The 72,089-nt window shown below is 31.5% G+C and overlaps 3 protein-coding genes across 16 annotated transcripts; 1 reads left to right on the forward strand and 2 right to left on the reverse strand.

Moving 5' to 3' along the window:
* Positions 1 to 1,870: 1,870 nt before the first annotated feature.
* On the forward strand, positions 1,871 to 7,998 carry LOC123225735. Of its 14 annotated transcripts, none has more exons than XM_044649862.1 (10): positions 1,931 to 2,019; positions 2,396 to 2,475; positions 3,171 to 3,247; positions 3,350 to 4,488; positions 4,580 to 4,871; positions 5,287 to 5,490; positions 5,582 to 5,755; positions 6,520 to 6,717; positions 6,819 to 6,932; positions 7,478 to 7,998. In XM_044649862.1, exons 4-10 carry the CDS (start codon positions 3,374 to 3,376, stop codon positions 7,826 to 7,828), a joined length of 2,448 nt encoding a protein of 815 aa, XP_044505797.1. In that variant the 5' UTR covers positions 1,931 to 2,019; positions 2,396 to 2,475; positions 3,171 to 3,247; positions 3,350 to 3,373; the 3' UTR covers positions 7,829 to 7,998. The 14 variants fall into 14 exon arrangements, with proteins under 14 accessions (XP_044505804.1, XP_044505806.1, XP_044505805.1 ...); XM_044649866.1 differs by having other exon boundaries at positions 3,354 to 4,488; XM_044649861.1 differs by having other exon boundaries at positions 3,171 to 3,243; positions 3,354 to 4,488.
* Positions 7,999 to 30,831: 22,833 nt separating this feature from the next.
* On the reverse strand, positions 30,832 to 35,851 carry LOC123225361 (calcium-dependent protein kinase 32-like). The gene is made up of 8 exons (XM_044649295.1): positions 34,866 to 35,851; positions 33,814 to 33,937; positions 33,564 to 33,707; positions 32,960 to 33,112; positions 32,707 to 32,822; positions 32,403 to 32,570; positions 31,527 to 31,754; positions 30,832 to 31,293 (listed from the first exon to the last, which is right to left on the reverse strand). Exons 1-8 carry the CDS (start codon positions 35,370 to 35,372, stop codon positions 31,138 to 31,140), a joined length of 1,596 nt encoding a protein of 531 aa, XP_044505230.1. The 5' UTR covers positions 35,373 to 35,851; the 3' UTR covers positions 30,832 to 31,137.
* Positions 35,852 to 39,438: 3,587 nt separating this feature from the next.
* Positions 39,439 to 50,943, reverse strand: LOC123225362 (putative elongation factor TypA-like SVR3, chloroplastic). The gene is made up of 14 exons (XM_044649296.1): positions 50,525 to 50,943; positions 49,819 to 49,928; positions 48,934 to 49,137; positions 47,875 to 48,051; positions 47,558 to 47,710; positions 46,716 to 46,805; positions 46,308 to 46,442; positions 46,042 to 46,158; positions 45,314 to 45,465; positions 45,158 to 45,242; positions 44,047 to 44,141; positions 42,987 to 43,152; positions 40,657 to 40,852; positions 39,439 to 39,971 (listed from the first exon to the last, which is right to left on the reverse strand). Exons 1-14 carry the CDS (start codon positions 50,739 to 50,741, stop codon positions 39,838 to 39,840), a joined length of 2,031 nt encoding a protein of 676 aa, XP_044505231.1. The 5' UTR covers positions 50,742 to 50,943; the 3' UTR covers positions 39,439 to 39,837.
* Between the last annotated feature and the right edge of the window lie 21,146 nt (positions 50,944 to 72,089).

The following is a 72,089-nucleotide window of genomic DNA, read 5'->3' on the forward strand; positions in this document are numbered from 1 at the left end:
CACTGTATCAACCTTCATTGCGAGACTTGTCATTTTTAGATTCGTTAAATGTGTCAAAATATTCCCCTAATCACCATCGTGGCTACAGCTGGATTATTTTACACTTTAAAATAATTAAATAAAAAGAAAAATATTGAAACAATTGAAATGAAGTTTTTTTTTTTAAATCCTTGATATTGCGATTTATTTGGGTTAAAAAAAAAAAAAGAGATGCCGATGAGTGGTTTCTTAATCCTAAGTATATAGGGTTTGGTTGAAATCAAATTAATTTGAAATTAAAAATTAATTTAATTTAATTTAAATTTATTTAACTTAAATTTAAATCAAATTTATATAAAAAATTTAATTTATTTTTAAACAAAATTGAATTTAAATTAGAAAAAATTTAACTTTAATTCATACATTGGATATATAATTTAATTTTAAGTTATATTAAATAATTATTAAATTGATATAATTTTATATATTATTTGATAAAATAATATTATTTTATTAATAATTATAAATTTAAATGATAAATTTGATAAATTTAAATTGAATTAGTTTTACAATTAAATTAAATTATTTTTATTTAATTTGTATTTGAATTATACTTAATTTTAATTGATAAATTTAAATTAAATTTAAATTAAATTATTTTTAATTAAAATAAACTCAAATCAATTGACGATAAAACTCAACTCAACTGGCATCCACAAATGTACCTATTCATCGTCACAATCATGATGTGACTCTTTAATTAATTTTTTATCTTAAACCTCTTAAAGTTAATCTCAACGCTTTCAATGATGTGAACTCTGATTCCTTTTAACATTAGTTAGTCAAGAATTACGATTTAATATCAACTAAATGAAACCATAATTTAAATACCAACTCTGGAATCCAACAATTATTAAAGGCCAAAAGACTTATTCCCATCCCCGATTTCGTGTATTTTCAAATTTTTATCAACCAAATTTTAAAAATTTAAATTTTTATTATTTTATTAATATTTTTGATTAAAATTAATGATAAAATTTTTATTTAATAAAAAAATTTTAAAAGTAAAATTTTATTTTTTCTAAAAAATTAATAATTTTTTCCATTCAAAAATTTAAAAAGTTTGCTTGTCTCTAAGGTTTTTTTCCTTTTTATTCGACCACCGAAATCCAATCGGCCAACTTCATCTTTCCACCATGCATTGGCCGTCTCTCTCTCTTCATCTTCAGTTTCATTTCGTTGAAACTGACCAAATCAAACCATATTTGATTGCTCCCAATTTAGGCGTCGACTCTTGTAAGCATTTGAATATGTATTTTCCTCCTAAATCCTAACAATGATTTATCTCTTCTCATATCTCTTTTTGTTAAAAACAAATGGAACACTAATGTCATTTGGTTTTGCTAGCTTTAACATAATGAAATCGAACACGAAAAAAGAGAGAGTCAACCAATGCATAGGTGGAAAGATGAAGTTAATTGGTCAGATTCAATCGTTAGACAAAAAAAATTTAAAGAGAAAGTAAATTGTTAACTTTTTTAATTATGAGAATAAATAAGATAAAATTTTAATTTTTAAAATTTTTTTATTAAATAATTTTTTAATTTTAATTAAAAATTTTAATATTAATATAAATATTTAAGTTTATAAATATTTTCTGACAGGAATTTGGAAAATGCCAAATCATGACAGGGAATAAGTCCTTTGGGCATTATTAAATAGTAAGATGGCAGGTTACATCATGTGAATGGACAATGTCAGTTTGGAAATTTCAACAGCAAAATGATGGAAGTGTAGGTATACCAGTAAAAACTTATTCGTAACGCGTAAATGTTAACCGGCAATACCCGGCATTTTCCCTATCACCGACAGCCCTCTCCCGGTCATCCACGCCCGTACTGCCAACCAACAACGAAATTATGCACGCTTTTTAAATGCCTCTATTCCCGCACTCAGCATCCCCATGACGAGAGAAGAAATAACTCACTGCCAAGAATTGAATGTGGTGATCCCGAAGAGCAAGCTTTTGTAGCTAGTAAGGTCCATTTCGATTATTCTCTTTCTTTTTAATTACTGGCATTAACTTTGACTGCGTTTTCTATGTGCTGCTTGTCTCTTTGCCGGAAACCTGCCGCTAAGGGCTTCACGAAACGCTCTGTTTTGTTTTTGCTAGATCTTGTCGTGCATTGTTGAATTTTCGTTTTCTACAGTAATGAGTTTGAGTGTTCTTTTATGAGATTTTACTCTGTTTGAGCTCACGTTTCAGGTTTGTTTGCTTGTTTGGTTTGGATTTGATGATGTCGCTCTCAGTTTAGCATGCTTTGCATTGCATAATTTTCTGATTTGATGTTGTAAATTTAGTTTATATGTAGTCCAAAGCTTATTTTTAGCTGTAATTATGGTTAATTGTGAGCAGATCAACTTTTATTTTTTGAAGCGATATCCAAGAGCAAGTACAGAGTAGATGTACTAAGGATTCTTCTGCAGATCTTGTTTGTGAGTTGATTCAGAAACAGTGCCGTTTTTACTTTCCCATCAATATCTGTTAAATTTGTGATTGTTGCGCCAGTTCGGATTCTGATTAATGTCTTCTAAAGATTATGTTTTTTTTGCTTTTCTTTGATTTTCAACATTACCTTGCATGTAGCTCATATAATGAAGCAGACATGCAATGCGTAAAGCATATTCCATGAGTGTTTGCTGAGTAGAAAGGAATTTGTCCTCAAGCTAAGACTATAATCTGTGAAATGTTTTGTTGTGGACTCAAATTTCATCAATATTCATTGAATATGACCTTGATATTTAGTCATGAAACCGGTTATATCTGTACCAACTTACTTTTAATTTTCCAGAGGATTTGCGTGATTTACTATAGGTGTTTAAAAATTTGTAATTACTTTTTGTGCTGATTTAACGTGACTTTTATCCAGAGTGTTTTAAGGATTAGGGAATCGTACATGTGAGTTTTTCTTGTCTTTTATTTTCTGTGTTTCAAGAATCATTTTAGGCTTGACTGAATGTTAGGTCCAAAAAAATTATTGCATTCCATTTTGATGTGGTCCTGAGCGTTGCTATCACTGATAATGAAGCTCTTCCTATATAGCATGCTTTGTGAAATGCCACTGCAAATTTACCTTATAATTGGTGGGCCATTAAGTCTAACATGATTTTCCTCTGCTATCTAATGGCAGAATCACTCAAGGTATTCAATAATTGAGCAATCTGATGCACAATCCCCAAATAGATAAAGTCACATCATGACAAGTAGGTGCTTTTCTAGTTCTGGCAAACTGCTAAACAGCTTCTGTAAGGTTACTGGCTTTTGCTTTTCTTCCTCATTAGAATTTAGAACTTCTATATTTGGTTGTAGTTAGAAAGGTGAAACTACTCAAGTATGAAAGAGATTGACAGGAGGAAGCCCAATAATAAACAATCAAAGCCATCTGGAAGAAGCGAAAGGACAGACCGTAAACAGCATCAAGAAAATGGCAGGAAAAAATTGAATGCAAAAGAAACTGAATCTAAAGCTTTAATTGAAACTGAATCTAAGGCTTTAATTGCTGAAGGAGAATCGGTTAATTTAGTGAGTGATTCAAACACAGGCACAGACACCTCTGAAGTTTATGAAAATACGGTTATACATTATGTGGATGATGTCAACAGGTTTGAGGAGGTGTCTAAAGATTACAAGTTTAGTCCAGTGATTGGCAGAATGGATAAGGGTGAAATTTTGGATGATCACTGTAGTGATTTAGAGAAACAACCTAAGCAGGGGAAGGAAGAGGAATCAGATTCTGAGACAACAAAAGATTCAGTATCTTCTCAGGAGGATTCATTGATGGTTGAAGTTCAGAAAGTTGAAAAAGTGCCTGGAGTTCCTGAGAGTGTTGTCAATAGAAGTTTGTCAGAAAGCAGCTCGGTAGGATCAAGAGCGAGATCTAATCAAGATACGTATAAATCAAAAACCAAGGCATCGCAAAACACTCCAAAGAAATCCATAAAATCCAATAGAGGTGTTTCAGAAGTTACTGCCAAAAATTCTTCTGATAAAAATTCAAATAAAATGAGAGCCCCTTCTAAACCTTCATCAGAATCTTTTGAAGTAGCTGATGATAAAACTGCTGAAGAGATCAAGGAAACTGATGTTTTAAATGAGATCTCAAATGATGCTCAAAGTATTGAGAGTGATAATGAAACCATCGATACTGAAGAAAATGGTGAGCATGTAGATGAGGCATCTTTAAATAAAAAGATTGAAGCAATGGAAATGAGAATTGAGAAACTGGAGGAGGAGCTGAGAGATGTTGCTGCTCTTGAAATTTCACTCTATTCTGTTGTACCAGAGCATGGGAGCTCAGCACATAAGGTTCACACACCTGCTAGACGCCTTTCTAGACTCTTCATCCATGCCTGCAAGCATTGGACCCAAAACAGGCGAGCTACAATTGCTAAAAATACCGTGTCTGGGCTTGTTTTGGTTGCCAAGTCTTGTGGTAATGATGTATCAAGGTATATAAATTGTCTTGTTTAGTGTTTGAGTTTTAATATGTGGTCAGTTTTGGCACACAAACTATACTCATCTTCTTTTTTGTATGTCAAGGTTAAGCTTTTGGTTGTCAAACACCATTGTACTGAGGGAGATCATTTCTCAGGCATTTGGCATTTCTCGTCTCTCAGTCCCAGTTACAAGGTTAGCTGAGTCAAATGTGGCTAGCAAAAAAAATGAAGTGAAGTCTATGACTCTGAAATGGAAGGGTGCTTCTGTTAGTAAACAAGTAAATGGTCTGCTGCAGTTAGACGAAGACTGGCAAGAGACAGGAACTTTCAATACAGCATTAGTTAAAGTCGAATCTTGGATATTCTCACGGATTGTTGAGTCTGTTTGGTGGCAGGTAAAGTTTTCAGAGTCTGTTGATGAACTTGCTAAGTAATCTGTTCTTTTCAATTCACGGTGATCATTTGATGAAATCAGCCAGAGAACTTTTATATTTTTCCCAGTAAATTGAACTAGTGCATCACTTAATACAGATTTAATGATTCAGTTGGATATACTCTCTTAGATTTCAGTCAGTTTAATGGGAGATAAAGGAACCATCATTTAATTAAAGCTGTCAAACAATTGTTATTATGTTTTTCTCATTTAACTGGACTGAAATCAAGTCCTAAAATTGATTAATTATGTGACTGATTAAGTTCAATTATCTGGCTCCATTAAGTCAGTTTTAATGTAGATATGCATTGATAATTTCCTGAGTGCAAATATTATTTGGATTGACTTTCATGTTCCTTTTCAATGCTTTTTTTTAGGTTTTGACTCCATATATGCAGTCTCCAGCTTTGACAACCAATAAAACTACTGGAAACTTGTTGGGACCAGCCTTGGGTGACCAGCACCAGGGTAGTTTTTCTATCAACCTCTGGAGAAATGCTTTCCTAGAAGCTCTACAGAGACTTTGTCCTGTTAGAGCAGGAGGGCATGAATGTGGTTGCTTACCTGTTCTGGCAAGAATTGTATGTAGTTTATAGTATCTCTAAAATTTCTTTTGTTTCTCAATATCTGTATTCCTCTCATGCTGACTATCTGACATGATTATTTGATTAGGCTATGGAACAATGTGTTGCAAGACTAGATGTTGCAATGTTCAATGCCATTCTGCGAGAGTCAGCCCATGAGATCCCGACTGATCCCATCTCAGATCCTATAGTAGATTCCAAGGTTCTGCCTATTCCAGCTGGTGATTTGAGCTTTGGATCTGGTGCTCAACTCAAAAATTCTGTATGTATTATGTTTGCATAATTTCTGCATAGTTGAACTGTTTATCTAAGCATTTTTTTTCTAAAATTTGACCACATTGGCCACTGCAAACAAGCTCTCTTCTGTTCCACTGACTTGTTTGCTCTCTGACAGGGGAGAACAACGTCTGTCCTTTTAATCTCTACTGATGACTTTACTTTGGAATAAATAATAAGAATGCCCAGATATTTGCAGCAAATGGCAATATAGACTGATGAATGTTCTTTTCTTCAGTTTGGCTATGAAACGGTGCCTAGAAAGTGGGATAGAATTTTATAAATTATCAGCAGTGGAAAAATCTTTTGAAGTTTTGCTTGCATTTCACTTTAGAGGACGAGTTTAAAAACGAACAAGGGCACTCCTCTGCTAGTTGCATCTTGTTAGAAATATTTGTGTCCTAGTTACCTTAACTCTTCTGCCTGAACTATTCCTTGTACCCTCCAAAGCTATTGAAAGTTCTTGGAATTAATGGATGAAGGTTGTTTCCAACATTTGTAATGTCACTTTTGAATCCAATGTTTCATGGGCTTCGCTCGTGGCTGCTAAGATCGCTAAAATTCAGCTTTCATAATGTTTTGTTAACATTATAGCTGTTGACTTTTTTATAGTATCTTCCCTCTTTATTATTGTAAGAAGTTGGTTTTTTTTTTCTTGGGACTTCCAAAAATGAGAAGTATTCATACATGCTTAAGTTTTGCAAGAAAAGATTATTTTTGTTGTGATTAAATAATCTACTTTCTATTCAGGTTGGGAATTGGTCTAGATGGCTTACCGATACGTTCGGCATGGACAGTGATGATTCTCTGAAAGATCAGCATAGCAGTGAGGATGATGACAGGCTTGATGGAGTTAGAGAGCCTAAATCCTTTGTACTTCTTAATGATCTTAGTGATCTTTTAATGTTACCAAAAGACATGTTAATGGATCGTTCAATCAGACAGGAGGTAAGTTTTACAATGGCAAAGAAATAATATGGGGATTTGTAGTTTTCATATTTCCTGTTGAGTCAATAACTTGATTGAAATTTCCGTTATCATGTTTGTAGGTTTGCCCATCAATTGGCCTTGCATTGATAAAACGGGTACTTTGTAACTTTACCCCGGATGAGTTCTGTCCAGATCCTGTTCCAGGAGCTGTATTGGAGGCACTAAATGCTGAGGTATGAACCTTAGATCATGTTTCTCTGTTTTCTCTATGGCCATTGAATTATCATAATTGTTGGTTCCTCTTTATACTGTTTTGCTAAATTACAATTTCTTTTGGTTCTCCTTTATACTGTTTTGCTAAATTACAATTTCTTTTGGTGCTAAAAGACGTGTCATTTGGCTGAGTTTACTTCATTCATCACTTAAGAACTTTGAATAATACGATGTATTCGAAATTTATATCCTAACTCTTATATCTCAGTGACATAACACTGTTGTAGAGATGTATGTGGTTCCATTTGTATATCTCTAAGATAGTGCATGTCACCTGGGAGTCAAAACTGGGATTATATAGCTCTGATAAAAAAATTTTGGGTATGTAAATTTCTATATACAAATACATTATGACAAGAAGAAATGGAACAAAGGAAGAAATAAAATAGTGGTAATAATTCTGTCTTAGAAAATAACAAGCCCATCGCAGATGGAAGCATCGACTTTGGCCTTCTGTATGCTACTCATGTTTATTGATGAGACCTGGTTTTTTCCATTTGTTTAGAGCATTGTTGAGCGAAGATTATCAGGGGATTCAGCGAGAAGCTTCCCTTATTCAGCTGCCCCAGTCACGTACACACCTCCTTTATTATCTGATGTGGCCGAAAAAGTAGCGGAGGCAGGAGGTAAAGCTCCATTGTCAAGGAATGTGTCTGCGATGCAAAGGAAAGGATATACCAGTGACGAGGAATTAGAAGAAATGGATTCTTCTCTTTTGTTGATCACTGAAAAATTGCCTTTATCACCAACTATAGCACCCAGTGGAAATGGTAATGGAAATCACATTGGCAAAGCCGGCTATAGAGGCTCGAATGCAAGGTATGAGCTCCTTCGTGAGGTTTGGACATCTTCATGAACATTATAAAAGAGTTCCATCTGTATATGTGGGTTTTTTTTTCCTTTTGAGTTAAGTAGTCAGCATTAAGAGAACAACCAAAAACTCTAAAATACAAATCCAAAAGTCCAGAGATTTTAAAATTTAAAGGAAATCTCAAAGGTCCGGAAGCCATTGGGTTTCTTTGTGTATTTGGTTGAGATTGTATTCAAACTGAGCTAACGAATAAACAGATAGTAAGCTAACATAAGTGTACATAGACGATAAAGGTAAAATTAAAAACATATATGAAAGTGTTGAAAATTCAATTAAGAAAGAAAGAGAGAGTTTCATATATAATAAATTTAAGTAAAAATGAGTAATATATAAGTGTGATAGCGTGAATTTTAACACAAACTAATTAGTTTTGTGTAATATAAGTTTCAATCTTCACATTTGTAAATTCAATATATATTTTCAATATGGTATTAGAGTATGAACTAAACGACGAGTTTAATAGTTTAAGTGTTTCTGGATACAAGTAATAATATATCCAGTTAAAAATTGGTGAGTTGAAAAACAAGTTTAACAGCTTAAGTGGTTGTATTTAAGCGAGGGTGTTGGAGACTTAAATAAAAAAGAAAGAAAGAGAGTCTAATATCTGATAAACTTAAATAAAATAAGTGGTATATAAATATGTAAATTGAATTTTAACATAAGCTAATTAGTTTTGTATAATATAGATTTTAATTTCATACTTGTAAGTCTAATATATATATATATTTGACAGAAAGCTTAAATTAACTACGAGAAGCACAAACATTCTTCAAATATTTATACAAACTTAAGTTAGCAACCTAAGTTGGTTTAAATAATATAAATTATTATTAATATATATTTTCTATTATAAATTCAATCAAATAACTCTGGAAAGATAAAAAGATTAAAGAATTGAAGTATGGAAGAGTAATTTAATTCGGATGAAGAAAATATGTTACAAATGAAGAGAGAAAGTGGGTATTTATAAAAAATATAACTATTTTTTCAGTCAAAGAAAATGATTACATACAAAACAAATTTTTACCAAGGCAATGATGTAGCACACCTTGGATTTAATGCATTCACATTTAAGTTTTTACATTTTCTTTTCATGTGGTGGAAAAATCCACTTTTGGTGAAACTTTTTTTTGGATTTTCATCACTTAAAGATAATTATATTAACTCTGTTAAAGAAAAATCTAGTTGGATAAAAATCAAAGCAAAGGAACATAATTATTTAATGTCTTATAAATTAGGTTCAGACATGCAAAAATTGTCTCAATAAAAATCTTTTAGGAAAACTCAATGGGATAAAACCTAGTAAAAGAAAAAAACAGTGTACGTTTTGTCTAATATGTGATAAACTTTAAAAATTTACCTAATAAATACTCCCTCTGATGAATGTTTCTCTTTTTTGTAGTGAGATTAATTTGATTGTTTGTTGAGTTGTGACATACTGATTTTATAAACTAGTTTTTAAAATTTGATGTTGGTAATGTTTTGGTGAACAAATTTGTAAGATTTTCACTAAATCTTATTTGTTTCACATCAATCTTTCTGCTCTATTGGAGTTCATGAGTGTAAAAAAAATTCGGTGAGATATGTTTGGTTTTGTTTTCTTTGATGTATCCATATCTAATTTGAGCAATATATGTTGTGTTGTCTTCATATAATATAAAATGAGTGTCAGTTGTAGAAGGAAGATTGCATGTATTTTGAATATAATGGATAACAGACCGTAATCATATGCATTCTCGGTTAGTTCATAAAGAGTTAAATTTCTAAATGATTTGAAGACATTGCAATCAAACTCTGTAAGTGATGAAAATCCAATGGAGTGTTACGGAAGGTGGATTTTTCCACCACATGAGAAGAAAATGTAAAAGCTTTGGTGTGAATGCATTAAATCCAAGGTGAGCTATATCATTGTTTTGGTGAAAATTTGTTTTGTATGTAACCGTTTTCTTTGACTGAAGAGGCGGTCATATTCTCTATAAATACCTCTTTCTCTTTTCATTTGTAATACATTTTTTTTTTCATCTAGAGTGAATTACTCTTCCTCTCTTTCAATTTTTTTTTTTCAATCCTTTCTTACTTCAATTCTTTAATCTCTTTATCTTTCTATAGTTATTTAATTAAATTTATAAAAAATCTTCAAATTGTAAATATGATACCATTATAAATAAAAATTCAAATAGAAGAATAACAAAAATTAAAGGGAAATTGAAATTTTTACTCTTATTTTAATCCATGTAAATATATATGCAATTTATTTCAAAATTTAAACAAATATATCACAACAGTAATGTACTTATCCAAAATACCCCTCTTGAAATGACCTATATAAAGATTCTCTCTTTTTCTCTATAACTTTTTTTCTCTTCTTTTTCAACGTTCAAGTAAGGAAGGAATCCCTACAGCATAAAAAAAATAAATTATTAATGGAAGAAGACACGTGATTGAATAGAAAACCTATGAGAAAACCACTATAAAAGATTCAATTTGAACACAAGGGAGAGAGACGAAAATTACTAAATTTATTAAGAGAATTAACATCTGCTGCAAAGACTTCATAACAAAATCATCTACATTTAGATCAGTCTTGACTTAACTCCGTATGTTATGTATTTTTTTTATGAACAATTGAAAATAAAATAAGTATGGTAGATTCATGTTCATAACTTTATGTAAAATTTAATTTTACTGTGATTTCATGTTGTTAGATTGTTTAATGCTATTATTTTATATTGTTTTTATTATTTAAAGTTGTTATAATATTATTTAATGTTGTAGTGATGGTTAAAAAATACCAAAATATAGGATAGAAAAAATTTCAGACGACGAGCAGATTGGTGTTAACGCTAAACCCCTGGGCCCCAGTGAATTTTTTTTTGTTTTTGTTTTTGTTTTCTTTCATTGCACTCAATTCTTTTGTTTTTTATGTTTATTTTAATCTGGTGTTTGTGTGTGTATTATTTTCCTTGTCTTGACAGAGTTACATAAAAAATTTTAAAATTGTCACTGTCATTTTCTTATGTTTTTTTTGTCTTGCCTTGATCAATTTTTGTATATCACTTGATGATATGATAGTTTAATGTGTTGTAAATACGTATGTATGAAGTTTGATTGCATTGATATTGTATTTGAGGCTTAATTAGAAAAAATTGTAAAGTAGTGTAATTTGGAGTTTTTATGTTTTTTAGGTTTATTTTTAATTATGATGGAAAAAATTGCATTTAAGATTCGCTATGGAGGCCAATAAGTTGAAGGTGATGATAATGTGACAAGATATATTGATGAGAATGTGAGAGAAATGTGTATTAACACAAATGTTGATTTTGAAAGATTCATTGCAAGAATCAATTATTATCTAAGACTCGATCAAAGTCAGTCAAATGTGCACCTATTTACACTAGGTGATGTGGGTCTGATGAAGATTATAGATGATAATGATGTTAAGTTTTTTACGGTTGTAGCAAGAAATTCACAAGGATACACAAAACTGTTACAAAGAGTCAAATTGATGAAAGGGACAATCAACAAGGTGAAGATGCTCATGAGAAAGAAAGAGAAAATCATTCGATAGATGAGTGGGCACATCCATAAAATTTTCAAGAGTTTGGTAGGAATTATGGAGTTGATGATGATAATGAGGACGACAAGGATGAAGTTATGAAGTAGAAGGTAATGAGGAGGATGATGATGATGACAACGAAGAATTCTTGGGGTTTGATTAGGACATGTACGGTGTTTCAAGCCAAGACGTTGGCAAAAGTTAAAGTCATGTTTGTAACGAGGGGGTTGAATGTAGCACAAAACGTCACGACTTTATGAATATTGAAGCATATTCAAGTCACATCTATAATTTAAATCCATTTCAATAGGTTCCTAAGCCTACTGTTGATGTTAAGAATACGGGTATTAGTAATCGGACAATACAAAAGGGTAACCATTTACAAGTGATAGGTTTTTATAACTCCAAGGTAGAATTGAGAGCATTATTTCGAATATATGCCTTAGAGATGAATTCAATGAAAGGTTGGTCGCTCCGATAACATACGGTCTAAGCTTAAGTCCATATACTCACAATGTAAATGATCGATACAAGCAACAAGAGAGTAAGATGGCGATTATTGGGTCTTATGACCTATGGATGAGACCAACACTTGGTCGTATGATCAAATATTGTCACACTATAACAAACTAGTACATAATCGTTAGAGAACATACTTAAGTCAATGTTTGTGGTTGATTGTATTTATCGACAAACGGAAATTATTTTAGACATAGCACATAGGTACAAAATTAACATATCCTACACGCAAGCACGACTTGCCAAAACGTATGCAATAAATGCATTACGAGGATCTTCAAAAGAGTCTTTCGATCTATTACTCGAGTATTATGATAATTTGAAGGTTAAGAATCTAGGAACTGACATGTATTGATATCGATCTGAAAAATAGGTTCAAATTTTTTTATGTGTATGGAGTGTTCTATAAGAGGGTTCAAACAATTCTGTTGTCCGGTGATATGCGTTGATGTTTCACACTTAAAGGGAAAGTATCTTGAATCTCTTTTCATTGTTACGAAGGATGGTAATAATCAAATTTATCCACTTGTATTCGGTATTGGGCACAAAGAGGAAATAAAAACATAGACCCCTTTTTTGACATACTTTAGCATGTGTATCGGTTATTTGGCCATTATTTTAGATCGTCATCATTCAATAATTACGTCGGTCACGAATGTAATGCATCATGTCTGTCATGGGTTTTGTAATTACTACATAAAGGGTAACATGCATTTGCAGTTAAAAAAAACTAAACATATTGAAGGATTATTTTAGAAAACTGCTAAGGCATATTGCCTCACGGATTTTTAAGCTGCTATAAGTAGAATTGCTAGAGTAAATCCTGCTGCAGCAATTTATTTGACCTATATTAGGTATGAAAGACAGTCGCATGCCCACTTTGGAAGATTGGGGTATAATATTATGACGTCTAATATTGTTGAGTCCGTCAATGCTTTTCACGGAGTGCTCGCGCTTTGTCTATCATCATATTAGTTGAGTTTTTTTTAAGCATAATGAAACATTGGTTTTTTAATAGGCGAAACATGACTGGTTCGCATGAATAAAATTTTAATGATATTTCTATTTTTTCATCGCATTTATTTTAGTTGTTTTTTTGTAGGTGAGAGATCTCACCCCGTTAACCTCATGGCTTCTAGCATCTTGTTTTGGCATATCACGAACATATTTGTATTGTAATGTCGACGGAGTGTCTAGCAGTTGAATTCCTTTGATGTATAGAAATTACTCGCCTTCATTAGGGGTCAGTGTCTTATATCGCATCATTAACTTCTTCACCTTCTTTAAGCTAATGATATATTACGTAGAGTCATATACATACAACTTTCAATTGTTGATATCCAATAAGTCACATACCCAATGTTGGTTGTCGATGTTAAAGGAAATGCATACCTGTAGCCAATGAAGAGAAATAAGTATCAATAATCAAATATATTGTAAACAACTTACAGTTATACACTACCTTGTCAATATTATTCTATGATTGAAAGAATTCAGTTGACTGTTGATGTGAGATGTCATTGATTTGATCTAAGAAAAATATGGGTCAGTTCCTTATTTTCACCTAATTGTTTAAACTCATCGTAGTATTGTAAGAGAAGTCTAATGAATTGGGTCGAAACAGTCGTCCAGTTGCTATTTAAAAAGATTTACAAAGTATTTTCATGAAAGCTTCGATATGTTGTGTATATAGTAAAATTACATTATAAGTTCGAAGTGATAACTAATATGAACAAATACAAAAGAAAGATACACCTGGTGTTTTCCAACCATTACTTTGGTGTTACAATTTAGGTCCATCATGGTTTGTTCATATAGACGATCATTTTAGTTGGTCCTCCAAGGAATACACGTTGAGTTCCATTATGTGACGTTTGATGTTACCACAGTAAGAACTTTGAGTAGATCGCAACCAATCGTGGGTCCAGATGACGGTCTTCAGGTATCGGCTATTTGTTCTTTTTTACCTTTGTTAGATCTGTAAATGGACTTACCAATTGTTTCCTTTTTCATAGCATATGTCTGAATGCTAACATTTTTTTAGTTGTCATCAACTTCTGAACAGTTGTTGATTGGTCATGCACTTGTTGTTGGACATCATCGTCCAATAAATCGTCCAACTAGAAAAAGTTCAAAAATTGATTCTTATCATTATTTTATAACACAACTAATTGAAATAAAAATTAAATATGGTGGATAATAACCTGTACTAATTCTGATATCTAAATATAAAAATTCTGATATCTAAATATAAAAATTCTCAAATTGTGCAATTCGATTATTTAATAATGTTTGAAATTCATGCATTTTCTCTGAAGCGTCGATGTTTGTTGTTGTCATTGGTCCTATATCTCTGTATGAAACATCGATGTTTGTTGTTACCAATACGATAGCATCTCCTCACGGAGCACCAATGACTGCCACTCCCACTCCGCGCGCATCATTGCAATGTATCGGTCTAATTGCTACTGCATCTGAGAGTTGATGCCTCTTCCATGTTTCATTAAGATCTATTGAAGACAATCGTATGATACACCACTGTACGATGTCTTGTGTATCGAGTGTCTACAAGCTCGCCATCTGGTGCTCTCGAGGATGGGAAGCGCAAGAAGTAGACATCTGTAGAGGGGAAACACGTACATTATCGGAGGCTTTATGTGACTTTCAGGGGTATGCACTACGAGAGGATAACACTTGTGAAGGGGATGTCTGTCCAATATGGGATATCCTAGGAACAACAGGTTTGGCACCTCGTGATGAAGAATTTGTATGAAAGCGAACGACGACTCTGAAGACGCTTTGGGGGTTGTCTGAAAGGCAATAAGACGATTTGACAGATATCATCATCGTTTGAATTTGCAGACTCGTCATCTGATGATGTTGATGGTGTCTGTTCTCCCATAATCTCCAGAGCTTGAATATACCATTCAGAGTTATGCTCAGTCTCGATCGGATGTAACGCAATTGTAATCCCCTTCTGGAACGTGAAGGAAATTTAAAAAAATTAATTAAATACAAAATGAAATAATAAAATATAAATGAGCAACTTACGAAAGGAGCATCCTAAAGTATCGATATGTCATCCCATGTAGGCAGTACAATTGTTTTCCATTTCAGAATACAAGGGATTTGATTATTTGCTTCCAAACGAAAGGAGCATTCCAAAGTATCGAATCGTCTCATAAATTCAATACTACACAATGTATAACATTTATAGGTAGTATTTACAATAGTCGGTATAAATGTAAACTTTATTTATTATATGATACTTGAAAAGTAATCGGGATCCCAAAATACTGTAACTGACAAGTGGGAGCAGATTTGTATACGACAAGTAATGTTCAACACAATACTAATATTTGTTATAGATACCTTTTCGCATCGAGTAAACTATTTTATTCAATGTCAATGTCCCCCATGGATATCGATTAAATACATCTAAATTGTACACTAAATGCAAAAAACGATAAGATATTTTAGTTTTGTTGTCCACCTCTAATAATCTTATAAACGTATAATACAAGACTGCGAATTTTACTACATCGTCATCATTGTCTCGCCAAATTTTATTGTTAGATGCTTGCTCGATCTCTTAATGAGATAACAACCTGTGAATGTTCGGGAAATATTCCTCTCTCAATCGAGACGTCTCCGTGGAATCAACATAATTGGACACATTCATGTCCTTCCCAAAAATTAGAACAGTGACTAGTACAAACTCAACAGGATTGAATCAAAATTCAATACCATTTATTTTGAATCACATTTCTTTGTTTGGGTTTTCACGATTGATCATACGAAATATCGCTTAAATAAATATGAGACTGAACCGTGATTTCGCCAAATCTAATAAGTGTCCAAAACAGAGTGTCTGAAAAATAGCTCTCTGAGTAAATGTTAGTTTATTCCTAATTATAGTCACAGTATCCATCTTTGTCTAAAGCAATATTGCACTCGAAATCTGTATACATTATAGAATCTTTACGCCTGTTATTGCTAGTTGATTACAAATGTCTGAAAATATATATTAATTAGTTAAATTACATTAAAAGATTAATGAAAGACAATCATTTTAATCACAGATTAATCAAACTAATGTAACATTATAATAAAAAAAATTAGATTATCAGTAAATTAATATACATAACGTCATTTTTCATAAAAAGAGAAAAAAAATCTGAGTGTTTATAATAATTGATGTAAGATTATCATTTTTGAGTTTTAAATGTCATTTAAGCTACATTTTATATTTGAATCACCAGCAAACAATAATAAAATTTCAATTTCCCATAATCAAATCTACTGAACTACAAACAATAATAAAATACATGTGGTGTTTTCACTCTAATTTTTTAATATTTCTTTTTCTCTTCATCTTTATTTCTTGTGGAAGTTTAGCTTGCTTTAATAATAATTTTAGTGAAATATTATGTCTTGGTGTTTCCGCCAACCATGGTACGCCACTCACCTAATTTCAAATTAATTTAAATTTGGACCAAATTTTAAATTAACTAAATCAAATCAAATTAATTTAAATTCGAACTAAATTAAAATTCAATTTACATTGAATTTGGATCAAAATTAAATTTAATATGATATATTTCTACTTCCATTTGATATAACGAAATATAATATGTCTTCCTATCATTACGTTGATAGTATTGATAATCGATGAAGTTATTTGTTAAATTTTCTTCGTGAACGAGAAAATAATATGATGATCTATGCAGAAGCAAATTCTTTTAGAGAAATATGAAAGCAAACAACCAAACATTTTTCGCAAAAAATATTTGTCAAAACTTGCACATATATATGGAAGCAAGCAAAACTTCCACGTGAAATGTAAGAAGACGCAAACAAGAGTATGAAGAATATATTCTCCCCTGATTGTCAGTGAATTATTAAAGCAAATGCACTATTTATATCTGTGAATTATTCATATATATTCATTATAATATTTCGTATTGATGCATTCATTATTCATATATATTCATTGTACTTGCTGAAAATATGGAAGTGTATTATTTCATCTTGATGCATTATTTATATTCATATCGGTGCATTATTCCATCTTGAAGTACTTGAGATTTTTTAAAAAAAATTTTAAATTCATAACACTTGAGACTTTTAAAAAAAAAAATTTAAAATTCATAGTACATGAGACTATTAAAAAAAAAAATTTAAAATGGTCGGTGTTGAGACTTTAAAAAAATATATATTTTAACGCCAACCCGTTTTAAAATGCAAAGGGTTGGCGTGCCAAACCTTTTTATTTACAAAGGGCTCTAATATAAGGTATGAAATGAATGTGGTCGAATTTGGTGGGTTGCTCTTTTTGTTTTATATCCTTATTTCGAAGAATTCTTAATCTGAAATCCGTTTTACTTTTCAGTTTTTTCTTTCTTCCTTTTGTTTTTTAAGCATTGACTCCATTTTGGAGCACTTGTTCTATTTTTTATAGTACAGTTTCAAAGTTGTAGAGAAAAAGAGAGAAGATCTCTCTAATTCTTTCCTTACTTGAAAGCTGAGAGAGAAGAGAGAAAAAGTTACAGAGAAAAAGAGAGAATCTTTGTATGAGTTATTTCAAGAGGGGTATTTTGAAAAAGTAAATTACTGTTATGGTATATTTTTTAAAGTTTTTAAATGAGTGACATATATGTATACACAGATTAAAATAAAGTTAAAAATTTTAGTTTCTGTATATTCTTGAAGGAAGGATTGAGAGAAAAAATTGAAAGAGAGGAAGAATAACTCAATCTGGATGAAGAAAATATGTTACAAATGAAGAGAGGAAAGAGGGTATTTATAGAGAATATGATTGCCCATTCAGTCAAAGAAAATGGCTACATACCACGCAAATTTTCGCTGAGGCAATGATATAGCTCACCTTGGATTTAATGCATGTGCACTCGAACTTTTACATTTTCTTCTCATGTGGTGGAAAAATCTGCTTTCCGTAATATTCTCCTTTAAATTTTCATCACTTATAGATAATTCTGTTAACTTTACCAAGGAAAAACCTAGTGGGATAAAAACCAAAGTAAATGAATGTAATTATTTGATATCTTATGAAGTGGGTTTGAACGTGTTAAAACTCCCTCATTAAAAACCTCACTAAAAAAATCTAATGGGACAAAACCTAGTAAAAAAAAAAAGTACAGTACATCTTTTGTCCAATATGTGATAAATTTTAAAAATTTTCTTGCTAAATGCTCCCTTTGATAAATGTTCTCCCTCTTTGTAATGAGATTAATTTGGTTACTTGTTGAACGATCGTATACCGATTTTACATATTAGTTTTTCAAATGTTGATGTTCGTAATATCTTGGTAAACAAATCTACAAGATTCTCACTATATTTTATTTGTTTGAAATCAATCTTTTTGTTCTATTGGAGCTCACGAGTATAAAGGAATTTTAGTGAGATATATTTAATTTTGTCTCTTTTGATGTATCCACCTCTAGTATGGATGATACATATTACATATAATATGAAAGGAGTGTCAGTTATAGAAGGAAGACTGCACACATTCCAGAGATAATGGATGACAAATCGTAACTATATGCATTCTCGATTGGCTTCATGAAGAGCGAAGATCTCTAAATGATTTGAAGACGTTCTAACTAAAGTCTATAAGTGATGGAACTCCAAGGGAAAGTATTACAGAATATTGATTTTTCCACCACATGAGAAGAAAATGTAAAAGATTGGGTGTGAATGCATTAAATCCAAGGTGAGCTACCTCATTGCCTTGGTGGAAATTTGCTTTGTATGTAGTCATTTTCTTTGATTGAAAAGGTGATCATATTCTCTATAAATACCGTTTTTCTCTCTTCATTTGTAATACATTTTCTTCATCTGGATTGAATTACTTTTCTTCTCTTTCAATTTTTTCTCTCAATCATTTCTTACTTCAATTCCTTAATCTCTTTATTTTTTATAGTTATTTAATTAAATTTATAACACGTTATCAATACCATCTGCTTCGGTATATCATCATAATCTTTCAATTATATTGTTATCTCAATTATTTTAGATATTTTAATTTTCAAAAATTGAAATTTTTAGTCTTATTTTAATTCGTGTATACATACATATTACTCATTTCAAAATTTCAACAAATATACCACAATAGTAATATACTTTCCTAAAATACTCCTCTTAAAATGACTATGCAGAGATTCTCTCTTCTTTCTCAACTTTCAAGTGAGGAAGGAATCAGAGAGAACCTCTCTTTTTTTCTCTGTAACTTTGGAACTGTACTGTGAAAAATAGAACAAGCATTCCAGAATGGAGCCAATACTTCAAAAACAAAAGAAAGAAAGGAAAAAATTGAAAAGTAAAATGGATTTCAGATTCAGAATTCTTTGAAGTAAGGATATAAAACAAAAAGAACAATCCACTTCATACCTTATATTAAAGCCTAGCTACTAGGGTGATAAAAAAAGATCATTTAGTAAGGTTTAATTAAAAAAAATGAAGGGTTGGCATTTAACTGGAAAAAAAAAAGTCACCACTAGTTAAAAAGCAAAGGTTTTAAAAAAGGTTCGCGTGACACCAACCTTTGGCGTTGACACACCAAACTTTTGTAAATAAAAAGGGTTAGCAACCTTTTATAACGCCAACCTTTTATAAAAAGGGTTTCATTTTAAACGCCAACCTTTTTTTAAACTTTTTTTTTAAAAAGTCTCAAGTGCTATGAATTTAAAAAAAAAAAATTTTAAAGTCTCAACGCCAACCCTTTTTTATTTTTTTTTTTTAAGTCTAAAGTGCTATGAATTTTAATAAATTTTTTTTTTTAAAGTCTCAAGTGTTATGAATTTTTTTTTTTAAATCTCAAGTGCTTTAAGATAGAATAATGCATTGACATGAATATGAATAATACATCAAGATGGAATAATGTATTTTCATGTTTTCAGCAAGTATAATGAATATATATGAATAAGAGATGCATCAATATGAAATATTATAATGAATATATATGAATAATTCACTAATATGAATAGTATATTTGCTTTAATAATTCACTGACAACTAGAGAATAATATATTCCTCATGCTCTTGTTTGCGCCTTCTTACCTTTCACGTGGAAGTTTTGCTTGCGTCTATATATATATATGCAAGTTTTGGCAAATATTTTTTAACCAAAGTGTTTGGTTGTTTGCTTCCATATTTTCTCTAAAAGTATTTGCTTCAGCATAGATCATTGGATTTTTTTCTCGATTAAGAAGAAAATTCAACAAACAGTTTTATCGATCATCGATACTATCAACGTAATGACAAGAAGACAGGTTATGTTTTGTTATATCAAATGAAAGTAAAAATATATCATATCAAATTTAAATTTTAATCCAAATTCAATTTACATTGAATTTTAATTTAGTCCGAATTCAAATTAATTTAATTTGAAATTTGGTCCTAATTTAAATTAATTTGAAATTGAAATTAAAATTAATAATGAAATTGTTTAAATTAATTTGGAAATTAGAATTCAAATTAATTTGAAATTGGGTGAGTGGCGTACCATGGTTGGCGGAAACGCCAAGACAAAATATTTCACTAAAATTATTATGGAAGCAAACTAAATTTTCACAAGAAATAAAGATGATGAGAAAAAGAATAATACATGACAAGAGAAAAAGAAATATTCAAAAGTTAGAGTGAAAGCACCACATGTATTTTATTATTTGTAGTTCAGTAGATTTTATTATGAGAAATTGAAATTTTATTATTATTTGTTGGTGATTCAAATTTAAAATGTAATTTAAATAACATTTAAAACTCAAAAATGATAATCTTACATCAAATATTATGAATACTCAAATTTTTTTCTCTTTTTATAAAAAATGACGTCATACATATTAATTTACTGATAATCTAATTTTTTTTATTCTAATGTTACATTAGCTTATGCTAATTATGTTAATTTAATAATGATAATTCAGTTTGTTTGATTAAAATAATTGTCTTTCATTAATCTTTCATTAATGTAATTTAACGAATTAATATATATTTTCAAACATTTGTAATCAACTACCAATAAAGGGTGTACAGATTTCATAATACATATAGATTTTGAGTGTACATGTCGCTTTAGATAAAGATGGATATTGTGACTATAATTAGAAATAAATTAACATTTCCTTAGAGAGCTATTTTTTGAATAATCCATTTTGGACACTTATTAGATTTGGCAGAGCCACGATTTAGTGTTGTATTTATTCAATCGATGTTATTTCGTATGATCAATCACAAGAACCCAAACAAAGAAATGTGGTTTAAAATAAATGGTGTTAAATTCTGATTCAACCCTGTTGAGTTTGAACTAGTCGCTGGTCTGATTTTTAGGGAGGATATGGACGTGTCCAATTACGTTGATTACACAAAAACGCCTCAATTGAAAAAGGAATACCCCTCAAATATTCACATGTTGTTATCCCATAGGGAGATCGAGCAAGCATTCGACAATGAAATTTGGGGAGACAATGATGACGATGTAGTGAAGTTCGCAGTCTTGTATTATGCGTTTACAGGATTATTAGAGGCGGACAATAGAACCAAAATATCTGATCATTTTTTACATTTAGTGGACAATTTAGATGCATTTAATCAATACTTATAAGGGACACTGATATGAAATAAAACGGTTGACTCAATGCAAAAAAGTATCCATAACAAATATCAGTATTGTGTTTAATATTACCTGTCGTACATAAGTTCGCTCCCACTTTTCAGTTATAGTATTTTGGGATACTCGATTGTTTTTCAAGTAAGTATTATATAATAAATAAAATTTACATTTATACCGACTATTGTAAATACTAACCATAAATGTTGTACATTGTGTAATATTAGATTTATGAGACGATTCAAAATCTATCGCCTTATATCTATCTGGAAACAAATGATCGAGTCTCCCATATCTTAAAATATAAAACAATTGTACTACCTACATGGGATGACATATTGATACTTTGGGACGCTCCTCCGGTAAGTTGCTTATTTATATTTTATTATTCCATTTTGTATTTCATTAATTTTTATAAATTTTCTTTATGTTCTAGAAGGAGATTGCAACTGTATTATATTCGATTGAGATTGAGGGTTACTTTGAGTGGTATATTCGAGCTTTGGAGTTTATAGGAGACTAGGCACCATCGACATCATCTGATGACGAGTTGTAGATTCAGACGATGATAATGACATCCAATCGAATCATCCTATTGCCTTTCAAATAGCGCTCAGAGGGTCTTCACAGTCGTCCACCGCTTCCATACGAATATCTTATCACAAGGTGTCAGACCCGTTATTCCTTGGACATCTCTTATTAGACAAACATCCCCTCCATAGGTGTCATCCTCTCGCACTGCACACTCCCGAGAGTTACATAGGGCCTCAGATAATGTACATGTTTCCTCACCACGGATGTCTACTTCTTAAGCCTTTCATCCTCGAGAGCACCAGATGGACAAGCTTGCAAGACACTCAATCCACCGGATGTCGTACAATGATGTATCATACGACCATCTTCAACAGATTTTAATGGAATATAGAAAAGACATCAGCGTTCAGATGCAACAACAATTGGACCAGCAAGCTACAATGATATGCGCGAAGTAGAAGTGGTAGTCATCAGTGTTTCATGAGGAGATGCAATCGCATTGGCAGCAACAAACATCGATGTTTCATAAGGAGATACAAGACCAATGGTAACAAACATCAATGCTTCAGGGGAGATGTAGGAACTCCAGACATCATTAAATAATCGAATTGCACAACTTGAGGATGCTTATATTTAGGTATCAAGATCAGTACAGGTTATTATCCACCATACTTAATTTTTATTTCAATTAGTTGTGTTATAAAATAATGATAAGAATCAATTTTTGAACTTTTTCTAGTTGGACGACTCATTAGATGATGATGTTCAACAATAAGTACAGGACCAACCAACAACTGTTCAGAAGCCGACGATAACTAAAAAAATATTAGCATTCGGATGTGTGCTATGAAAAGGGAAACAGTTGGTAAGTCAATTCACAAATCCAACAAAGGCGAAAAAGAACATACAGCCCATACCTGAAAATCGTCTTTTAGAGCCGTGATTGGCTAAGGCTACTCAGAGTTCTTATTATGATATCGTCGAGCGTTAGATAATGACACTCGACGTGTCTTCCTCGAGGGACCAATTGGAATGACCGCCTATATGCACAAACTATGGTGGACCCAAATTGTAACACCGAGGCAATGGTTGAAAAACACGGTATATACCCTTTCTTTGTATTTGTTCGTATTAGTTATCACTTTTAACTTATGATGTAATTTATCTGTGTACACAATGTATTGAAACTTTCATAGGATACTTCATAAATTTTTTTCATATGGTAACTAGGTGATTGTTTCGACCTAGTTCGTTGGACTTCTCCCACAATGCTACGATGAGTTTAAATAGTTGGGTGCAAGTATAGAGTGACCCACATTTTTTCTAGATCAAATCAATGGCATCTTACGTCAACAGTCAACTGAATTTTTTCGACCGTGAAATAATGTTGACAATGTGGTGTACAATTGTAAGTTGTTTACGATGTATTTGATTATTAGTACTTATTTTTCTTCATTGGTTGATAGATATTATTTTCCTCAACATCGATAACCAATATTGGGTATGTGAAGTATTGGATATCAACGATTGGAAGTTGTATGTATATGACTCTGCCCAATATACCACTAGTTTATAAAGGGTGAAGAAGTTAATGATTTCATATAGGACACTGACACACCTAATGAAAGCGAGTAATTTCTATACATCAAAGGGAATTTAACCGTTAGATACTCCACCAACATTACAATACAAGTATGTTCGTGATGTGCCAAAACAAGATGTAGGAAGCGGAGACTGTGACACTTTTTTACTTATGTTTATGGAATACCTTCCCGAGATCGATCATTTAATTTCACATTGAAACATTCCATGAGGTTAAGAAAGCACGTCGCTACAACCATATTCCAAGGAAGGGCCCTCAGTAAGTATTTAGTGTTTATGGGGTTTATTTATATGTTAGCAGAGTTTACTTAATTTCTTGTATTTATTAAATTCAATTGGATTATGAAAATGCAGATTTTGAGAAATTCGATTAAGGCGTGGGTGGGTGGGCATGCATATGAATTAGATGTCATTTTATTATTATTTGAATGATGTATTTTATTATTGTTTTATTAATGTATAATATAGGCAAAAAATCAAATATATACATAAAATGATAAACCAACAAATAAATATTGTGGTAATTCTATTCTATTATTTTGATCCATTAACATTGTGTATATGTAAGAGTCTGAACATAAAAAATCAATACATTAAAATTTGTACAAAACCCAACAGATAAATTATATAAAATTAAATATTGCAATATACAATATCAGACGCAATCAGAATATTAACTGTGATAACCTATTCGACCATATAGGTTGCACCGTGACTATGACGACCTCGGTTTCGTGAGTTACTTGGGGTGCGGGACGAGCCAACCACGAGAACTAAAGCTAGACTCTGACATTTCAAGCGAGTATGGCTAGGTTGATGACATTGGCTGCAGTTTTGTTATCAAACTTCCTCTCCTTATGAAGGTCTTCTTGCATGATTGGAAAGACGATCGGACTTTCATTGCTCCATCACTAGAGGATAAGTTGCAGACATATTTGATGGTGCCCCAGCTAATTGATCCTTTAGTGGATTAATATCTTCTTCGTATACCCTATGTAAATATTCAGTAAAGTAATATATACTGACCCAGCCTACACAGTCCGACAGGTTATTATACTTTGCTATAGTTGCAGCGTGTGCACACAAAATTTGGAAAAGTTGAAATTTTCTACAATCATACGTTCGATATAGAAGATTCATGATGAACACTTGTTGTCGTGAATCATGAACTTTGTATTGTTATATGTTGATTGGTTTAACAACCATGTTAGCAGATTTGAACACATATCGAGCAAGCTTGTCCTTAACGCATGGTGTTAATGGGTGAGATCTCTCATATACAAAAAACAACTAAAATAAATGCGATGAAAAAACAAAAACATCATTAAAATTTTATTTATACGAATCAGTCATGCTTCGCCTATTGAAAAACCAATATTGCATTGTGTTTCGAAGAAACTCAATCAATATGGTGATAGATAAAGTGCGAGCAGTTCGTGTCAAAGCATTAAAGGACTCAGCAATAGTGATCATCATAATATTGTACCGTTATCCTCCAAAGTGGGCACACGCCCATCTTTCATACTCAATGTCGATCAAATAGGTTGTTGTAGCGAGATTTACTCTTGCAATTCTACTCATAGCAGCTTGAAAGTTCGTGAGACGATATGCGTTAGCAGCGTTTCAAAATAATCCTTCAATATGTTTAGTTTTTTTAAATTACGAACACATGTTACTTTTTATGTGGTAATTACAAAACCCATGATGAGCATGAGACATTACGTTCGTGACCCTCGTAATTATTGAATGATGACGATCAAAAATAATAGTTAAATCTGCCAAATCACTAATGCATATGCTAAGGTATGTCAAAAATGGCATTTATGTATCTATTCCCTCCTTGTGCCCAATACCGAATGTGAGTGGATAAATTTGATTATCACCACCTTTCGCAATAACAATAAAAAGAGACCCAAGATACTTTTCCTTTAAGTGTGAAACATTAATACATATCACTGAACAACAGAATTGTTGGAACTCTCTTATAGAACACCCCATACACATAAAAAAACTTAAACTTATTTTCGAATCGATATTAATACGTGTCACAGTTATTGAGTTCTTAAACTCCAAATTATGACAATACTCACTTAATAGACCGAAAGACTCTTCCAAAGATCCTCGCAATACATTTATTGCATATGTTTTGGCACGTCATACTTGCATGTAGGATATATCAATTTTGTACCTATCTGTCATGTTGAATAATTTCCTTTGGTCTATAAATACGATTAACCATAAATATTGACTTAAGTATGCTCTCTAACGATTCTTCACCAGTTTGTCTATGGTACGACAATATTTAATCCTGCGGACAAGTGTGGGTCTCATCCATACATCGTAAGACCCAATAGTCTCTATCTTGCGCTCTTGTTGCTCGTGCCTTCCATTTACATTGTAGGTGTACGCACTTAAGCTCATACTGTATGTTATCCAAGTGACCAACCTTCCATTGAATTTCTATCTCTAAGACATATGTTCGAAATCTCTCAATTATACCTTGGAGTTATAAAAACCCATCACTTGTAAATGGTTACCCCTTTGTGTTCCCGATTACTAATTCCTGCATTCTCAATATCAACAGTAGGCTCAAAAACCTATTGAAATGGATTTGGATTATGGATGTGACTTTGATATGCTCCAATATTCATAAAGCCATGACGTCTTATATTACATTCAGCCCCCTCGTTACAAACATGACTTTGATTTCTACCAACGTCTTAGCTCGAAGCACCGTATATGCCCTCATCAAACCCTGAGAATTCTTTGTCGTCATCATCATCATCCTCCGCCTCCCCATTACCTTCTACTTCATAATCCTCATCTATGTCGTCCTCATTATCATCATCAACACCATAATTCCCACGAAACTCTTGAAAACTTTGTGGATATGCCCACTCATCTATCGGATGATTTTTCTTTTCTTCCTCATGAAGATCTTCCCTTTGTTGATTATCCCTTCCGTCAATTTGACTCTCGGTAACAAAAAGTTTTGTGTATCATTGTGAACTTCTTGCTACAATCGTCAAAAACTCCACATCATCATCGTCTACAATCTCCATCAGACCGACATCACCTAGTGTGAATACGCACACATTTGACTGACTTCGATCAAGTAGACGATAATTGATTCTTACAATGAATCATTCAAAATCAATATTTGTGTCATTACACATCCTTCTCTCATTCCCACCAATATATTTTGTCACATTACCATCACCTTCAACTCATTGGCATCTATAGCGAATATTAAATACAACTTTTCCATCCTGACTAAAAATAAACCTAAAAAACATAAAAACTCCAAATTACACTACTTTACAATTTTTTCAAATTAAGCCTCAAATGTAATACCAATGCAACTAAGCTTTATACATACGTATTTATAACACATTAAACTATCATATCATCAAGTGATGTACAAAAATTGATCAAGGTAAGACAATAAAAAACAAAAGAAAATGACAGTGGCAATTTTATAATTTTTTACGTAACTCTCTTCTGAGACTTGTAAAACAATACATACACAAGCACCAGATTGGAATAAACAAGCATAAAAAATAAAGGAATTGAGTGTAATGGAAGAAAACAAAAAAAAATAAATAAATTCGTTGGGGCCTAGGGAGTTAGCGTTAACACCGAGGGTTGGCGTTAACACCAATCTGCTCTTCGTCTGAAATTTTTTCTGGCTTGTATTTTGGTATTTTATAACTATTACTACAACATTAAAAAATATTATAACAATTTTAAACAATAGAAACAACATTAAATTTTACATGAAATTATGAACATGAATCTACCATATTTATTTTATTTTCAATTGTTCATAAAAAAACACATAACATACGAGCTTAAGTCAAGACTGACCTGAATGTGGATGATTTTGCTATGAAGTCTTTGCAACAGATGTTAATTCTCTTAATAAATTTAGCAATTTTCGTCTCTTCCTCCCTTGTGTCCAAGTTAAATCTTTTATAATAGTTTTCTCACAGATTTAATTGTTCAATCATGTGTCTTCTTTCATTTATAATTTATTTTTTTTCATACTATAAGAATTTCTTCCTCACTTGAAAACTGAGGAAGAAGAGAGAAAAAGAGAGAATCTTTGCATAGATCATTTCAAAAGAGGTATTTTAGGAAAATAGATTACTGTTGTGATATATTTGTATAAGTTTTGAAATGAGTGATATATACATATATATATACACAGATTAAAATAAGGATAAAAATTTTAATTTCCCAAGAATATATATATATATATATATATATATATATATTATAACTACAAGAGTACATTATGGTAAAATTCAGTCAACCATACCTAATTTTTATAACGAGATGATGCTCAGCATTACCTATCTCTCTTGTTAAACGGTGTGCAAAGAAGCTCACTTGTGAAAGCCTATAAAAAATGTTGAGTAGAGGCATTATAATTATTCCAATTAAACATAAGGAAATTAGATAAAATGATCGAAGTTCAGAGACTTAAACAAAATTGACTTACCTTTTTAGTGTTAAACTGAGATATGACCAAAACTCCTAATTTAATATCATATTCACCTTTCACCTTTTATATATGAACATAATATTGTATCAACAAAAAAGACATTACATTCACATCCTTTAAGTTTTGAAATTTACTTTTTCACCTTCTCACCATATAGGGGTTATTTAACAATTATAACTATGCGAGGGAAACTAATATTTACCATGTATGGTGTAAATTGATACTTTATTATGTGAGAGTAAACAGATATTTTTCAAACTCCTTAACAATTTTTTTAAAGTATATTTTGTACTTTCAGTTATAATACTTGTTTTATTCGAATAATATTTGTTTTATTAAAAGAAATGAACTAAGAATTTTTAAAATTACACACCAAAAAACATAAATTAAAAAATATTAATTTGCCTCCAAAATAAAAATTATTAGAAAGTCCACAAATTAGAAAATATCAAGGAACCCTTAAAATTGAAAAATATCATGACCTCCCTCAAATTAGAAAATATAAAAACCCTTAAAACTGAAAAATATTAGAGCTTATTATGCGGATTACACGTATCGAATAAACATGGGGGGTTTCGGAAAAATAACCAAATACCCCCATCATACATACCCTAACCCCCCGCATACTTAAAAGTTATCCTAAACGCCCATCATGCGTGACCCATGTAGTTTGAAAAATAACAAATGCACCCCATCTTCAACCCAAACATAATATATGTTTGCAAGACGGCACCAAAAGTAACATTGTTTCAACAAATTGGGACTTTGAAACATATTTTGGTAAAACCTCTTTTCAATAGGGCAACAACCTTGTCAAGTAGATTTAGTTTACTGGGATTCATACAGAGTGTGTAAAAAACATTAACACATATGCATGTAACCAATTAAAAACATGTAATTTCAACCCATGCTTGATTCTCCCCAAATCTTTAGCACTTCTCTATCACTGCATATTACATACAGTTGAAGAAACAACTTTTACAAATTCAAATTAGAAATCTAATAGTTTATCATCTTTAATTATTTCCCATATTACAGAAAATAAACTTAATTCAATACCAAAATTTCTTTTGTTGTTGTTATAAGAAAGTTTTTTTTCCAGTAAACTTTTTAGGGTTGCTAGACAAAAAATTAATAGCAACCATTGTATTCATTCGAGGTTCGTAAAATTAATTTTCTTAAAGTTTAATAGGCAAAACTTATAAAGAAATAATAAATTCAATAAATAAATACTAAATAACAACAAAATAATTTCTCGTGAATACTTACCAAAACAATAGAAAAAGGGTAAAATAATTTTTAATAGAAAATAGTTAAAAAAGCTAAAAGAGGAGTTTAAGTTGTTGTGAAATTCATCCTTGAGGAAAGAAAATAATGGGATTTTATTTTTCTTAAAGAATAGGTCTCCTTTTTCCTATTCCAATTAAATTAAATATTTTTCAATATTTCTAAATCCAGAATTTGGGTCCGGGCTTTCGGCCTCATATTTTTTTGTTTGAGTCAGGTTTATCAAAATTTTCAAACAACGAGCCTATTTTAAACTCATTTTATCACTTTAAAAATTTATAAACAATACTTTTACAGTCTACTATAAGTTTCCCTTACTCATAATAAATTTTTGGGCAGTATTGGGCCTTGGGTTTCAACATACCCAAAACCCAAAATCCGAATTCTATTTGATTTGAAACTAAATTTTTCGGACTGAATACTCAAGCCTCAAGCTTACCCATCCAATTGACAAACCTACTTGTGATTAATCTTTCTCGGGAACTTAGTGGTATTGTTTATTTCTACTATTCGCTTGTACAAAGCAACTGTTCAATAGAATGCTTTTCCGACAAATTTTCTTAATGGTTGCAAATGTTTTGGTAACGAAATATAATATTAACTATATTTGAATTCAAATTGAATCAAATATGAATATGATTTGATTTGTACTCAACTCAAATCCATAATAATCAATTCGAGCTTGAACTTATCTAAGTTGGCTATAGATATCATCAAGGAGTCACATATGAGATGAATAATGGTATTAACGGATGAATGTTATCACCTAGATAAACAAAATTATTAAAAGGGGATTCAAACTAAACTTGAGTCCAACTATTGAGCTAAAGGTTGAAAGTCTAATTTGGATTAAGTACGAATCGAATTGAGTTTGTACATGACTTTCTCACCGTGTACACTTGAAACAAATATTATTCAGTCTTTGGATACCTCGATGACTTTAGTCAAATAATTATAGGATTGGAAAGTGTTTTATCAAACTTGAAGATAAAGATCAAACCTGGAAAGTCCTTTTAATGCTCTTTGCCTTATTTTATGAAGGATGTCAAAGCTTCCTTATACTCACAAGAGTGAAGGAAAGATCTTTTCCAAGGCAAAGGGATATAAAGAAAAGGAGCCTAGAGACAAAGCACCCAGAGGTCGATCCAAATCAAAGATCAAATTTCTTAAAACTGAACACCATTATTGCCATAAAAAGGGCCTATCTATGGTTTTAAGTGTGTTTTTATACCCTCTCGATGTGGTGTCAGTGAAGTGACTTTAAACTGAAACCTGAGGTGAGATGTTAGGGTAAAAGTCCTTTTTCAAAATAATCTCATTTGATAAAAATGGCAGACATTGTTTCACAGAAGAACTAAAAAGGCAGATGATGACTTTGATAAAATGAAGAATGTCAATTGGACAGTATTTACAACCTCTACAACCTTTACTCATTCCTTTTGCTCTCACAACAAACAAAATAAACATATTCAGAAATTCAGAACGACGTCAACATCCTCGACCTCGAACCCTAATTAATCCCAAACAAATATATATATATATATATATATATATATATATATATATATATATATATAAGAAGAAGAAAAAGGAAATGAATTCCAAAGATCAACTCTAAAATTCAATACCCCACTTAATAAATTTTAATCCTTATTGAATCATCATCTACCCTCATTGTTCAACTGCAATGATCCATCCCTCATCAGTTTCAAACTCAGACTATTGAACCGCTCTCGGGAATACTGCCTTGATGCTTTCCTCCAATCTGTACCAGCCTTCATCATCACTGCAAACTCATTGTAACTTATCCGCCCATCCTATAATGTCATCCAACAGAATTTAGACTGGAAATAAAGGTGCCAAAAGATTGTATTGTTACACAGAAATTGTGAGATTAATTGACTTGGAACAATTTTTATATTTAGAACGTCAAGAAACGCTTATCAATTTACTCAGCCATTACAACACAAGTATTCCCCATTTAAAATTGTAGATGAAAATAAAGATAAGGAAGAAAATAACCAACAATGAAGACAGTAAAACGACTAACCTTATCTGTGTCAACATCATGCATAATGGCATTAATAACTTCTTCGCTGGTGTCAACTTCATCAGCTAAGGCTTCTCTTAGTTCCTCGATCTCTATATGCCCACTTTGGTTTTGATCAAAGAATGCAAAGGTTTTCCGGAGATGCTCATCATTACCCATATTTCTTAGGTGAACAGAAATGGCCACATACTCACCATAGTCAAGATATCCATCCTTGTCTACATCACCCTGTAGAAAAGAACTTTCAATTACCTTGTCCACTAGTTGAAGAAAATTTTACAAGATTACCATCTCACTAGAATATCGAAACTCAGATAAGGCAAACAGCAATTTTCTGGGGAGTTAAGGGGATATGGATTGGATTGGCAATATTGACAATGATTGTTGAAACAAGAACATTCTGACACTTTTTTACTATAGTCTATAAACATCACCAATTCCTTGACTTGGGGTTTTTGGCCACCGAAAAGTTTGTACTATCTTTCTTCCAAAAGGGAGAACAGCTCAAGAAAAGTACTTACCATCAAAGAGCAAGTTTTCTAACTTCAGTAGAAGACAAGAAAATTGATTACAATCTTGCAGCCTGAAATGAATTTGGGTTTTGATGGAGCTGAAATCGCATTTGACTTTCTCTGATAAGAGCTCCCAGAACTAATTAATTATTACAATTTTTTTTGGACAGAATGAATATAGCGCAATGAGAACAGTAACTAGAGTCCATTTTCCATTAAACTTGGTGTTTGAAAGTGTCATTTAAACAGCTAAAAATAGTAAATGACATTATTATGGACATCATCATTCTGCACCATCAAGATAAAAGAGACTTCATGCTCAAGATCAAAGCCAACACAAGACCAGGTTCTGGATAATACTTACAGCATCCATTAGAATTTGAAGATCTGCATCAAGGATCTGATTGCCAAGCTTGTGCAACCCAACTCTGAGCTCTTCAATGTTTATCTTGCCCCTATTTGATGTATCCATCAGTTGGAATCCCTCCTTTATGCCAGCAACTTCCTCCAAGGATAAAATCTCAGCAATTACCTGTTATTTGAATTTCATAGACTCAGTAAATGATGCTTTGATGGTATGTTAATGAACATCATACAACCAGAATAAAGAGGTCCTGTCCAAATGACAATGAACTTAATTTTTGATAGAAAGTCCTTTAAGACATTACCCTAAGAGCTCTTTTCTTGAGTTTGTTCATTACTGAGAACTGCTTGAGCCTTGCTCTGACAGTTTCACCTAATGAAACATTTGGAGCCTTCTTTGCGTTTTGCAACCAAGGATGTTCTGCATTTAAGGAGAAGGCAGGCATAAGCATTTAGTTCTAGTCATATCTCAATTTAAAATGTCTGCAAACAGCAGTGAAAATGCATAGCATAGAGCCATAAACATAAAGCACAGTATTCAATAAATATGAATGTTACCCAGCACTTGTTGGGCAGTAAGCCGTTTCCTCGGATCAGGGTCAAGCATCTTCCGGACAAGGTCTTTAGCATTATCAGAAACTTTTGGCCAAGGATCCCTCTTAAAATCTATAACAGACCGAATAATTGCCTGTGCAACACCCTGCTCAGTTTCTGTGTAAGAAGATAATAGATTTCAGACAAGACAGAGAACAAAGCACTTGAGAAACTGCTAAACACAGATATAAAATAAATTCAACAAAGACATCTCTTCAGTGGAGATTTTGGATGATTTAAGTTTGCAAGCATACAAATCAAAGTTCTGGAGAATACAACCACCAGACAAATACAAATTACAAGAGTTTACAGATAATACAGTAACCAGTTAAAAGATATAGCAATTTCAATTGATTGACAAACTTTTAAATGAAAACAGACAAACAAGAAATTTCTATTTGATAATACTTAATTGTCCAACTGATATCACTTTTTTTAAATATAAACCTTGTATACAAGAGTTTACAGATAACACAGCAACCGATTAGCTGATATGATCTTTATGGTTATTTGGAATTGTGCTTAGATAGTCAAAGCAGTACTTTTTAACCATACAGAGAAAACTTACCTGCCCAAAAAGGAGGAACACCACAAAGTAAGATGTATAGGATGACACCAGCACTCCAGACATCTACTTCTGGGCCATAATTCCTTTTAAGCACCTCAGGAGCCATGTAGTAAGGGCTGCCAACTATCTCAGTAAATATTTCACCTGCATATCAGAAATTAAAGATTGTCAGCAAACAGAACAAGATGACAACCACTGACAAACCCTGAGACTGAAAGCAATCACTTGCAAAACCTTCATGTGACATTACCAGGTCTAAAAAAAACTGAGAGTCCAAAATCAATAGCCTTCAGAGGTGATGTTTCCTTCTTGTCTGCAAATAAAAAGTTCTCTGGTTTGAGATCCCGGTGCATTACACCGTGCTTGTGGCACATCTGCAACATAACAGTACAACCCATTAAGAAAAACAAACTGCAACAAAAACAAACAGAGATGACAAACACAAAATAAAAAAGTAAGTAGTCAATGAGAAGGTTATATCGAAATGCCCAAACAATCTATGGACCTTTGGGGAAAAAAAGGGAAACCAAAAATATTAGCAGATTAATGCTGAGTAATAGTGTACGCTAATTTAGAACCTCTAATTTTTGGGTATGCAGCCATTGCTTTAATGTCTGAATGATGTAAAATGAATTAAAGCATCTAAGAAAAGCAATATCCCAAAAGACGGCATACTCAACATGGATAAAAGAAGCAATTCAATTGAGTGAAGATAATACCAATCATCACATCCTGAAAACTATTAGCAACTGTTTTCCAACCAAGACTATTTTGATAATTGATGCAATAAGTATCTTCACCATTACAAACTAAAAAATAAATAGAGTATTCAGGATGACAAACAACACAAAAAATCCAACGTGATTACTGAAATCCAAATACAAAAAGATTATTGGAAAATATATAGTGCTTATGAAACCAAATTAGGGCTCAACAATTGGAAATCAATAATACAGCGAAAAAAATTTAATGTTCACTCAAATCAAGCATAACAGGTCAATTCTAATATAACGAAAGTAAAATCTCCAATCCACCGTATCTAGATATACCAGTTGACGCAAGTTCAAAACTAAATCCCAAACTAAAAACACCACATAGACGATCATCAAACCAGTTAACTCCATTACATACAAAATTTCGAATTTCATTATAATATAATCAACTCCTTTTGTCAGATTTGCACAACAAGCGTGTCCAAGCTTTCAATTCAACTTGAAAATTAGATCTACCTGTTCCCCATATAGAAACAACATCTAGTAAAACTCTCAACACCAGATCAGAGTAAAAGCAACAAAAACTGACCTGAACAACTTCCACAATAGTCTTTGTGACCACAGCCGCAGCCCTCTCTGTATAATGACCTCTGGCCACAATCCTATCAAACAATTCGCCTCCCTCACAAAGCTCCATCACCAAATGAACAGCATTATCATCCTCATAAGTATCTTTTAAGCTAACAATATTTGGATGCTTTGGCAATTGCCTCATAATCTCAACTTCTCTCCTCACGTCCTCTATATCAATAGCAGTCCTTAACTTCTTCTTAGAAATGCTTTTGCATGCATATGTCTCACCACTTTCTTTGTCCGTACACAAGTATGTCACACCGAATTCACCACGCCCCAGTTCCCGTCCCAGCTCGTACCTCTGCTCAATTTCCCGTCCCGTTGGCTCCTTCAAAACAGAGAGTTTATGGCCACCGTTCTGATAGTTCGCCCCATAATCAATTGAAAACGGGTTTGGTTTCTTCTTGTGTTTCTTCCGGTTCTCTTCATGGTCAGTTTTCGGGGTTGTGCAGCAATTACCCATAACGTTGAATCAACAAAAAGCTAAAATGGGTCTCAAAATTAACGAACAAAACCAATAAAATCAAAATCTTATCTTTCTAAACAAAACACGAAAAAACTATCTTTAAAATCAAACAGAAGAGAAAAATAAAAACCTCAGGATCTAGTTCCAAATTTAAGAATTTGATTCAAACCCAGATGAAGAGACAACCTATTTTGTTAATAAAAAGCAAAAGTTTCAAATTACGATGAAGATTTAAAATTTCCCCAAAAAATAAAAGCAATCCCAGAAAGTGAGAGAAAACAAAAAGATATGGAGAAAATGGGAGGAGAAACAAAGGAAATATATGGAAAAGAAATGAGGGGAATGAGAATGAGAGGCAGAATTTAGCGTGTAAAGATTATAGAAGAAGAAGAAGAAGAAGGACCACAGAGAGAGAGTCAAACATCTTTCCCAGAGACTTCCCTCCCAACCCCTCCCTTTCTCTGTGAAATTTTGTTTTGTTTTGTTTAATCTGGGTTGAATAACAAAAGAGAAAGCTGGGAGAGGCGCTTGTTTTGTTGTATTCCAAAAATAAGCGAAGCAGAAATCAAAAGTGTATTTGTTTTGAGAAAGTTGCAGTTGGCTACAGCTGCTGACCCAAAAATATTGTTCTATCTATTTGGTAATTAAGCTCCATTTACTTACCTTGATCAATCTTATTGTAATGACAATTATACCCTCTTAACAACATTCATTTTTCAAATTTATTCAAATCAATGGTGGGGTTAATTTATAAATTTATGATTATGCATAAACATGACTCATGAAAAAGGAAAATAGAAATTAATAATATGTATTAAAAGCAAAATATTGGTAACTCCATATGTAGAAAACTTGGCATATAATAATAATAATAATAATAATAATAATAATAATAATATAGTCTTCCAATTATCTTCCAACATAGAGAGTAGTATGTTTGTATGTATGCATGCCCCCTATTGAAACATTCTTTTTTACTAGGCATATAGAGATTGCAATTGCAGCCTTAAAAGAACAATAGTTGTGAACCCAACTCACCACTTACTACTAGATGCATCAATTTTAGGGATAACAACTTGTCTTGAAAAAAATGGTTCATGTCCTATCTCATGCAAAAAGAAAATTATTTGAGATAAACGGAAACAATTTCTGAAAGTAGAGATGAGATGAATATATTCTCGTTCTATTCTCACCTTATATATAATTTACGAAAATATCTATTATATTTTTTATTATTTAACACAATATTATTATTATAGTTGTACTTAAACAAAGATGACAAAGAAAGATAAGGATAAGAAAAAATTATTTCTCACAAATGAAGAACAAAAATTTTCTATCATTCTCGTAACAAAAATAAAGAGAGAACAAAGATATCTCTCATCCCACCAAAACGAGATAAGGATAGTCATTCATTTTCATCCCTTCACTTTTCCATCTCTATCAAATTTCTTAAGTCTTATACTCATTAACTAAAGCAGTAAATAAAGATTGTGGGTATTCCTAAACTCAAGTACTTGAATTTGGAATATTCTCAAAAGGATCTTTTGATAACCAACCGAAGCGCATAATAAGGAAGATATGCAATTGACTAAAAAAAAAAAAAAATTATGATTGTGAAATTAAAAATACTTGAGATTAAAGCAGAAGGAAGAAGGTGTCATAAATAAATCATAATTACTAGTAAATCTTGTATCCCTTCTTCTTCCTCAACAATATGTATGTACCATCATTTAACATTATTAATCTCTCTCTCATGACATTTTGTGGAACAAGGACAGTCTCCAAACCCATTAATAAGATCTGTACATAATAATTTATTTTTTTAATTAAATTAAGAAAAATTATTTTTATGTATAATCACATAAAAGAATAATATTAAAATTAATACTCATGTAATAAATTACAATTTTAAATATATCTTGTTCATGAGTCATTTAAGTCAGTTTAGGATAATTACAAATTCAATTAACTGTGAATAATAATAATAATAATAATAATAAATATGGTGAACAACAAATTTCAAGTCAAGTCATAATTGGCCTCCTAATATAAGTTGGGGTTATTATTGTCAATTTGCTAAAAGGTTAACTTGGACAATTCATTGGTTCCTTTCGTTTCCCGCTATTTCATTGAACAACTTTCTAGTTTTATTATTAAAATATAAATAAAGGGTGTTTTAGTAAATTTGTTCACAAGGCGTTGGTTGGTTATATCTTTCAACAGTCTACACCAACGACAATTATGAGTTATTTTATATATATATATATATATATATACACGTATTATTATATAATTAGTATTATTTTATTTTAATTTAAAATAATTTAATTATATTAAAAAATATAAATTAATATATTTTTTATCTATACTCATTCTATTGGGATCCATTTTTATCTCGCTCAAACACAACCCATCTACCCTACCCGTTTGTAGGATCTACTAAATACTGCGGCTGAGTTTAAGTGGCAGGAAATGTTTTATAATTATGATAAGGGACATTTCTGTGATGAAAGAAAAGGAAAACTAGACTAAAAGGGCATGGTGTGTCTCCTTCCAAGTTTCAGGTCCACACAAAGCATCGCCATCTGTTAGGTGACCGGTCAAACTCGACGATTTTGACTTGAAATTAATGATTAACTTACATTTATGCTTTAAAATAAAGAAATACAGTGGAGATTATTATACATTTTTTAATTGAGATGCCGAAATTGTGATATTTCTTTCGATCTTAGAGTTTTAAAATGTTAATTATGGTATTAAAATAGAATAATTAAAAGCAACAAGGATAAGTAAATATTTTAATATCAATAACACAAATATTACGTGTATCCAATTTGGCATTCTGGGTTATTATGAATTATTAATGTATAGGCAATTTTAAGAATTGAGAGAAAGATATGTGGTCAAATTTGGCATGCACAGGATCTCTTGCTAGACCCACCCTGAGCGCTGCCTAATGAGAGGAACATCTTCTTCGACACAACCCTATACCCATAACAAAATAATTTTTTAAATGTATTAATTAATTAGTATTGGTTACAGATCCACTCATGATGGGTCAATCCGATTCAGTTTATTTTATTTAACTACTAAAGGTAGTTATGAGAGAAGAAGTTAGAAAACAGTTAGACACATATATTATCCAAACTGTCTCCCCAAAAATGATGAGATTATGTTAATATGTTTTTATCAGATAAAAAGGCAATACTTTTTCTTCTCTTGCAAAACCAAAAAGCACAAATCCTATCTCCCAAAATAGACATATAGTACGTGAGACAAATTAGGTCGTAAAAATCAATTAACGTTAATATCTCGCACCGTATTCAAATACACTTCATCAGAATTAAATATGAGTACGCAAATTTACTATTCACTATAATTCACATAATGTTAATTTTTGACATGATTATTCCTAACAATTAGTTTTGAATAATTTATGGATATAAATAAATAGATAATATTTATAAAATAAATTATGGATGCAAGAGTTGACGAAGCAAGACAAAGCAAATGTTTCTAGAAATGAATATTTGATTAGAAATCAAATGTTGAATGGCTCTTAACTTGTTCTAGCAGACTTGATCGTAATTGAATAATATTCCCTAGATTTAAACAAGTGGAGAACCATCTCTTCCAATGTAAAGATAATCAAATCAAAAGTCAACAAATAATGTGAATATTACCCAACTTGAAAATGACAGACATAAATAAATCAGATGGATTCATGGAATCATTTACTTCGTTTTTAATATTACATACATGTATGCAGATGAAGTAGAACCTCACGTGAATCACACCGAGGACTCTTGGCCTTTCTTGTTGAATTGAACTTTTGAAATATGGGTGAATGCCTATCCAATTTAGGATTATGTTTTCCAGTGAAGATTCAATGATATACATGATGTATTAACCTGACAAATTTCTATCAGGATATGTTTGACCAAAGAATCACCTTATCTATAAAATTAATTTCAAGTACAAGACAAAATAATTTTACATGAAATAGGAGTGGCCAAAAAAAAAAAAAAAGTTGAATTAATATAGGTATACATATACTTGATGGTAATATAAAGAAAGCTATGTTCTTGTTTATATACTTTCTTTTGGATTTATTATGCTAATTGGAAGCACAATTCAATAATCTATTATTCAATCATTTTCAGACATTCAGACTAGTGATTGTCTAAAAGCCCGCAAAAATCTTCAGCAGCCCTTATCCTTTTCACCACTATTGGCCACTCTGTATCTTTCAACAGAGTTTGAACTTCATACAATACAACCAGTATTTGAGGAAGCAAAGCTTGATTATCTCAAGAACTTCTAAAAAGTCCAAATATATATAACTGCTATGTGTTTGAACGACCCAAGATGAATCTAATTGAACAAGTATTATGCATTCACTTTTGCAACGAAAGAGGGCTTGGTTGATGGATATCTGCAATATAAGATCTAGAATAGTTTACCTCCCCTTTTTTGAAAATTTTGGATTTTTGCACATTCTGATGCTTGAGGGGGTGACCTCCACAAGTTCATCTTCTTGAATGTACTCAATGCAGTCATCCAAACTATAACTCAATGGTGCATCAAGAACCACTGTGGACAGAAGAAATTTCTCAATTAATAACAACAAGAAGCCAACCTAACATCTCTAGAAACAAAAAGAAAAAATAAACAAAAAAAAATTGTGTGCATGCAGATACAGCATAATATATCTAATAAGAGCTGCTCCTGGTAGAATTCTTCACCAAGTCCTCTGTTATGGTAACATACACTTGGTTAATGATTTAATAGTTCTTTTCTTGTTTCTTACAAATGAAGAACTGGAGGATCAGCCTAACTAGTTTTCAACATATGTATGAAGAATATACTCCATGAAAATTTTATAAAGACAGCATACACAATCTCTGGTAATAGTTGAAAAGAAAAATTTTATGACACTTAATGGCTATCAACAGGTAAATTACAAGAGATCAGAACAACGCAATTCTAACGTTTCGTTTTTACTAGTCAATGGAAATTCTCGTTGCCAATTAAAAATTTAATCCTTTAATTTGCCGAACATAAATGATGTAGCAGCTTCCTTTGACATGCTTTAGAATGCAAATCAGTGCAAACGAAAAATGATTTAAACAGCAAAAAAGCTATAATCAGATCCAGCCTACTCTCATTTTCTTCTTAGAAAGCAAAATTATTCAAAAGTAAGGTTCCATCAAAACTAGAATTTGCTCAAACCTTGCTTTTGCATTATAGAATGGTAAACATGTAAGATGATAATTACCTGTCTGTTCTTTGTTGGAGCGTATATTTGTGGCTGCTTTTTTCTTACATACATTAAGGGATAAGTCACCAGGCCGCTGATGGATGCCTACTATTTGACCCTTGTAAACTTCTACTCCAGGACCAATAAACATCTGCCCCCTTTCCTGTGAGCTAGAGAGAGCATAGGAAGTACTCGTTCCATCCTCAAAGGCAACCTGAAATCCAGTCCAGTGATTCAATTTGGTATCATTGACAGAGGCAGAGGCTCATTACCTTCTCAAAAGAATATATCCACCAAAAATTATGAGGCATGATTTTTTTTCTTAACAAATAGCTCCCACACAGTATTATAATATTGTCTATTTTAGGCTTAGTTCACATGATTTTGTTTAAATATGACATAGAATTTCCAAGATAGATCAGATCAAGGTAGATTTAGGATCCCACTTGGTATGATATTTTCTATTTTGGAACTAGTTCGTATGGTTTCGAAGGACTTTACACACCTGAGGCATAATATTGAGAGGCCTAGATGGATGAGGTCAGGGCCCAGAATCCCACATTACCGATCAAGGAGGATCACCAAAACAAAAATTGATAAATTGAAATGAATCATCTTCTCTGGTACGAGAATTTTTTAGTAACTCCAAAAGCAAAATAATGCTGGTAGACCCCAAGCAATACAATGACTAACTCCCACAAGGTATGATACTATTTGCTTTGGACCTTATCCATTTGGGCTGATCAATCATGCCATATTTCCCTAAGAGACCTCATGCAAAAACATTTTACCACACAAAAATAATAAAGTCATCTATCTATCTATCAATTAAATTTATCAATCATGCTACAATTAAGTTTTATATTATAAACTTATAAAGCATGAAACTTGTTACTATTTAATGCAATTTGGGTTTCAAAATGTTGAGTGGTAAGCCCATTATGATTAAAGCTAAACATTACAAATCCTATGTTTTATAACCTATCTTTGAAAACCAAATATTGCCTGGTTGGTAAGCTCAAGTTGTACAGAAATACTTTTGATTATTTGTACGTTGACAAAATGTTGTTTCATAATGTCATGTGGGTTATTTTAAAAGCAAAATCATACAAACTATACTTGAAATGGACAATATCAGATTATGTGGATGCATAGAATTCTCAGGATTGAAGTAGTTCTAATACGAAATCTATCCCTTTATAATAACACACACAGTAAAGTGGGAGTCAAACTCAAAATATAGGACCACTATCCCCTTAAAATGCCACATGGATTAATGTGGAAACTAAGTTCAAATTGTTGGGTTCTCTGGCCAGCACCATAATGTAGGTCTGATACAATATGTAAAGACCTAGTCTCTCATAAAATGATATCGTATGCTTAGGACTTAGACTACATTTTTCTTTCAAAATAACCCAAAAAGTCTCCTACTAATGAGTGAATATCCGATAATACATACAACTCTCTCTAACAAAGTGATATGAGATTCTGAACCCACTCTCACTTATTTATCTTGTTACTCTATGTTATACCCTTAGATCCTCAAGAGTCTAGGGTCTTGGGTGTTGAATTTTTAATTGAGAACTATGTTAGAATCTCAAGTGCAAGGTATGAGACTTGGATCCCACATTGAAAAGTATGGACAACTAGTGTGGAGTTTATATGACCTTGGGTTCTTCCATCTCAATAGCTAGCTTTTGAGGTGTGATTCTCTTAAGGTTCGTATCATTTGGTATCAGAGTCATCACTATGTCTCCCAGTTGTAATCGTGCAGCGTGGGTGGGACATTGGCATCGCAGTGTTCGCCTAGGGCTAGCAGGGAGCTAGCGCACAACTAGCCTGCGTGGGCGCCGGGGCTGCGGAGCGTGGTGGTATGTTAGGATCCCAAGTGCAAGGTATGAGACTTGGATCCCACATTGAAAAGTATGGGCAACTAGTGTAGGGTTTATATGGCCTTGGGCTCTTCCATCTCAATAGCTAGCTTTTGTAGTATGGTTCTCCTAAGGTTCGTATCAAACTGTAACCTATTTGGATGGTTATAAAGCCCCTAGGAGTTCAGTTGGTGGTTTACCAACCACCGTTGTTGGCTGGCCATCCCAGTTTGATCTGCCTAGGGGTAGGATAGGGGTAAAACCTATTTAGGCAATGACCCATCCTCTATCCTTAAAAAAAAAAATATATATATATATATATATTGGATGGTTATAATGTACTGAAAAACTTGGTAATATTTCTTTAAAAATGATGTAATAGCTATTTTTCTGTAGTGTTTAGAGGCAGCATCTGCACCATTATTGACCACATACATTCAAATGAGGTTAAAACATCACAGAGAAATTAGAAATTACCAATGAACCTAGATCCCTTGTACTAATTTCACCAGCCCAAGGTCCATAGCTATCAAACAGTGTATTGAGAATTGCTGTGCCACGGGATGCTGTCAATATTGCATTTCGCAGTCCAAGAAGGCCACGGGTTGGAATCTTATATTTAAAGAGAGTTGTTCCCTCCGACCTGGTGAAAAAATAAATTCTCACTATCACATTATTGTCACATAAACAAGTTGCCAAAAAAAAAAAAAAAGGAAGAATGGCCATTAATCATACTGCACAAATATAAATAAACCAAGGCGATAAATTCAGAAAACTATATACCACAGTCCTATGGAAGCATACAGAACAGGGTGTGAGACCATAATTATACAAAAACCGAAAGAATTTCACCAGTAATCATAGTTTAATTTATGCAGTAGCACCTTGCAAATACTATTTGTCTTGTATACATTGGTATACACTGTCTACTATAGTTGACAAGCGGATACTAAATGGCCTTTTCCCTTACCCATCACAAATAGGCAAAAGAACAGGCAAAGGCTGAAACAGTGTAAATGTCAGCTAAAATCCAAAAGAAAATCTCTGTTACCAAGAGAAATAGTTTGTCAAAGAATTTAGCCTTAATATTCTAAAGAAAAGGGTTGCAAAGATATCTGTCTACAGGGAGTCTTTATAATGTGGTGGTTTTTCCATTACTAACACATGGTTAAAGAGTATGCATGCAAGTATGTATTTATGCATACATGTAACTAAATAAGAACTCATGCACATGAAAATAAATGCGCATTTGCAAGCGCAGGTTAGTCACATATCTTAAATTTTATATAAATAGTCAATCTCAATCACAAAGTTTTTAAATTCGGACTTCATTAACAGGCAATAACTAACACTAAAAACCAAAAAAATTAAAAAAAAGTCAGAATCTTTGAAACAGTGAAACTGTCTTTTAGTATTTATTATATATACATAACATATAAGTATGTACATATATATACATACATATATGTATATATGTGTGTGCGTGTGTGTATAAATCTATGATAAAATAGAAGAAGTACAACGAAGAACTATGTACCCAACTCCCTCCATATCAAACATCTGCCCACGTCTTTTGCCAAGAAGTTCAACTACTGAACCCATGTGTTCTTCTGGTACCTCCACAGTGGCAATCTACAGATGAACATCTTGTCAGAAAGAAGTAACTTAACATGAGTTGATAACATGGTTTTTTTTATTAACAAGAAGGTATTTCTCACTATAAATCATTAGGCAAATTCTTATCATAATTATGCCAAATCATGGCTTAACGCTATTTAAACACTGCCTTATCTGACTTTTTATTTTATTTTTTTGTCTTTTTGAACATCACCACACACTGTGTTGCCTTCATTGTCTTCATCCATGTGCACACTATTGACATTATTTTTACATTTTAAACATAAAGTTGATTTGTTCTCAGCCACTGAATATACACAATGGCCTAGAACATCAAGTCCATATTTTGTTAAAGCAAGACTCTAATGACTCCTAAAAGCTTAAATAGATATGTAACCATTGTATGAGTTTGAATCCTCCATGTATAATGCGCTTGCATTTGGTTTAGGGCATTTGTTACTTGTTCCAGTTATAATGACCAAAGCAACAAAAATAATGCTTAACCCTAAGGGCATGTGGATCGAACAAAACTACAAACACAACTGCTTATACAAGCTTAATCATAAGTACAAATTATTAAAAACTAGTTAGTACAATAAAGGGTTTCAAGCACAAGACCATTTAGTTGAGTTCACTCTGACACCACATTAGGAAACCACTTGAGTCACTTGACTCAAAAGTTTTAAACTGATTAAGCAGGACACAACAATAGTACTTAAGATCAATCAAATATAAATTCTAAACCATTCATTTTGTTTAATTAATGATATTTTAACTTCAAAGTCATCAATACAATTCTTTATACTTGAACTATACAGATGAATGGTTAGAATTTTTTGTGTCACTCAAAGTCAATTTGAAGTTAAAAGACCTTGACCCCAAATATATAGCGGTAGGATTTTTAACTTCAAATTTTTATCATCTAACATTAAAATGGACACATGCACATAGAAAAATGCTTTCTAATTAAAAAGAATATCATGACATACTTAGACCTACGTCAAATATAAAGACTTAGTTAAGAAAATCACCTCATATGGTTCCATCAATTTGTCATCCACCTTTTTGTTAATGACTTTTGGTGGTCCCACCATGAATTCATATCCTTCTCTTCGCCTAAAACACATGATCATTTTAGAGTTTGCATGCTGAAAAGATGAAAGAGCACCAAATTACCTTGCACTTACATATTTTCTATGAGTATAGTTATATGCAAAGTACCGCGCCCACTAACAATAAATGTATCAGCAGTTTCACCATCTTCGACCCTCATAGCCAAATTGCGCTCAAGCTCACGGTAAAGCCGATCTCGTAATTTCCTACTAGTGACATACTTTCCCTGAAAAGAAGCAATATGAATTACTTGTGACCATTAAGGCAACACCAAGCAAAGATCTGTTTTGAGCACAAGGGCACACAGCTAAACATTGCTAAGTGTGTATTAGCACCGAAGCAAAATATAAAACATATGTGTAGCAAAGTGCTTACAAAGAGCGTCTTTATATTTACAGTTTAATTTAAAAAAAAAAAAAAAAACTTGAAAACTACAGCATACAAGTAAAAAAGAAACAAAGGTGGACATGGTGTCTACAATGATACATAACCATCCCTAATATACAGATTTCTCTAACTTTTTGTGCACATATGAAAAATATACATATTTCCCTCTCTCTGTATCCAAGCAAAGAGAAAATTCTCAAACTCTGCTCACAAGAACACTAAAAATATTTTGAACAAACCTTTAGAATTGCATGTAATAATCCCAATATGATCTGGTACTTCTAAAAGTCATGCACACTTTCATCTCTTGCTTGCCTAGAAATACGCCTTAAAGCAAAACTCCACAGGATAAAAAAATAAAGTCTATGCAGGGAAAGCAATGACACAATTGCAGAATATTCTTTTATAGACATACCTCACGACCAACAAATGGTGAAGTATTTATAGAGAAAGCCATTTTGACAGTTGGTTCTTCCACTTTAATTGTAGGTAGCGGTTTTCCAGATACTTTATCAGCAATTGTCTCCCCAATCTGATCAAAGAGAAAGAAAGTATTAAGTCATAAAATGTTCCCCTAAAGAAGTCCTACAATGAAGCTTTTAATACCTTGCATTTATCTGAATAAAAAAAATGAAAAAAAGAGAATAACCCCAAGACCATGCAAAATTGATGAACTCTTACCTGAATATCATCAATTCCACAAACAGCACATATATCGCCAGCTTCCACAGTTGCAGCAGGAACTCTGCTGAATTTTTCGTAGACAAAAAGTTCACTAACTCTTGAAAATCTACATGATTCTTCTGATGTGCATACCTTAGGAGCAAATAAAAATCAAAATATTAGAAATATGCAAGAAAAACAAAGTGTGAGTGACAGAGAGTGATGGCCCTGCATAAAAAACCAATAATAGATTTCCAATCTAAGTTTGAAAAAATGGATTTCTTTATAAGACAAATAGATTGGGAAAAAAAAAAAAAGATCAAGCCACCAAAGCACTAGTGTAAATTATCAAATAGATAAATCACAATCATCTGGCACAATGATTTTTGTTCATATGGAGCAGCCTCCAGATTCAAAGAAACTCACCCTCACTTCCATTCCTTTCTGCAGAACTCCAGCATGTAACCGTCCAATAGCTATCCGTCCTTTATGTTCATCATATTCAATATTTGTAGCCTAAGACAATTATAGTAAAGAAAATTACAAAATAATCCAAGAAGAGTCAAGACAAAATCTGAAGTGACTTTTAACTTGAAATTACACCAAAGGAAACCCGTGACCTATAATACAAAATACAGATCAGAGGAACCTAACCATCTCAAAGTTTCAATTTCCTTGCAGAGGCTATTTCAGATCCTTCTATAGAATTCAATGTACCAAATTTTCTGGATAGGAGTTCTGTTTGAGATTCATCTCATTTCTCTTGCTATTAAATCTATTTCTCTTGGTCAGTTATTACATAAAACAAGTGATTTATTTTTCATTTTCCCCAACAAAACTTTTTTATGCCAATAAAGAATGAACAATAGTCATTTAACCATATGTTAGGTACATTGCCCTATTTTTGTGAATTTGATCAGCTAAATCAGAGACCATATTACTCTTATGAAGCCAGAAAGAAGGCCGAATTCACTTAGTACACTTTTTCCTTTCTACTAATTAGTCCTTCAGATTTCACTCACACAATTCAAATTGATCAAGTCTTTCCAAAAGCTCACATCTTGTTAGAGAAATCTGGTTTGCATAAAGTTTATTGCACATGAAACTTATATATGTTCAGAAATATATCAACAGTTAGAAAGCTTCTAACCCTAACAGATTTTGGGACACCATGTCGCATTAATCAGAAGAGAATATGATTAACAAGGCAGCAGCCATAAAAGATATTTAGAAAATGTTAGAATAACTATATAAGAACAACCACTAACCAGCATCTGTAGTGCTCCATCTTTCTCAATACGTGGGCCAGGTATGCATCTGATTATAGACTCAAAAAGTGGCCCAAGATCTTCTGCCAAATTGTCAGGAGAAAGTCCTGCCTTCCCTTGGATTCCACTTGCATATATTGCTTGAAAATCACACTGCATGTAACAATTACTTTTTAATGAGATTAGACTTTTGAGGCCATTCGTTGATGAGTGTGATTATCTGGAAAACTTCAGATGCATGGAACAGTTTATTTGACCCAATCATGTCCACAATATCAACAGATCATCTTGATGTCCTGAATTCACAAAAACGATACCTGTTCATCCGTTGCATTTAGTTCAATAAATAGTTCAAAAGTGGAATTGATAACATAATCAACACGAGCAGAAGGTCTATCTATCTTGTTGACAACCACTACAACAGCATGACCAAACTCCAGAGCCTTCTTTAAAACAAATCTTGTCTGTGGCATTGGACCCTCAACAGAATCCACCTACAATGAAAAAAGGCTCTGTCAATTTACCATTAAGATAACTCCAGTAAATAAGAAGACTAAGCTATGCTCTTATACTAGTAAGACAACCCCATGACATAAGGGAGAAATAGATGCCTAAAAGAGAAGCCTGAATACAAATTTTATAAACTTTTAAACAATAAATCCACAAAATTACAAGGCCCTGTTTAGGGCTTAAGTATTTCTAGACTCTAACAATAAGAAACAGTTAAAGAGATAAGCAGGCCAGGAAGAAAGAACTTTATATAACACTGAGTTGCCTAAGCATAAAATTTTGAAATATTATGGATTTACAATTCCTTCAAGACCAGATGCAGATAAACTATGGAAAGAGAAAATGGTTGTGGAAGATAATAGAAGCATTTATATCAATATAGAAATGACAGCACATTATTACCCCTTTCATCTGTAAAAGATAGAGTTATATGAGGAAGAAGAAAAGGAAAAAATAAAAAAATCAAATCAATACTCAAACATAAATCTTAAAATAAATCAATTTAGTAATCGACACACTGATTTTTGTCTTAAAGTTTTCATGAATATACTTGAGTGAAGTTTTTAACTGTTGAGGTCCAAATTCAACAGAGTTTGGACTGTACAGCTTAGCAATGTATGGAATATAGCTTTTGTTTCAAGCATTGGTTCTGTTCACATTTGTGATGATATTTGCATGTTCATAGACAATAAACAAAGTTTAGATGCATTCACGTCCTTCAAACACTGGTGTATTTAAAAGTGTGAGATGCAAAAGGTAACTAATGCTAGGAGAACCTTTTTTGCATTATTTATTTATTTATCGCTCTCTTTTGCTCACTTGGATCACACATTAGCATCCAGATAAAAGAAGGCACAAAATAGTACCACTAGAAGAACTCCTTCCACCATATTGAGAATGCGTTCCACTTCACCACCAAAGTCTGAGTGGCCTGGTGTATCTATTATATTGATTTTTGTGTCCTTGTAAGTAATAGATGTATTTTTGCTTAGAATTGTAATGCCCCTTTCACGCTCAAGATCATTTGAGTCCATAATCCTTTCCTGTACAAATTGGTTATCCCGAAAAACCTGCAAAAGAGAACAAGTATTCGAAATATTCACCATTTTATTCATATCATTGCCATAGGGGGGAGGGGTGATGAGGTTTAAGATTAATATAGACTTACTGGTGAACTTCCTGGAAGTCTCAAGTGGCTAAAATTTATAAGTTATCGCCTATTTGGTTTCTGATTAATATAAAGCTAATTTGGATGTCTGAATTTTTTATCTTAAATTGTTTACAAAAAACCTCTGACTCTGCTCTCCTGTATCTTCCTGCTGAATAAATATTTCATGACACCATTTTCATCTATTTTTCCAAAAAAAGCCAGCATCTGAAGATGCTAACATCATGTTGGGAACTAAGAAATCAGGGTCTGGAGTGAACGGTATAACTAATCACTGTTCTTAACATGAAACTAAATGCTGCTTTTTTCCATTTCAAGGAGAAAAAAAAAATGACCTTTTGCTATTAAATTGCATTTGCTCATGAATGAGCTCCAATGTTAGAGTAAACTCGCATTACTTTGTTAAGGGCAAAAGCAAAACATTCAGCACAAAGAAAACACAATGTGCAAGCTATAACTAGAGTTTGTTAGGTAAATCATTTTTAGATTGTTTACTGTGTTCATTTTCAAAATAAAAAAGTACAGAATATATTTTATTTGCTTACGGAAGAAACCTTTTGAACATGAGTCTGTAAGGCATTACCTTAGATTGTTTCAACATTGCATCAACCAAAGTTGTCTTTCCATGATCAACATGAGCTATAATTGCTATGTTCCGTAAATCATTTCTTCTCATCAACTGGCTCTTCTTCTCTACATCAGAGTAGCACAATCACACAGAATCATGTTTTACAATAGAAAAGGTGAAATTTGCATGAAATGCTTTGTTAATAATTTTATTCATATAAGTCATTTTCAGGAAAAGAGAGAAAATTCGTACAAAAACTTGTGACATTGTAGTGTGTTCATTAATATGAAGGTTCCCAAAAAAATTATAACATGGTTTGGATAATTACTAACTATCACACTTAGGTGAAACTTGAAGTTCTTTGAGTTAAAGCGCTAAAAATGCTTTGTGAAGAAGCACTCATGAAACTGTAAGTGTCAATTCAAAATTGAAACTGAAGTGCTTTTACTATTTGATAACGTTTTCACTAGTGCCAAAAGAATCAAAACTGCTCCCAATTCCACTACCGTATGAATTCTAAAAAATATTGTACATCGGATAAAACATTAATCACAAAATCATTCAACAAAACAAATTATTCATAAAATGAATTAACTACAAACACTCCATGAACATAAACAATTCAGGAAAGCAATGAAAATTAAATTAAAAATAGCAGCAAAAAGACAGACATTAAATTTAATAAACCAGCTAAAACAGATAAATCTGGAAAGTGAACTACCAGTGGCGGCTTCGGTAGCTTCAGAAATGGAGCATCTGATTGGTCTAATACAGTGAGTAGTCGTAGTTGCAGAACGAAATTTGAGATAGGTGATTGGGAAAGGAGATAAGTTGAAACCGAGTCCGAGACGATGTTTAGTTAACAAAGGAGAGGAATGAGTCCTCCGAGGGTTAAGAATAGAGAAGGAAGAGTTGTGAAAGCTAATTGCCGTCTCCATTTCTGCTCTGCAAGTGTAAGTTCAACTCTCACAAGGTGAGAGGGCGAGCTTCAGATAAAAAGAAACGGAGGATTTGACAAGTGAGGCTGTTATTGAGAGTAACGAACATGTCATATATACATATACATGGACAGAGAGAGAGAGAGAGATAAAGGCCTGGACTTACTCCCAATCAAGATTTCATACGTTTCCAAACTCATATTTGTGAGGCTTAACAGATCCAGATTTTATCATATTTGTGAGGTTTAATATTTATACAAATATTAACCTAAAACTTAATTTAATTTATTAAATTATGTATATTATATAAAAGAAGTATTTTGATATTTGATAATATATTAAGATGTTAAAAAAATATGATACAATTTTCTCCCTCTCTCGGGGTTTCCAGTAAACCCCTTGATGTAATTATTATTTAAAAAATTGCATTTGCCTCCCTCTCCCATCACATTGATTCAACCCAAGAGATATTTCTCAAACCCGAGATTCCCCATGTTGAATATTTCTCCCCTGAGGTGACGTTCCGATTTCAAAACCATACAATTATTTTAAACCAAAATCTTATTTTTTGACTACCATTTTAACAATAAACGATTCTATATCAACTAAAATATAATAGTTTTAAACTAATTCATCCAAGATAAACAAAAATTAAGCATAAAATAATTCTTCAAAATCAAAAACCTTAAACTAAAAATGCTCAAAATCTTTAATTAATTAGTAAAATTTTAAACATTAAAATGATTCAAACAAAATAAGAGAAAATATACTAACTTTCATTGTTATTTTTGTTGTCGGAAAGCTACAGATAAAAGGGGGATTTTTGGATAATTTTGTTTAAACCCTTAATGTTGAGGACAATAATATGTATTTGGGGCTGTTGCTTTTTTTAATTAAACTTGTATTAAAAGGATAAAAAAAATACATACGCCAAAAATTGGGCCGAAACCTAAACAAAACAACTCCACGGCATCCTAATTTATGTATGAGGGTGCTGTTTGGTTGTGCCACTCTTTCAGCTGCGAAGGCTCCAGATTTTCCACATCCTCGGGTGGGATGGATAATTTTTTTTACTAAGCATAATAAATTATCGTAAAAATATATAAATTAAAAAATTATTATGCATAAATTATTATTATTATTATTATTATTATTATTATTATTAAAATTAATTATTATAAATAATTATTATATTTAATTGAATATAATAAAAGAATATTTAAATATTATTTTACTTAAATATTTAAAAAATTATTGGATATAATTATTCTAAAATATTTTATATATAAAGATAATTTTTATACTTAAAAAATAATAAATAAAGATAAAATTATAATAAAATCAATATTATCTTAGTAATTTTTTGATACCTAAAGATAATAATTTGATAATCTTTTATATTATATGTCATATCACTATTAGTAATAGAAACTAACCATAATATTTTATCATTTACAAACTAAGCAAAATAATATAAATAATAAAAAATATGTTATAAGAGTAATCTTTGATTACTTCGAACCAAATGTCTCTTTAGTGTTCCACAACTTCCACTTCACCATTTTTATATAGGTCTTTTATTAGAATCAAGACTATGGCATGAGTTCACATGTCGGTCAGGCCAAAATTTGCATGTCTTATCGAGTCTTGAATCATATTAGGTTAAGGCACTTAAAAAAACAAGTCTAGAGGGTTCTGTCAGTCCATTAAATTTGAAGACCCATAATACGCCCTACATAAGGTGAGTCATACCTTTGTGGGTTTTTGTAGGCCACTATGTTAAAAGTTTATATATATATATATATATATATATATATATTTTGTAAGTCATATCAAACCAACCTATGAACCTTTTCATGGGGTCTTAAGATAATCTATAAATTTGCGAGTCGTGTTATGGTTGGATGTTCCTAAATAATATAAGATATAATTGTACATGGGTCAGTATGACTCGCTGTCATGTCTAAGTATACGCTATAAGTATTATTAAACTTTCTTTAAATTATTAGAAATTGCAAATTTTTATTATTTTCACAATGACAGAGAATTTTTTTATTATAATTCAAGGGTTAATGCCTTCTTATCTTTTTTATTACTTATGCTTTCAATACATTTATGTGATCAAATTTTTTGTTGTAAGATAAAAATTTCATCTAAGTTTTAAATTTACAGGATTTGTTTCAAAAAAGCAATAAGTCAAGCAATCAACAACTAGATATGAGATCTACACATAGATAGATCTAAAGTATGAATAAAAGTCTTTCTATCTAGAAGTCGTAGGAGGAGAAACTCTTGACAATCTTAACTGTTTTCATTATCTCCTCAACTTGACAATTTAGGTTTTCTCTATCCCTTATCATCGTGGAATTCCATAATTCTCTCTTACATGAAGGGGATAATGTGATCAATCATTTCTTAATTAGATGTCTAGGTTTATTATACTAAGATCTAATTATGTTGTTATTCAATTATGTAAAGGCCAAACGACTATTTCCCACCCAAGGTTTGATGTTTTCTCAAAAGTCCCCCCTTTAACTATGAAAACATCAAATACCCACCCATGGCCGGTTAGATTTAACCAAACCCTAACGCCTGAAAATTTTATCTCTTTTTGCCCCCCTAAACTTTAAAAACTAGAAATTTTCCCTCAGTCTAAGTTTTAAAAAATGGCAGTTTCACCATAGGGTTTGGTTTTGAAATCTCCGACGACCGTTCCGGCTCCATTACCGACGACCTCTCCCTCCCGAAGCAGCCTCTCCTTTCGGCGAATGCTTTCCTCCCATTTGGAGGCTTGATCGACGTCGGAAAGACGAAGTTCTTCATCTCCCCATACGAAGACGAAGTCGTCGTCTTCGTCTGGGGAGACGAAGAACTTCGTCTTCCCCGATGAAGTTCTTCGTCTCCCAAGGCGTTTTCGACGTTGATCGAACCTCCAAATGGGAGGAAAGCATTCGCCAGAAGGAGAGGCTGTTTCGGGAGGGAAAGGCTGTCGGCAATGGAGCTAGAATGGTCGCCAGAGATTTCAAAACCAAACCCTAGGGTGAAACTGCCATTTTTTAAAACTTAGGCTGAGGGAAAATTTTAGTTTTTAAAGTTTAGGGGGAAAAATTAGATTCTATTTTAATTTATTTTTAATATTATAGCAAAAATGACGATTTTACCCCTACCACCGTTAGGGTTTGGTTAAATCTAACCGGTCATGGTGGTTGTTTGGTGTTTCCATAGTTAAAGGGGGGAGTTTTGAGAAAATATCAAACCTTGGGTGGGAAATAGTCGTTTGGCCTTATGTAAAACTAATATGACTAAGTTACTCTTACAAGGGATAAGTATGATTTATTAAAAATATTGTAAAATTAAAAACGTAATGAAAAATCAATTTTAACAATTTTATAAGTAATTAAACAATATATAAAATATAGTTCATTAAAGAAAGAATAGAAATAAATTGTTCAATCAATTTATAGTGGTTTAGAGTTGTCCCAAGCTGCCTACATCATTTTCTTCAATGAAACCCATTTTAAGTTAAACTATCATATAATAAATCAATAGAATAGTTTTGTTAGGATTTTGCCTTAGTTTACTGAGATTCTACCTTTACAATAGTTGATTTAGGATTTTATCCAACAAATTTTGAGTATAAAGATTGTGAAATGAGAATGCCTCTAAGTAGGTTGATTACACATATGAATAACAATCTTTTGCTCAAAGAATATAAGTCTAAGAACATAAGAGCTAAAGAGTTAGAGTAAAAATGTGAGTTTTGAGTATTTGAATTTAGATTAAGATTGACTTCTTTCTATTGCATTTCTATAACTCTTGAGTGGTTCTCAAGGTTTCCTTTTATACTATATTTTTTCTTTGAAAGTTGATCTATTTGTTGGTTTGAAAATATAATCTTTCACTCTAAAAAAGATGTTTAAATTTAGTGCAAAGTCTCATGAAACGTGCTTTCCGTGAAGAGGAACATGCATTCTTAACTTAAAGATTTTATTTTTCCTTAATGTTGGATCTTCAATCAACTCTCTAATGGTTAAATTTCTTTTCACGACCTTTCATGAAACAAACAATTTGTAACACTCACAAATATATATCAAGGGCAAAACTTTCAATTTATGTCTATTATTGCTTCTCTTTGAATGTGGTCTAAGTTAAGACATGAATCATGCATACTTAATGAATTTTTAAGTTTATGAACAAATGTGCATGAAGGTTGAAGGTTCGTTCATACTATTCCATATCAACAAAATGGATAACATGTCATGTAAGATATTTTAAAAGTGATTCACGATCATGCATGCCTATGATGCATGCCCGTGTAGTTGGTTATTACATGAAAGTTTATGCAAAGCACATTATCGGGCCTTTAGGGATCTTTATCCCATATTTTAGCTCCAACCTTATCTTGAATTTTCAATTGAGAGAGAGACTTTTGGCAACAAAGTTCTAGTGGTGACCAAGATTTTTCGTTGAGTCTTTAAAGTAAGAGAGAAAAAGGCTTTATTGGTAAAGAATTCTTCCAGTGGAAGGAGCAAGTAAATAAGATGACCTTTTAATGTTTAATGCATGCACAAATTGAGAATTGTGTTTTCTTGCTTGATGATGTGTCTTTTTACTGGATAATCCGTAATGAAATTGAAAGATCATGAATATATAACTAGGGCTGGATTTGAATCGAGCTCGATTCAAATAAACCCAAAACAAGCGAATCCCAAATGAACTCGAGCTCAACCCTGCAACTTCAAGCTCCAACTTGCTCTTCAAACGTGCAAACTAAAAATTTTGATAGTTTTGATCAATATATATTACAACGATATCATTTTAATAACGAGTTAAATAAAACTCGAGCTCGAGCTTATTTACAACGAGATTAAGCTCAATTACTACAAATCGAACCGAACTCGAGCTTGATTCTGCTTTGCTCGAATCCAGCCTTATGTATAACTATGCAAGATTATATAGATTAATTGATGTTATGAAAAAAATAAAAAGAAAATTTGATAAAACATGATGATGTGTGTGAAATTACTTTGGTGAGTGGATCAATCCAATGGGATCATAAGAGAATATAAAGGTTTGTTGTATAAAGATTAATTCAGTGATATTTGTTCACATGTTTATACTTTCAATTGGTGATATAAAGGTTTACATGTTTACAATAGTGATTCACCTTATTCAAGTTCCAACGTAATTTCATTGTTGGAGTTGTCATTAACAATGCCAAGACATTTAGTAATTCCATCAATTGAGGAGGAAATGAGGTCAAAGTCATGTGTTGTTGCCATTGCTTATTTGGCACCGATACTTTTGGCATTTTTGTGGAGTAGTGGAGACAATTCAAATTCTCAAGGAATATTAATTGCATATTTTATTGGTGTTGCTTGTTCACTTGGTGCTCTTTTTTTTTTTTTTGGGTAATTCACTTATCTTTTTTTTTTTTTTGGGTAATTCACTTAGTACGTTTACTTATCTTTTTACTATGTCAGATCACCCACCTTAAAATTACTTAATTTTCTAGGTTTTAAGGCAGATTTGTTATAAGTATAGTGTGGTCTTACATGATTGTTTGTTGCTTTGCTAGTGGCATCTGGTATGATCTTTGGAAACAATTCTTATATCCTTGGTTTAACTATATTCGCATAGGGTAACTCTATGGGCGATTTAGTGTCAAATGTTATGATGAAGATGAATGGTGGGGATTGTGCACAAATTGCTTTTTCTTGATGCTATGCAGGTCCAACACACTTGTTGTTTTAGGTATATTAATGTTGCGTGGAGCTTGGTCAAACAAACCAACTTCATATGTGATCTCCCAAAGGCAGAGTTTGTTTTTCATGTTATCATTATCATTAATATAACAAATTATAAGCTTATTATAGCTATGAAAAAAATAACATTGATATGGATTGCATATACGAGAAGCTTGGTATTCTAAACAAATAGGCAGAGCTGAATTCAATATCCAGTGTTTTTTGATTGAGCGAATGGAAGACCAAAAGATCTCATCTTGGGACAATTTTGACACTATTTTTGTAACACCTATAGATAAGTCTAAAAACATTTCAGTCTCTTTCTAGTTTTAAAGTCAGTGATTTTTTTTTAAAATCTAATAGTACATGCTTGTGTATAGAGATATACATGGCTATGTATGGTCAACAAAGAGTCAAACTTTTAGATCAAATTATGATCACGACAAAACAAGAAGTTGCCTTAGTTGTGTAACTAAACGCACGATTGTATATGGTTCATACATGCCCATGTATCGCATCTTGAAGATAAAATAAAAACACGATCAACCCTAATTTTTACACATTCTTTTGCATTCCCAGTCGCTCAAAAAGTGAGAGAGTATGAGAGAGGAGTCTATGGTCACCTAAGGAGTCACTGCCAATACCGTAGTCATGCAAAAAGGACGTTTTCGTTGGAATCCAAGTAAATGGAGCGATTTCCTTTGTTTAGTCATGTAAATCTTTGGAATTTTCTACTATATACATGATCTAAAGGTGTTTAGATATAATAGTAAAGATATATTTGATGAAATTTATGTTACATGTGAATATGAGGAATTATATGCATGTTTCATCTTTGGATTGTATGAATGTTATATGTTTTGGCTTGATTGATGCTTTAGAGCCAAGTATGTATATTTTGATTAGATAAATTGTATGAATATCATGTTTAGGGTGTGTAGAAACTTTCATGTATGTTTTAGAAGGAGTAATCTAGCTGAATTTACAATTGAAAAAGTGTAAAAACCCTAAGACACGATTTCCAGATCGTGATATACGATCATGTGTGGTTCGATACACACTTGTGTGTTGTTCAAGAAATTTTAAAAGTTCACAGATCTCTTACTTATTTTGAGGGGAGAAATGCACGGTTGTGTGGTATGGGACACATACCTATGTATGACTTTCCAAAAGTGGGCGATGTGCACTAGAAGACACGTGGCTCGTACACGTAGATCCAAGTAACAGGAGTGTGTCCAAGTTAACTTCTCGTATGCATCTACTTTATACACGACCGTGTGCTGAGTGTCACACTTCTGTATATATAGTTCAGGATGCACATGAGCGTGAGTTGAGAAGCACACGATCGTGTACCTTTAGACAAAGTTAAAAGATGATTATACTCTTAGGCTATGTGCATAAGAAGAGAAAGTTACATAAGAAGAATAATGAGCTAACATAAGGTAAGGAATTCAAAGAAGATATAAATGAGGTATCCAATTGTGTAGACAACGACACAAACTTAAATCAAGTCAAATCTAAGTCAAAAAGTTCGCAACCTTAAAACTAGTGTCACACAACTAGTTAGTCATCAGCTATGTGTGTAAGTGACAATATTTGTGAGAGTAATAGGGTTAGATACCCATGAGATACATCATGTACTCGTCGCCAAAGTGTATAGCCAACCAGTTTAGTTCGGGTGTGCATGGTAAAGATGTGCCTTTTAGATATTCTTCACATGATCAACGAGATGCACCACATATGTACCTAAAGTAAAGGTAATCTTTGAATGGTTAGTTAGTAGTTCCAATCAGTTTTTGTGGTAAGGGAAGAAGCTGCTATCAGAGATTTTCTAATGTAATCAGGGTGTCCCAATTAGCTAGCCTAATAAATCATTTGGCATATTCACAAGGCATAATGACAACTTTCACTAGGCATTAGAATGTTGATTCCAACTTGGGTCTCCACAGTTTTCATGGATAATCCATGTTAGAGTGTCAAAGTGTCATAGTGTGATAATAGTTAGCTTACAAATAAAACATGAGTTTTATCACTAGATAGTTTAATAACCATAGATGTCGAAAAGGTCTCCACTTACTGAGTTTTACTCTCGCGTTTCCTTTCTATGTTTCGTAGGTAAAGGTGAGTAATGAAGCAAGTGGGGATCTAGTGGTCTTGTAAGCAGCTGCATGAAGAGAAGGGCATTTATGTCATCTTAGTAATAGTAGACATAAGTTTGTTATTATTATTAGTATTTTCAGAAACATTGATGCTTTTATTTTATAACATAAATTTTCAGATAATTATTATTTTATAAGTTTGACTTATAAAATGTTTTTATTACATCACATTTTTGCATGTTTTATAATTATGATAATGCATTAAAGTTTTTAAATAGTCTAGTTGTACACATTTTTTTCGGTATACTCCCATAAGAGGTATGTATCTAAAGTTTTCTATTTGTATGTGTCATTTGTCTAGTTAGTAATTACGAGAATGAGAAAAAATGGTATAAAAATATATATGGATATGATACGATAATTAGTTAAAAACACATTTGTAAAAATACATTTATAAAATTCAAATACAATAAATATACAAAATGTGTATATATAAGTTTAATATAATACATCACCAGTAATATGTTTCCAAAATTATGACAATATTAATCCTCATTTAAGCATTTTTAATGTAACACATGGTTAAAATCCTAATTTTACCTGACATAACACAATATATAATTGATTTTCAAATTGTGGTCTCAATACTTTCAAACACAATATATAATCAAGATTCAATTATAATTTTTCAAACATATAACATAGCTAATTAATAAATCACAATAGTATATTATTCTATTTAATATGAAGAGATTTAGCTATATAATAAATAATTTATATCTTATATTTATCTTCTATGGTCGAGTTAAATTCAAATTATATAGATATTATCTTTCAAGAATTAAAAAAAAAACAAAAAAACACTTTGGATGTAAATATTAATAAAAAACTCTAAACCCTAAATAAAAAAATGGAGAAACATTATATTATGTCTTTAAAATGTTTATCTTGTCCTACATCATTTGCTCTAACTGAAAAGATATTCAAGTTCTAGTGCTTGTGTTACAAAATAAGATAAATTAAACTTGTATTTTTTTCAAAAATGGATCAAGATGTGGTTCTAATGTCAAATGATATAAATAAAAAAAGATTTATTATAAATCATGCTCGAGTTTTCTTTACAACCAAAACAATATCTACTATTTTAGTATAAATTTGAGAAAGTAATAAGTTTTTTATTTTGATTGGATCACCTATATGAATTATTATTTCCAAACACCAACAAGTTGAAGAATAAAATAATGAGTTGATGGTAAGAAATAAAAAGAAAAAGGAAAAAAAATGAAATTGTAATGATTTTTTTTATTTTGAAAAAAAAAAAAAGAACACAACTTATTATTGTTTGGTTGAAATTTTTATACTTTATATAAAACAACCTTTTTTTGTGCTTTATAAAATGACATCATTTTATTCTTTGTCAAAGGAAAATTTCAAAAGTGAGGCAATATATATAAAAACTGTTAATACGGGTTTAATATGACAAACATATAAAATACATATTTTATATGTTTTAAGTTCAAAGATATGACTAAATATGTTTAAAATAGTAAAATATAACAAATACATATAATACATTAATAAAGCACAAATTTATTATCTAGGGTCATTTGTTCCTTTGTAGTCATGTACGTTACTAATCAAATATGTTTTGTTAACAAGATACTAGCATGAATGCTTGCACAAACATAATGGATCAGCTTATGCACTCTATTATGGAATTAGTGGCTTTCCACTATAAAATTACATTTAGAGACAATGAGAATACATTTAAGGAAAGGAAGGCGCATGGAGTAGAAAAAATGTGGGCATTAATTACTCATACATCAATTTGAGATATTTGATACAAAACATTTATTGTCTTAGCTAACCCATCTCTCCTATACAGTGAAAATTTTCACTATAAATTACCCCATACCCCAATTCATTTTATATAAGACAATAATCTCTTCTTTGTTTTATGAGAATAAATACACACATATCATTTACTCCGTTTCACAAGATTAACTCTCTCTTCTTTCTATCTTTCTGCTTCATTTTTTATTATAATTTATAATATGTTATCAGTATAGTCTGTTAAGGTATATCATAATATTAATAATTTTTTAATTATATCATTATTTTATTTATATATTACAAATATGAATATCTCAATTATAATATTGTCCTATTTACAAAATACAAACTATAAATATTTTAATTTTTGTTATTCTTCTGTTTAATTTTTTATTTATAATTATATTTAATTTACAACCCAAAGTTTACAAAATTATGAATCTGGATTCGAAGTCCTAAATATTATTATTTGCAACCTGAAGTTTACAAAATCATAAATATAGACATAAAGTCCTAAATATCATTGGAATATTTATTTATGTCATAGTAATTATATCCGATTTGTAATATGAAGTTTACAAAATTGTGAAAATATATATATTGACCCAAAGTCTCAAGTTTCATCAAAATATTTATTATAATTATATCTCATTTGTAACTTGAAGTTTGCATAAGTTATGAAAAAGATGAAATTAAAGTCTGAAATATTATTTAAGTTTTATATACTATAATATTCTAAATAGTAATTACAAAACTATAAATTTTGTGAATATGAGACAAATATGAACCTAAAGTTTTAACATAATTTTTTTCTATCATATCACTAATTTTTATTACTTTCATCACCCTATAGTTCGTGAAAATGACAAATCTCGTAAAACTTCAATAAATTGCCCCTTGATTGGATGGAGAAAATTATACTAAACGAGCCTTGGACACGATTCTTCGTTTAAAGCTATGAGCCTTAGAGAAACAATAAAAGAAGAAAATAAAACATCCCAACAAGATAAATCCAAGGCTACCATTTTCCTTCATCACCACATCCATGAAGGATTACAAGCAGAATATGTGAATATTATGGATCCACTAGAGTTATGGAGGAACATAAAAGAAAGATTCAATTATGAAAAGTCGATGACACTACCAATGATACAATATGAATGAACTTATTTATGCTTTTAAGATTTTAAATCTATAAGTGAATATAACTCTGTAATGTTTATAATAGTTTCCTAAATGAGATTATATGTAAAAAAAATAACTAAAGAAAATATGTTAGAGAAAACTTTCTCCATATTTCATTCATCAAATATGCTTCTACAGCAGCAATATTGAAAAAAAAATTTAAAAAAATATTCTAAATTAATATATTGTTTGCTAGTGGCTAAACAAAATAATGAATTGTTATTGAGAAACCATCAAACACGCCCCATTGGCACTGCGTTATTCCTTGAAGTAAACATGACTATCAGTAGTAGTTATCGTGGGCGCAGATGAGATCCTAGACAAAATAAGTTTTGATTTAAAGGTAGTCATAATAGAAAATCTCACCACCATAAATGGACCAGAGATAAAGCAAACAAGACAGAGGAAAAATGATAAAGAGTAAACCACATAATCATAAAAGTAAATATTATAGATATGTTTCCAAAGGCCATTGGCCACGTACTTATTGTAAGCCTAAACATTTTGTGGATTTATACCAAACATTTATCAAAAATACTAACAAGAAAATCAAATCAAATTGTATTGATAATCTGGATCCTATCAATATGGAGAATTTTGATATTTTAGAATTCCTTCAAGATTAAGTAATCATACATATTATGTTGTGTAATTAGTACTATGTTTTTCTTCTTTTCAAATTTTGTAATGACTAATGTAAATTTTAAAATGAAAGAAAATGAATTCCGAAATTGAAGCGTTAACTTCAAAAGTTGGTTATCGAAACATGTGTCTTGTGAATAGTATAACAACACACACCATATTTAAGAAAAATAATTTTTTCTTAACTTTATCACTAGTTGAGGCTAAAATAAACACTATATCAAAATTAATAAAACTGATTGAAGGTTCTAGAACAACCACAATTTTGCTGAAGAATGAGACCAGATTAAACATCAATGATGCATTATATTTAAATAAATCTAGAAGAAATCTATTTAGTTTTAAAGATATAAAAAATAATAGTTATCCTATTGAAACCATGATTGAAAATGGTGCAAAATATCTATGTATAATTGATAATGTCTTCGAAAAAGGTATGTACTAGAAAAACTGTCCGTTTTATCATTTAGATTGTATTATATAATTATAAAGGTAATTAAAACCTACACAATATTGAACCAAAAGTTCTCTAATCTAAAAATCTTTATACTTTAGCATGACCGTCTAGGTCCCCCAGGATCTATAATGATGAATAGACTTATTAAAAATTTACATGGACATACACTAAAGAATCATAATATTTTCTTGTCTAGTGAAAAATTCTACACCACTTGTTCACAAGGCAAATTATTAATCAGACCATCTCCTTCTAAAATTGGAGCTAAATCCCTATTATTCCTATAAAGGATTCAAAGGGACATATGTGGACACATTCATCTACACAAGTAGGCCATTTCGATGTTTTATGCTCTTAATTAATGCATATGCATGATAGTCTCATATTTGTTTATTGCCAACTTAAAATATTGTTTTTGTTAAACTGTTAACACAAATTATCAAATTAAGGGAATATTTTTTAGATTATTCAATCAAGTCAATACAACAAGAAACTACTGGTGAATTTACATTCAAGATATTTGATGATTATTATATATTTATGGAGATTGATGTTGAATATTCAGTCTCACATGTCCATACTCAAAATGGATTAATTGAGTCCCTTATCACATGACTTCGAGTAATTGTACATACTTTATTACTAAGAACTCAATTGTTGACTTCTATGTGAGGACATGATATATTATATGTTGTAGCGTTAATTCGCTTGCAACCTTTTTGTTATCATAAATATTCTCCCCTATAATTGGTTTCCGATCACCAACCTAATATATCTTATTTGAGGTTATTTGGTTGTGTTGTATATGTCTCTACTGCGTCTTATCAATGCACAAAAATAGGATTCTAACATCATTTGAGAATTTATGTTAGATATTATTCATCATCCATTATTAAGTATCTGAAACCATTAACAGATAATCTTTTTATTGCATGATTTGCAGAATATCACTTTGATGAGACAAAATTCCCACAATTGGGGAAAAAGAAAATACCTCATAAAATTAGACATAAACTTACTTGGTACGTACCTATCATGTCTCATCTAGATCCTTGTATATCCCAAAGTAAAATTAAAGTACAGAGGATAGTGTATTTACAAATTATTGTCAATCAAATATTTGATGCATTTGTAGATATGACAAAAGTGATAAGATTACATGTACTAATTGCCAATGTACTAGCAAGAATTAATGTGACTATTAAATAGTCTATTTGAGCTATGACTAATCAATCTAATGCATGCCAGAAATGTGGTAGACTTATTGGATCGAAGGACACTATTCTTCAAAAAAGAAAGGCAAAGAATCAAACAAATATCAATCATGATACTCTTAAAATAATTGAAGAGTTCACACTCATTGATATTTCTCCAGAAGGTATTATGGTCCCTGAAGAGACTAAAACCCTTGAAATACAAGAAAATGCTAATACAAAAACCTTTATAAATTATGTGTATACACGAGAGATGTGGAATCATGAAATAGTTAAAATTGATGACGTATTCTCATTTGCAGTAGCTACTTAAATTATGAATGATAATAATTTCGAACTACGTACTGTAGTTGAGTATAGACAAAGATATGATAAACCTAAATGAGAAGTAGCAATTTGAGTAGAATTAACTTTACTTGCAAAATGTCAAGTGTTTAGGCATATGGTCTTAACACCTAAAGACGTCCAACCCTTTGGATATAAATAAGTATTTGTAAGAGAAAAGAAATGAGAAAAATAAGATTGTTAGATATAAAGCAAGACTTGTACCCTAAGATTTTTCTCAAAGGTCAAGGATAAACTTTGATGAAATATATGCACTTGTTATGGATATAATCATATTAAAAGTCTCTAAAAGACTAAATATACGTTTAATGGAAGTAGCAACTGCTTATTTGTATGAAAATTTGGATATTAAAATGGCCAAACGACTATTTCCCACCCAAGGTTTGATGTTTTCTCAAATGTCCCCCCTTTAACTATGGAAACACCAAACACCCACCCATGGCTGGTTAGATTTAACAGAACCCTAACGCCTAAAATTTTTATCTCTTTTTGCCTCCCTAAACTTTAAAAACTAAAATTTTCCCTCAGCCTAAGTTTTAAAAAATCACAATTTCACCCTAAGGCTTGGTTTTGAAATCTCCAGTGACCTCTTCGGCTCCATTACCGACGGCTTCTCCCTCCCGAAGCAACCTCTCCTTTCGACGATTTCTTTCCTCCCATTTGGAGGTCTAATTGGCGTCAGAGACTCCTTGGGAGACGAAGAACTTCGTCGGGGAAGACGAAGTTCTTCGTCTTCCAAGATGAAGTTCTTTGTCTTCCCAGACGAAAACGAAGCCATCGTCTTCGTCTGGGAAGTTCTTCGTCTTCCCAGAAGAAGACCTCTGGGAAGACGACGGCTTCGTCTTTGTCTGGGAAGATGAAAAACTTCATCTTCCCCGACGAAGTTCTTCGTTTCCCAAGGTGTCTCCGATGTCGATCAGACCTCCAAATGAGAGAAAAGAGATCGCCAAAAGGAGAGGTTGCTTTAGGAGGGAGAAGCCGTCAGCAACGGAGTCGGAGAGGTCACCGGAGATTTCAAAACCAAACCCTAGGGTGAAGTTACGATTTTTTAAAACTTAGGCTGAGGGAAAATTTTAGTTTTTAAAGTTTAGGGGGGCAAAATTATATTCTATTTTAGTTTATTTTTAATATTATAGCGAAAATGATGATTTTACCCTTACCACCGTTAGGGTTTTGTTAAATCTAACCGGTCATGGGTGGGTATTTGGTGTTTCCATAGTTAAAGGGTGGAAACTTGAGAAAACATCAAACCTTGGGTGGGAAATAGTCGTTTGGCCTATTAAAATTTATATGAAACTTCCTGAAAAATATAAATTGTCTGAACCAAAAAGGGTTAATACAAGAGATATGTACTCAATAAAATTATAAAGATTATTATACGAATTAAAACAATCTAAAAGAAAGTAGTACAATCCCCTTAGTGAATATTTAAAAACAGATAGCTATGTGAATGGCCCTATATACCCATATGTCTTTATTAAAAGTTCAAAATCAGGATTTGTCATTTTAACAGTTAATATTGATGACATAAATTTAATTGAGACTCCTGAAGAACTCTAAAAAACTATTGAACATCTAAAAAAATTTGAGATGAAGGATTTTGGGAAGACAAAATATTGTCTCAGTTTGTAGATCGAGCACAATTCAAATGAAATACTTATCTATCAATCAACATATATTGATAAATTGCTAAAATGTTTTAATATGAATAAGGCTTACCCTTTGAGCACCTTAATGGTTGTTTGGTTTTTTTAATAAAAAAAAAAGACTTATTCCATCCTAAAGAAGAAGATGAAAAGATATTTGGTCCTGAAATACCATATTTTAATGTCATTAGATTCTTATTATATTTAACTCAATGCACTAAACTGAATATATCCTTTGCAGTCAATTTGTTAACCCGATTTAGCTCTGCACCAACTTATCATCACTAGAACAAAATCAAATATATATTTCATTACCTATGTGAAATTAGAGATTTGAGATTATTCTATTATGTCAAATCCTCTAAAAATCTTAATTTGGTTGGATATGTAAATGTTGATTATCTTTTTTATCATTGTAAGGTCCGTTCACAAATATGATATGTTTTCACTTGTAATGACACAACAATATTATGATACTCTACCAAATAGACTTTGATTGTAACATCTTTAAATCATTTAGAGATTTTAGCTCTCTATAAAACTAGTCGAGAATGCATATGGTTACGTTCTGTCATTCATCATATCCAGAATACATGTAGACTTTCCTCTACAACAAACACTCTTTCCATATTATATAAAGACAATTCAACATGTACTACTCAAATTAAAGGTGGATACATCAAAAGAGACATGACTAAACATATTTTACTGAAGTTCTTTTACACTCATGAGTTTTAGCCAAGCCAAAAGATTGATGTCAAACAAATACAATTTAGTGAGAATCTTGTAGATTTGTTCATCAAGAAATTGCCAATATTAACATTTGAAAATTTAGTGTATAACATCGATATACAACGACTTAGCAAACAACTAAATTAATCTTACTATAAAAAAGGGGAACATTTATCAGAGGAAGTAAATTTTTGAAATTTCTCACATATTACACAAAATATGCACTATATTCTTTTTTCCTTGACTAGGTTTTGTCTCACTAGGTTTTCCTAGTAAAGTTTTTAATAAGGTAGTTTAAGCATGTATAACCCCACATTATAGGACATTAAATAACTGCGTTTCTTCACTTTAGTTTTTATCCAATTGAATTTTTCTTTAGCAAGGTTAATGTAATTATTTATAAGTGGTATAAATCCAAGAAGGAGTGTTGTAGAATTAGTGGCTTTCCACCATAAAAATACATTTAGAGACAATGAGTGCATTTAATGGTAATGAGAATGCATTTAGGGAATGAAGGGCATATGGAGTAAAAAAAAACGTGGGCATTAATGGCTTAGACATCAATTTGAGATATTTGATACAGAACATTTATTGTCTTGGCTGACTCATCTCTTATATATAGTGAAAATTGTCATTATAAATGCCCTCCTCATTCATATTGTATAAGACAATAAGCTTTTTTTTTTTTTATGAGAATAAATACACACATCCTTTACTTCATTTTTCAAGATTAACTCTCTCTTCTTTCTATTTTTCTGCTTCAGTTTTTATTATAATTTATAACACACTCATTATATTATTCCCAGTATTTTAAGGTAAGACCACTAAACTTCAACATACTTTGATATGGTATGCTAAGTACGGTTGATGTGATCATACAATTATTGCCTTTGAATTTGACAAAAAAGTTGAGACAACCATCATAAATTATTTTCTTTGGATTACCCAAAATATCCTTAGACAATACATGGTTGGATGGTGAAAAAGGACTAATCATCTTATGTTGTCTTATTAGAGTAAGATATAAACGAATTGTCATCATATCACAATCGTCTTGCGCTTGAGATACTGTAACATCCCTCCCTAAAAGTACTACCTTCTGAAGGAGAAATGTTACGAATTAATATTCGGAGCGTCTATTTGTTTTTTAAATACTTTAAAATGAACTTATCACTAAAAGTGTTTAGAAATTATTCTAAGAAAATTAAAAATCTGGAAGCGAAGAAGAAATGTATATATCTCATATGAAAACTCATCTGAAAATATTTGAGATCATGGAGTAATCATATACATGCCCTTAGATACAACTATACAACTATCTGAGTAAGGCTAAAAATCAACAATATCATATGCATGTAACAAAAACTATAGGTAACTAACCCTAGTCTGAATCAATCTTTGTTGACCTGACCCTATCTCGCAGCTACCTCAATCACCCGTAGCTGCAATCATAAAAGAAAAGGAAGTAAGAGATAAAAACACTCAGTAAAGGGAAGTAATTAACTAAACTATCTTCTTTCTTATTCTAACTCATTCTCGGGACTCAATCTCACACCATAACCTTCATAAGGAATCGAGGGGATAATCTAGTTCATTCTTTACTCTTTGGGTCACACTTTGTCCCATCTAGTATCCATTTGATACTTTTGAAAGCTGACTACAAGGATTTGACACTTTTCTAAGCTCGAGCTCTCTTTCTTTCTCTCATTATACCATTTCTAAATCTGAATTATGCTCTACTATGAGCATACTTTACTACGAGCAGCCCCTCTTGTGGGTCTATGTCCTACTACGAATGTGTCCTACTGCGAATGTGTCCTACTATGGCCAGTGTAGTGTAAAGTGCCCCCTCATAGTTCGTAGCATGCACCTGTGCTTATATCTTACTAATCTTGCTTCCATTTAAACTATTCATAACCAACCAGACCATACTCTTGGGATGACCCTTGAATCCTGAACACCAAATTCCTTTTCTTGTTTTTCTTTCTTTTATTCTTGTTTTATTTTTCTTTTCTTTCTTTCCTTTCCTTTCTTTCTTTTCTTCCTTTTCTTTTCTCTTCCTTTTCTTTCTTTCCAAAACTGTAATTCACTATACATGGGATTGTTCACTTGGTAGAGCAGTCTTTTTATTCATACAATTTAATAGTCCAAACAGTCTCTAATTCATACAAACTATATATAATTAAAAAGAAGATTCAAGGAGCTTTCCAACAAGCTATAACAACACTCATGATTTATCAAATAAGACAGTCAAAACGTGGGATGAAATCAGTGGCAAAAAACTGTATTTACTGTTCATTTAGTAAGTCAGTCTTTTTGTTCATGTAATTTAATAGTCCAAACGGTCTCTAATTCATACAAGCTATATATCATTGGAAAGGGAATTTAAAGAGCTTTCCAACAAGCTATAATGACACTCATGATTCATCATATAAAGTAGTCAAAATTTGGGACAAAATCAGTGGCAAAAAACTGTATTCACTATTTATTTTGTAAGGCGATTTTTTTTTTCATATAATTTAACAGTCCAAATAGTCTCTAATTCATACAAGATATATATCATTGAAACGATAATTCAAAGAGCTTTCCAACAAGCTATAATAGCACTCATGATTCATCAAATAAGACAATCAAAATGTGGGACGAAATCAATGGCAAAACAGTAAATATTATCCAACTTTCTGCCATGAACAAACTAACACACATAGATACCCCAAATGGCAAAACAACATTTCTCAACTTCAAAATTATCATTTATAACATAGAGCCAAGGAACTAAAAGCATAAAACATGAAACATACCAAGGATAATACCCTTTACCTTGTTTTAAGTCAAGCTTTGCAAGTTGGCTCCCTCCTTTTTGTTTTGCTTCTTTTATTATCAAAACTACCTTAAATCAACACCAAAACACACTAACATATTCATATAACATGCATTCAAGATATATAAATATAGGTAAAAGGAAAAGAAAGATATCTTTTTGTTACTAAGGCTTCTAAAGTGCTTCCTTTTTTTCTTTTTTTATTTTGTCTTCCAAAACCCTTTCAATTCCTTCATTTTTCTTCATAAAACAAAAGAAAATAGCATGAAGAAGACTGGCTTCTGAAATGGATAGGAGAAGATGATGAAAAAAGCATAAATTCCCTTTTTTGTCTTTTCTCTCTTTAGATATATACAAACATTTTAATTTATATATATCCATATATATATCTTTGTCTCTTTATCATTATTTTGTGTGTGTGTATATATACACACACACACACACACACACACACACACACACACACACACACACACACACACATACATGTGAACATATATATTTAAAACTAGAAATGTCTTAAAGCATGGTCAAAAGATATAAATGCCCCTAGAACGTATTTGAGGGTATTACAGATACTTAGATGCAAGCATCATTTTTTAACTAGTTTAACAGTGTTGCTAACAATATAAGTGTGTAATACAAAATTAATACTTGCTAATTTATAATCTTATTGTTGTTTTTAGCATCAATTTGTCCTCTTTCAACATTTGGATGCATACATAGGTCCTTTGAGATGTCATCAACATTTGAGAAAATATAGTCCCTAAACATTAGACTGTTATCAAATAGATGTTCATTTGATATATTTCGATGGTCATTAGGGACAACTTTGACATGGGGTTAAGTTTAGGTGGCCTAGTATACTTATGGATCTAATTTATATGATCATTTTGGGCCAATATATCATGCCATAGAACATCATGAATAAGGTTAACTAACATTAACTTTATAATTTTAGTTCCTTTTACATTTCCTAAGTCAAAACTGACATTATAATCAAGTTTACATGTGTACATACTAGTCAATTTCAAGTGCAAACACAATGTCAACCATTTTTTCCTTTCTTCCATGTATCTATTCCTCAGTGGTTTTCAATAAGTCTAAATCAGACGCATCTATAAAATCATATGCATTAGTCATCAACAATAAGATTAGCATCACCGTCATCACTATTAATCTTATTGGGATTTATCACCTTTTTCTATATCACCTTAAGGAGGGGGTGGGTAGGGAGGTGGTGGGAGGACATTGAAATTTAATATTGGTCCTTAAGGGAAAATTATGTTGTTCCCCATTGGATTGGAAGGTTCATTTATCACATGTATTGCCTTGTTATGTAGGTTATGACCACTACCATGTCTACATGGTTCGAGACCAAGAACTAAAGATACTCATTTTGAATTTGGGGCAAGTGTCATAAATAAAGGGGTTGATTGAATCATAACATTAGATAATGTAATAAGCAACATTATTATTATCCTCGTACTATAAGACATCTCGATTATTGTTCCTTTTTGTTTTATAACAATTTAGCTAATATTTTATCCATAGTCAATATGCAAATGGTCACTCAACGACTCAACCTATCCATTGTATGTAATCTAAAGATGAACAATCACAACAAACATTTTGATTAATCCCAAACATCTTGATCAATCCTATGATAGTAATATATAAGATATAAAATGATATATTTTTAATTAAAAAACCAATATTATGTATTTAAGTTTCCCCCGAGAGTTTACATAATCTATGTATAGCTTATGTATAGTCACTGGCGGACGTAGGGTGATCAAGGGGGGTTGACTCCCCTTTTAAAAAAAAAAATCCAAAAGTGTGTTCAGTATTTTCATTGTATAATATTAGTTGCAACTGTATTAGTTTCAAGTTTAGAAAAGTTAAAATTTACCCCTAACACTAGTTTCAAGTTTATAAAAGTTAAAATTTATCTCTTATATTAGTTTCAAATTTAATTGTATAATATAACATGTCCTCTTTCCATTTTGGAAAAAGTTCTCTACTAGTATTCCCTCTGTTCAAAATGAAAGTGTTAAAAATTTCAATATACCTCTGTCAAAAATTCTAATAAAATAGCTTTTAAAATATACCATAAAAATAAAATCACGTTGAGGTTGTTTTTAATGGTGTGCACGGTCAAGTTTGGTAAAATTTGAAAGCTTTTTCAAACTAAACTGAAAAAACGATTTAAAAATGTTCAAACCAAACTAAACCAAATTGAAAAAATACGTTTTAGTCCGATTTGGATTAAGATTTGAATATATTAAAATCATTCATTTATAAATATATATTATTTAATAAAATTAATTGAATTATATTTTCTAGAATATAATATAAATATGTAAAATATATATATAACATGAAAGTAAAGAAAATGACAAAATAAATAAAACAAACAATTATACACCTAATTGCTTATTAAAAAATTCCCTTAAATATTGTTATATAGATGTTTTTTAAAAGAATACAATTTATGTTTATATAGAAAATGATGCATTAGATAGTATTGCTTATATAGAGAATCTTCAACTTGAATTTGGGTTTAATTTGAATTAAATGAATTTGTGCAGAACTGATTTTTAAGATCAAGTCAAGTTGATTCAAAT

This window comes from Mangifera indica, chromosome 9, assembly GCF_011075055.1.
Source record: "Mangifera indica cultivar Alphonso chromosome 9, CATAS_Mindica_2.1, whole genome shotgun sequence".
Classification (NCBI taxonomy): Eukaryota; Viridiplantae; Streptophyta; class Magnoliopsida; order Sapindales; family Anacardiaceae; genus Mangifera; species Mangifera indica.

Bases quoted from the DNA above. Each gene is read 5' to 3' on its own strand.
- LOC123225735 (XM_044649858.1), top strand. From the start codon at position 3,374: ATGAAAGAGATTGACAGGAGGAAGCCCAATAATAAACAATCAAAGCCA. The intron at 4,489-4,579 runs GTATATAAATTG...TTGTATGTCAAG, and splicing joins TGTGGTAATGATGTATCAAG to GTTAAGCTTTTGGTTGTCAA. The intron at 5,491-5,581 runs GTATGTAGTTTA...TTATTTGATTAG, and splicing joins TACCTGTTCTGGCAAGAATT to GCTATGGAACAATGTGTTGC.
- LOC123225361 (XM_044649295.1), bottom strand. From the start codon at position 35,372: ATGGGTAATTGCTGCACAACCCCGAAAACTGACCATGAAGAGAACCGG. The intron at 32,823-32,959 runs GTAACATTCATA...CCTTAAATGCAG, and splicing joins TACTGCCCAACAAGTGCTGG to AACATCCTTGGTTGCAAAAC. The intron at 31,294-31,526 runs GTTAGTCGTTTT...ATGACATTATAG, and splicing joins ATGATGTTGACACAGATAAG to GATGGGCGGATAAGTTACAA.
- LOC123225362 (XM_044649296.1), bottom strand. From the start codon at position 50,741: ATGGAGACGGCAATTAGCTTTCACAACTCTTCCTTCTCTATTCTTAAC. The intron at 46,443-46,715 runs GTGAGTTTCTTT...TTTGCTCCTAAG, and splicing joins AGAAAGGAATGGAAGTGAGG to GTATGCACATCAGAAGAATC. The intron at 44,142-45,157 runs GTGATTTTCTTA...GTTCATCTGTAG, and splicing joins AATTGATGGAACCATATGAG to ATTGCCACTGTGGAGGTACC.